General features: G+C 48.1%; 2 protein-coding genes and 1 pseudogene across 6 annotated transcripts; all 3 read right to left on the bottom strand.

Moving 5' to 3' along the window:
- Positions 1-24,513: 24,513 nt before the first annotated feature.
- On the bottom strand, positions 24,514-25,933 carry LOC307200988 (14-3-3 protein theta pseudogene; annotated as a pseudogene). Its single transcript has one exon. The product of its transcript is annotated as a 14-3-3 protein theta pseudogene (transcript).
- On the bottom strand, positions 24,846-63,526 carry LOC307201015 (uncharacterized protein). Its single transcript, XM_079950146.1, has 5 exons — positions 63,358-63,526; positions 27,050-27,147; positions 26,150-26,445; positions 25,975-26,051; positions 24,846-25,890 (listed from the first exon to the last, which is right to left on the bottom strand). Exons 1-5 carry the CDS (start codon positions 63,394-63,396, stop codon positions 25,834-25,836), a joined length of 567 nt encoding a protein of 188 aa, XP_079806272.1. The 5' UTR covers positions 63,397-63,526; the 3' UTR covers positions 24,846-25,833.
- On the bottom strand, positions 51,028-63,175 carry LOC307201040 (uncharacterized protein; the record flags this gene model as incomplete). 4 transcript variants are annotated; one of them, XR_013832490.1, is made up of 7 exons in its annotated part: positions 51,389-51,834; positions 52,032-52,087; positions 55,142-55,215; positions 55,321-55,623; positions 55,897-55,952; positions 56,606-56,828; positions 62,010-63,175. XR_013832490.1 is itself a non-coding variant. In XM_079950177.1 (5 exons), the coding sequence occupies 4 exons, from the start codon at positions 56,785-56,787 to the stop codon at positions 52,037-52,039; spliced, it is 363 nt and encodes a 120-aa protein (XP_079806303.1). In that variant the 3' UTR covers positions 51,028-51,238; positions 52,032-52,036. The 4 variants fall into 4 exon arrangements, 3 of the variants coding, with proteins under 3 accessions (XP_079806303.1, XP_079806304.1, XP_079806302.1); XM_079950177.1 differs by lacking the exons at positions 51,389-51,834; positions 55,321-55,623; positions 62,010-63,175 and adding an exon at positions 51,028-51,238 and having other exon boundaries at positions 56,606-56,787; XM_079950178.1 differs by lacking the exons at positions 55,321-55,623; positions 56,606-56,828; positions 62,010-63,175 and adding an exon at positions 57,970-59,007.
- Positions 63,527-70,710: the final 7,184 nt, after the last annotated feature.

Below are 70,710 nucleotides of genomic sequence, written 5' to 3'. Positions count from 1 at the left end.
AATTAAGAACGTCAGGTTATTCGCGGTAGCTCCAGAGAAGCTGCGAAAGAAACATTCGACTGGCGAAGACAAGTCTATCAACAGCTATCAATCACCCAACTATTAATTAGCCTCCATGTTGGGAGGTGCTATGTGATTAAATACTAGGCTAGCCAGCAGTAGGGAAGGGTGACTGTTGACTTCATGTCCTGCTCTTGAGTTTCCCTGGAGGCGTTTAGTTAGCCACTGTGGGAAACAGGATGTGGATTAGATGGTTTCCTTGGCCTGATCCCACAGGGCTCTTAGTAAGCTTTGCATTTCAAAGGCGGTGGCAGCAGGTCTGCAACTGCCTCTTCCTTCACCCATCAGCTTTTCCCATCAACTAATGAGAAAACAAGTTGCATTTGAGGTTTTTTTTTTAGTGAATTTCGTGGTTTTTGTTGCACTTACCTTACTTCTGAGGAGGCCAAGGATATTCGTGTATGACAGTTCCTTCAGTCGACAAATCATCTCACCAGCAGTCTGCACTTTGCAGCCTCCCCAGGTGCCCAGGTTTCAGCTAGAGCTCAGGGGAAACCTTTATGAGGCAATCTTTCTTGTGAGACGGGTAAGGAAGTGTGGGGAACCAAGGAGGCTGTACATGTGCTTGAGAAATGTTTACCAGAAAGAAAAACATACACCACCCTTCTCCACCTCTCAACAGCAAGGAAAGCTCAAAACCTCGCAGCCGCTGAATTTCTAAAGAACCCTGAGAATGATGCAAAAAATAAAGTAGCAATTTTTAGTTTTTTTTGTAGAGGATGAAAACTCAAGTAGCTGGAGGACAAACTTCAACACAGCTCTGTGCAAAGTCTTTGTTATTCTGCCATATTCAAAACAACCATTTCCACATTTGATGTTAAAAATGTGTTTCTGAGTGTACCTCTTGCTCTGTTTATACTACATGTTACTCATGTGGAAAAGAAAGCAGAACAGCATGGAATTTTGACACTGATTGTACATTTTTCTAGCAGCTTGTTGCAGACTGATCTAAAATATCTAGGAAGATTTCAAATTGCGGTTTGTGGTTTTGCTTTCAAAGAGCTGCAGTGACCCTGGTTTTTATATCTCCCCCTGGCCATTTTTCAGATAAAAGATTGGCATGAGACAGGCGTCTGGTGCCGCTTTCAAGCCCCTATCCAATTTAGGGGGCTCAGGTGGGCTTTTTTTTTTAGGGGGGGGGAGTGAAACCTACCCTACCCCAGTGCCACTGCTGCAGTCAAAATCTGAAGCCTCCATAGCTGCTTTTAATTGGGAAACGTTAAAAGAAATATATAAAGAAACCCTGTCATGGGTCTCCTCAATCGTATTTCATAATTTTTGCAACTATGCATGAGGGGAGGGTGAAATGATATTAATAGGTAGCTAAACTGTGTTAAGTTGCCCCCGACAGCTAAGGTGCAATTGGTCGTTTTAGTCGTATGGTCCTAAGCCCCCCCCCCCCCCCCCCCGCTATTTAGACAGTAAGTAAGGGCTTCAAAATGTAGTAAGATAACCATGCTGCATTTGTGGGCCTTGTTGCTAATTCAGCTTCGACTTCGGCCTCCCGCAGTGCTCCCCTGATGGCATCGCTGCTGCCCAGGCTGCTGCCAAGTAGATTCCTGGAATGGCATCTCTTGCCTGGTCAGTTTATCCAAGGCAGCTGACTCTGAAAGGATTTCTGAAAGAATTATGCCCCGAGATTCCACCACCATCCCTGGTTTGGATGCGTATCTGCTTTGCAGGGATCAGAGCTTTTGGTATCTCTCAAAATCTTTACAGATCCAATCTTCAGGGATCTTCAGCATGAGAGGGAAGTGTTGGCAGGCCGAAGGGAACGCCAAGTCTGCACTATCTTTGGGGTGAGGACTCAGTGGGCACAGGATGCTGCCTGTTTTTGGGCAGGGGGAGGGAAGAAAACTCTTCTTTTTATCCCCATATTGCGGGTTGAACTGTACACAGCAATTCTGCAGCATAAATAGGTAAAGGGACCCCTGACCATTAGGTCCAGTTGTGACCGACTCTGGGGTTGCGGTGCTCATCTCGCTTTATTGGCCGAGGGAGCCGGCGTACAGCTTCCGGGTCATGTGGCCAGCATGACTAAGCTGCTTCTGGTGAACCAGAGCAGCGCACGGAAATGCCGTTTACCTTCCCGCCAGAGCGGTACCTATTTATCTACTTGCACTTTGACGTGCTTTCAAACTGCTAGGTTGGCAAGAGCAGGGACCAAACAGCGGGAGCTCACCCCATCGCAGGGATTCGAACCGCCAACCTTCTGATTGGCAAGCCCTAGGCTCTGTGGTTTAACCTACAGCGCCACCGGCGTTCATTGCTATACATGTATCGCAGGCTGGAGGGCTTCACTGAGAATAGTCTACAACAGCCCTGCCTCTATAGTGTACTGTTAATTTTGCAGGTGAGGTTGAGGTTAGTTTGGTTCCCCACTCAAAAAATTCCCCACACCTCTCAGGTTGCAGCAAAGGTCAGTCTACTTAAATTGCCTCTTTGCACTTCCAGGCCGAACCAGTCACTCAGTCACATGCTGGACTCCTGTTCCAGTGATTTGCATGCAGACTGGTTGCATTTTTAAACGTTCAAAACCTTAAAACACACATGACATACAAACATGAAGTAAGACCCAAGTTAGAACAAAGACTTCTTCCTTTGATACTAACTCTCCCCCTTGCCCAACCAATTCAGCCACAGGATCAGGTTCACACATGCAAACCAGGGAAAACTGCAACATTTTGTTGCGGACTCTTGTTCACTGCTCCCTGACACTTTTGAAAAATACCATATTTTTCATTAATGCCACTTCTGGCTGGAAACCACCTGTTTTTACTTAGTAAAACTGAAACACACACTTTTAGACAGTGCTTTTTTTCTTAAAAAATGTTTAGGGGTACTCTCATTTTGATTCAAGAAAACCATCATTTTATAGTTCAAATCAGGAAAAATAAATACAGTAAAGGGACAAAAGTACAAAGATTCACAAAATGTTTAAGGGTATGCGTACCCCTGTGTTCCCCCAGAAAAAAGCACTGCTTTTAAATATATATACATGAACAAGGCTTTCAAATTTCTTATTTTTTTACCACTTGATTTTGAAAGATTCTAAGCCTTCAGACCTGTTGATAAAATGTGAGCAGTAATAAGCATGAGCTTGTTGGGCTCAGTGCCTAGTTTTCCCTCAGTTTTTTCTGATTCCCAACATCTCCCACTGTTGAGGTTTAGCAGGGGTTAAACCCGCTTGCCCCTGCCTTGGCGTAAATGCTGGGTCAATCAGCATCTCAGAACAACTGGGTGGGTTCGGGCTGAACTCTGGACAGAGGAAATGCAGGCCTGCCAAATTCACTCCCACACTTGTCTGGCTGGGCTGGAGACTCTCCTCCCAGTGGAATTTTAACCGTCGCATGTTCTCTTTTTCCCCCTTTGCATGTAAACCCTGTTACTTTTGCAGCTGTGAAAAGTCGCATAGCCCCACACACGCAGACTGCAAGATCGAGAAACGCCCTTTCAAATAGCACCTGCAAGCATTCAAAGGCGCTTGAAGTTTGGTGCGCGCATCGTGTTTCGCAGGTGATGCACCCTTCCGAACAGGTGCATCTGTGGTTAGCTTACAGCCATCCGAGCGTACTGACTTATTTCAAAGGTGTGCACCCCACTTTAAAAAAAAAAGATACTAGAGGGGGCTTCCAACATCCCTGATAAAACAAAAATAAAAACCAACTCGTCACACATTTTACTTCTGAAGGGGGGTGGGGAGTGGGGTATTCTGACATCTCCGTCAATCTAATTCTTTCCCCCCCTTCATAATATTCTTTATTGATTTTCATTAATGTACTCCACATGCACATATTGTATTACATTTTACATTTATATTTGCTCCTAAGAGCCGACTCCCTTCCTTCTTCTGGCTTTTTATATCACATCTAAATTTTTCGCATTGTCTTCATCCATTTTGTATATTCTTCTTCTTTCGTATTTCTCCATAGAGTGTCTATAGCCAAATAAATCCTCCCTTTGTCAATCTAATTCAGGAGTCAGCAACCTAAGGCCCATGGGCCACGAGAGGCCCATAGGGGTCATTTAACCAGCCCACGAGCTACCCCCAAACTGAGCTGCCCGCTCGCTGAGTCCCTGGACGCTGCGCTAAACCGGAGCGGCGCAGGGACTCGTTTCCGCGGTGCCGGAAATCACATCTGTGCAAATGCAGGCGCCACGAAGGGATCACCACTGGAGTGAACCGGCCCAGGCGAGGTAAACCTTGCCAACCCCTGATCTAATTGCTTCCTGTTGAGGTTTAGGGCTCTTCCAGATGGCCTGTTCACTGAGCGTTCATCCTGATCTGCTTGCACAAAAGTTGACACAGGTACTTAGATCATATCTGGCTTTATCGAGCATTCCTTCTGACAACGAGCGTTTGCCTGGCGCTCGTCCTGATTTGCTTGCTGCACAAGTTTCCTACACGTGGTTTGCATGTCCGGAGGCACTCTTAGTCTCTCTGCATCTAGTCCCCTCTGCTGGGATGGATCTGCTGGTCCATCCCAGGAGGCTCATGGAATCCCCAGGAGTCCAGACAGCCTTGGGGAATTTCCAGTTGCCGCAGCTGGCACAAGTCACTCTGCAGAATCTGAAGATGAGTCAGGCCTTTGATCCCCTTCCTCCTCAGCACCCTTTTTCGCTTAGCTTATCCCAACTGGCTCCTTGGTAATTTAGGGAGCAAAGGGCAACCAGGAAGGAAGGAAGGAAGGAAGGAAGGAAGGAAGGAAGGAAAAGGAGAAGGAGAAGGAGAAGAAGAGGAGGAGGAGGAGGAGGAGGAGGAGTAGTTTGGATTTGATAACCTGCTTTATCACTACCCGAAGGAATCATAGAATCATAGAATCATAGAAGAGTTGGAAGAGACCACAAGGGCCATCGAGTCCAACCCCCTGCCAAGCAGGAAACACCATCAGAGCACCCCTGACATATGGTTGTCAAGCCTCTGCTTAAAGACCTCCAAAGAAGGAGACTCCACCACACTCCTTGACAGCAAATTCCACTGTCAAACAGCTCTTACTGTCAGGAAGTTCTTCCTAATGTTTAGGTGGAATCTTCTTTCTTGTAGTTTGGAACCATTGCTCCGTGTCCGCTTCTCTGGAGCAGCAGAAAACAACCTTTCTCCCTCCTCTATGTGACATCCTTTTATATATTTGAACATGGCTATCATATCACCCCTTAACCTCCTCCTCTCCAGGCTAAACATGCCCAGCTCCCTTAGCCGTTCCTCATAAGGCATCGTTTCCAGGCCTTTGACCATTTTGGTTGCCCTCCTCTGGACACGTTCCAGTTTGTCAGTGTCCTTCTTGAACTGTGGTGCCCAGAACTGGACACAGTACTCCAGGTGAGGTCTGACCAGAACAGAATACAGTGGCACTATTACTTCCCTTGATCTAGATGCTATACTCCTATTGTTGCAGCCCAGAATTGCATTGGCCTTTTTAGTTGCCGCGTCACACTGTTGGCTCAAAGTCTCAAAGTGGCTAACATTCTCCTTTCCCTTCCTCCCCCACAACAAACACTCTGTGAGGTGAGTGAGGCTGAGAGACTTCAGAGAAGTGTGACTAGCCCAAGGTCACACAGCAGCTGCATGTGGAGGAGCGGAGACGCGAACCCAGTTCCCCAGATTACGAGACTACCGCTCTTAGCCACTACACCACACTGGCTCACACAGGAAGATAGCTGCAGCACAAGACGTCTGACTGAAGACGCTAGTGGGAGCCTCTTCGGTGGCCGTGGTGTCAAGGAACAAGCAGTTATTTTCCAGCGCCATTGCATCCTTGCAGTGCCACAGAGCTTTTGCGGTTCCTTCAGGGCTTTTTGCAATCTGGCCTGCCTGGGGACGTTGCAGAACCCTAGAGGGCTCTCTGTGACATGTTTTCAAAGCTCACAGAGGATTAGAAAACAACAACCCATGTCTGCCCTGACTCAGACACAACCGTTGAATCCGTATTTGGAGGTCTCTATAGTTTCACCCGCTCTGGTTTCCGTTGGGTGGATTTCAGTTGCCAAGGCCTGAGAATGTAACCAAGGTGACTGGACAAATGGGGACACACCTAATGTATGCTCAACCCTTGCCTTCTTGGCTTCTTATACTGAACGGAGAGGGATTGACCAACCTGAGGTGGTTAATAGTTCGACGGCCACAGTGTTCCAGTCCAGAGGAAACATTACTGTACTCTGATATTTAGGACTTCCCGTCTCCCAAGCCCTGGGACGCGTGTGGCGCTGTGGTCTAAACCACAGAGCCTAGGGCTTGCCGATCAGAAGGTCAGTGGTTCAAATCCCCGTGATGGGGTGAGCTCCCTTTGTGGTGTAGTGGTTAAGAGTGGTAGACTCGTAAACTGGTGAACCGGGTTCGCATCTCCGCTCCTCCACATGCAGCTGCTGGGTGACCATGGGCTAGTCACACTTCTTTGAAGTCTCTCAGCCCCACTCACCTCACAGAGTGTTTGTTGTGGGGGTGGAAGGGAAAGGAGAATGTTAGCCGCTTTGAGACTCCTTCGGGTAGTGATAAAGCGGGATATCAAATCCAAACTCTTCTTCTTCTTTTTTGTTTGGTCCCAGCTCCTGCCCACCTAGCAGTTCGAAAGCACATCAAAGTACAAGTAGATAAATAGGTACCGCTCCGGCAGGAAGGTAAACGGCGTTTCCGTACGCTGCTCTGGTTCGCCAGAAGCGGCTTAGTCATGCTGGCCACATGACCCGGAAGCTGTCTGCGGACAAACGGCGGCTCCCTCGGCCTATAGAGCGAGATGAGAGCGCAACCCCAGAGTCGCCCGCGACTGGACCTAATGGTAAGGGGTCCCTTTACCTTTACCTAGTCTCCCAAGGGGGCCTACGATCTGACTTTGCAAAGCAGGCCCAGACCCTGACATCCCCTCTGGGAAAAGAGAAGTCTATCTGCTGGTGCTACACCATGCTAGTTCTTGTCACTTGCAGCCGTTTGGGGAAGTGGCAAGCCTGGGAACTTGAGTCTAGTCTTCCACAGGAAATGAATCAAAAGAGAAGTCCCCCCTTAGGAAGGCCGCTTCCCCACAATGGTGGGGACGTTCCTCAGCCGGGGATTTCGTGGAAAGAGGAAGCTGCGCGTGAAAGCCGTCACTCAGGCCCAGCACCTGTTTTCAACGCCAGCCACAAGTACGTTTTCCTGTGAGAGGTGAAGGAGAAGAGGACACCTCACCCAGACACCCCGTTTCTCGTTCAGAAGTCAACAGGATGGGTGGCTGGGTCTTCGTGCCGTGCTGGGGAAAGGGCACCCTCACACCTCAGGCATCGGTTTTCCAAACCCCACCAACATTTGCCCACCACTCTGCCTGGTTCCTGCAAGGATACATTACATGTGTAATGATAACACTGGGCAAAGGATTTGGGGTATAACATTCAGATTGCAGATTGGGAAAGGCTGTGGAAAACAGAATTGAAATTCACAGCATGTTTTACGCTGAAAGAAAATTAGATGAAAATGATGTACTGCTGTGGTCTAAACCACAGAGCCTAGCGGTTGCCGATCAGAAGGTCAGGGGTTCGAATCCCAACGACGGGGTGAGCTCCCGTTGCTCAGTCCCAGCTCCTGCCAACCTAGCAGTTCAAAAGCACATCAAAGTGCAAGTAGATAAATAGGTACCACTCCGACGGGAAGGTAAACGGCATTTCCGTGCGCTGCTCTGGTTCTCCAGAAGTGGCTTAGTCATGCTGTCCACATGACCCAGAAGCTGTCTGCAGATAAATGCCAGCCCCCTTGGCCAGTAAAGCGAGATGAGTGCCACAACCCCAGAGTCGTTCGTGACTGGACTTAACGGTCAGGGGTCCCTTTACCTTTACCTTTTAAGATAGCAAAAATGTATAGAACAAGTACAAATACCTGCTGGGAATGTAAAGAAAAAGGAGGTACCTTTTATCATATGTGGTGATCGTGTAAGGTAATAAAGACTTTCTGGGAAATGATATATAATGAACTAAAAAAAATGTGTAAAATAACTTTTGTTAAAAAAACCCAGAAGCCTTTTTGTTATGAACTGTAGGTATCAATCTTCTAAAGGAACAGAAAAGACTCTTCATGTATGAGACAACAGCAGCATGGATACTATTAGCCCAGAGATGGAAAGAAGAAAGAATCCCTATCAGAGATTCGACTACACCGAAATGGCAAAACTGACTGGGAAACTCAGAGACCAAGAAGACAAAAACTTTAAGAAAGAATGGGAAGAAATTATAATTTACTTAGGAGACCACTATAAGCAGACAAAAACATTAGCAGGACTGTAATCTCACTTGTAATGTAACAAATACTATGGATAATATAGACAGATATAAAACATAGATGGTGATATAATATGCAGTTGAAAATGTTGACATTAGGACCCATGGGGGGAGGTTGTAAGATTCCGAGTAATTTCTTTATATGGATATCTATTTGGATTTGTTATAAATTTATATTTGCAAAATGAAATAAAAACGATTTCCAAACCCCACCAACACTTTCCCACCACTCTGCCTGGTGCCTGCTCCCAGCTTGAACAACAACGGTGATGCCCGTGAGCAGATATTGACATGCGCAATGGCGGCTGGAGGGCAAGCCCTAGCCTGGCTGCCTCTCCGGGGGTGCTGTTTGGTGGCATTCCCTGCAATGCACTGGAAGAAGGTGACTGGGCCAGCAACAAACTCATGGAAAATAAAACTACTCGTCGCTTCTTTCCATGAGGAAAGAAGTACCCAGGACTGGCAGACATATGAGGTGTGTCGAGGCGACCGCTTCAGGTGGCAGGATCTGCAGGGGCAGCAAATCCGGCCTACAAGGAGCTCATCGCCCACAGCCGCCTTCTTAGCACAGTGTGCCAAAATGTACAGTGGTACCTTGGGTTAAGTACTTAATTCGTTTCGGAGGTCCGTTCTTAACCTGAAACTGTGCTTAACCTGAAGCACCACTTTAGCTAATGGGGCCTCCCGCTGCTGCTGCTGCACTGCCAGAGCATGATTTCTGTTCTCATCCTGAAGCAAAGTTCTTAACCTGAAGCACTATTTCTGGGTTAGCGGAGTCTGTAACCTGAAGCGTATGCAACCTGAAGCGTATGTAACCCGAGGTACCACTGTATTGGGATGGCCCTGGTATTTCCTGTGTACTGTAAACTTGTTGTGGAGCAATACTAGGGGAGAGCGTTGTCGCACACATGTGGGCTTCTGTAATAAAAAAATTAAGGTATTTTATATATATAATAAATGTTCATAAATGTACCAGCCAAGCACGTACATAGATATGTGGACCACATGTCTGGAGCAGCACAGGAAGACCGTCCTGAAACCATTTTGACTCCCCAACTGACCAAATGTTTTCTCTGCAAGGAGGGAGGGGGTGAGGGAACCTTCCCATTGTCTCAGGAATTGGGTAATCACCATTTCAAAGGAATGGCCAGACTACCAGGAAAGGCAATCAGATAAGGCATGATCAGATAACTTGGCAGACAGGAAAAACAACATTCACATTTCTGTTGTAGACCACCTTTTCTGTGATGTAGGTGTGATGTTTGTGGGGGGTTGTCTTGGGTTACACTCCTTCTGTGATGTATGTATGATGTATGGAGGGGTGGTCTTGAACTCCAGGGCAGGGAATTTAAAATGTCTATATAAGGGCAGGCACACCTTGACCAATAGGGAAACCACTTAAGGACTCTATACGGGCTCTTGGATACCCCATAAGGGAAGAAGGGCAGATTTTGTTTACAACACTTCCCACAGGCATCTGGTTGGCCACTGTGACAACGGGGTACTGGACTAGGTGGGCCATTGGTCCAGACCCTCCAAATATCTCTATTTTCCAGGGACAGTCCCGGAATTACGGAAGCCGTCCTGGTTTCTGATTTGACCCCACAATGTCGCGCTTTCCCTTAAGACGCCCCTATTTTAATGTTGGAGAGCATGCTGTTACATTCTTAGGCACAGCCTGTGTAGGATTCAGAAGCGGAGCACATCTTTCTTTAGCAGTTCACCCTTTTTTTTCTATTGATTTTCCAAAAATTTTAAACAGACAGACAGACAGACAGACAGACAGACAGACAGACAAACAAACAAACAAACAAACAAACAAACAAACAAACAGATCTTAACTGTACCTAATCCAATCTTAGTAACACTGTTAAGTGACTTCCTCAAATCCCCCTGGCTGAATTTCAGTGTACAGTGGTACCTCAGGTTAAGTACTTAATTCGATCCAGAGGTCCGTACTTAACCTGAAACTGTTCTTAACCTGAAGCACCACTTTAGCTAATGGGGCCTCCTGCTGCCGCCGCACCGCCGGAGCACAATTTCTGTTCTCATCCTGAAGCAAAGTTCTTAACCTGAAGCACTATTTCTGGGTTAGCGGAGTCTGTAACCTGAAGCGTATGTAGCCTGAAACGTATGTAACCCGAGTTACCACTGTATATCATTGTAACAGTTTTCCAAAACAGATTTCTCATAAAATTAACTTAATCATTTAACATCTTTCTTTCTTTTCATTTTAACTTTAAACATATTATTCTATAACATCACATATTTAAATCCTAAGCAGATGGGCGCACAACCCTAGAGTCTGTCAAGACTGGCCCGTACGGGCAGGGGTACCTTTACCTTTTTTATCTGTTATTTCCAAGTTTTTCCAATTAAGTTATCTTAACATATTTAACTAAATAGTCTTTCATCCATTCCTCCTGGTAGTCCTCCTCCTTTTTCCAGTCAGGTCAGCTAGCTCCGAAAAGTCCATCATCTTCATCTGCCATTCCTCCACTGCTGGGACTTCTTGTGATTTCCAATTCTTAGCTAACAAAATTCTAGCTGCAGTTGCGGCATACAAAAACAATCTAACATCTTTTTGGGGGCGATTCCAAACCTATTATTCCAGGAAGAAAGGCCTCTTGTTTCTTAATAAATGTATATGTCAACATTTTTTTTCAGTTCATTGTAAATCTTCTCCCAGAAATCTTTCATCTTGTGGCAGGTCCACCATATATGATGAAAGGTACCCTCTTTTTCTTTACATACATAAGTTTCTTTCCAACATAAGTTATCACTATTATAATATATCTTTGCTAATTTTACAGGGGTTAAGTACAGTGGTTCCTCGGGTTTACATAATTCGTTCCAGGGGTCCGTACTTAACCTGAAACTGTTCTTAACCTGAAGCACCACTTTAGCTAATGGGGCCTCCTGCTGCCACCACACCGCTGGAGCATGATTTCTGTTCTCAACCTGAAGCAAAGTTCTTAATCTGAAGCACTATTTCTGGGTTAGCGGAGTCTGTAACCTGAAGCGTATGTGTCAGAGCTGCCTCCAGGTCCCAGCTCACAGAGGACCAACACTAGGCTGTAGTTATGTATAAAAGTCTTTATTGAGGTTCAGTTTCCATTTTAAAGCCGCAGCGTGCAGCTCTACGTCTCGACCTTAGACCGGCGAAGTCCCGTCTGAGTCTCCTCCCCTTCCACACCAGTTTAAGACTCTCGCTTTGCTCCACCTCTTTCTAAGTTCCTTTCTCCTCTGGGCCCTCCTGCCCGCCAGGGTCTCATCCTTCCTGGACTCCTCTGACGCTGACCCTGACGATTCTTGCCCCTCCTTCCGGCGGGCTTTAGGACCTGGTTCCCTATCCGGGCTACCTTCTGTGCCGCTCGCCTGTACCTTTGAACTTGGCGCGCGCGCCCAGCCTGCAACTTTCCTCTTGACCGTTAACTCGCTCTCCGATGGAGGCGTGGTCAACCCTGACTCATCTTCTCTCGCTGGTGGTGCATATGTGGGCTCTGACACCTGGAACTCCTCCCCCCCACTGCGCTCTGGTGGGGAAGCTGGTCCTGATTTCCAACTGCTGCTCTGGGAGTCCCCGCTGGCCCCTTGCCTCTGGGGTGTCCCCCTTGGCTCGCCCCTTGCCCTGCCCATCGGCGCCCCCCTCTGTGAATCTTCCGATTCGCTGGAGAGGCTCATGGAATCTCTCGGGCTGCTGTCATATTCTCCTACGCTGCCCTCGGATTGCTCCCCCTCGCTCTCCATCTCTTCTCCTCCCTGCGCTCCCACTGAGTCCCTGACAGTATGTAACCTGAAGTGTATGTAACCTGAGGTACCACTGTACATGCAGTGAACTTAACCTCTTTCCTCCACAACAGCAGTTCACCCTTAGCAGAAGCACCACGGAAGGTGGGGTGTGTGCTGGGAATTGCCTTGACTTGACTTTTCCTTTGCCGCATCTTTATCGACGGGGGGAGGCTCTGCATATGTTCCCGTTCCCCTTTCCCCCTTCGTATCCTGCTGGCCTTTAAACGCTGGCAGGCCCCCATCCCTTACTCTGCAAGCTTAGATCAGGGTTCCTGCTGGAATCTCTGCCCCCATAGCTGCCATGCTGGTAGCTAGGGGACAAATCCAAACCCTGCAGGCGAAGGCAGGGCAGCGTCAGGCCTGCTCTGTCTTCTCTCGCTTAGGAGCAGCCGAACCGGCTTGGCTGCTTTGCTGTCACCACGAGGTTGCCTGGAGCGTTCAGATGGGTTGAAAGAGGCAGAAACAAAGCATGGGGACGGCTGTGAGCAGTGGCTTACTGGCCCATCGCCCCGCCCTGTGGTGGCTGGGGCCCCGTGCTTTTGGGCAGCTGTACGGCAAGCCGAAGTTCAACAGGTGCAGCTTTTGCTTGCCATAATAATAATAATAATAATAATAATAATAATAACAATAATAATAATTTATTATTTATACCCTGCCCATCTGGCTGGGCTTCCCCAGCCACTCTGGGCAGCTTCCAAAAAAATATTAAAATACTGTAATACATCAAACATTAAAAGCTTCCCTAAACAGGGCTGCCTTCAGATGTCTTCTAAAAGTCTGGTAGTTGTTGTTCTCTTTGACATCTGATGGGAGGGCGTTCCATAGGGTGGGTGCCACTACCGAGAAGGCCCTCTGCCTGGTCCCCTGTAACTTGGCTTCTCACAGTGAGGGAACCGCCAGAAGGCCCTCGGTGCTGGACCTCAGTGTCCGGGAAGAATGATGGGGGTGGAGACGCTCCTTCAGATATACTGGACCAAGGCCGTTTAGGGCTTTAAAGGTCAGCACCAACACTTTGAATTGTGCGTGGAAACGTACTGGGAGCCAATGTAGATCTTTCAAAACCGGTGTTATGTGGTCTCGGTGGCCGCTCCCAGTCACTAGTCTGGCTGCCGCGTTCTGGATTAGTTGTAGTTTCCGGGTCACCTTCAAAGGTAGCCCCACGTAGGGGGCACTGCAGTAGTCCAAGCGGGAGATAACCAGAGCATGCACCACTCTGGTGAGGCAGTCGGCGGGCAGATAGGGTCTCAGCCTGCGTACCAGATGGAGCTGGTAAACAGCTGCCCTGGACACAGAATTGACCTGTGCCTCCATGGACAGCTGTGAGTCCAGAATGACTCCCAGGCTGCACACCTGGTCCTTCAGGGGCACAGTTACCCCATTCAGGACCAGGGAATCCTCCACACTTGCCCACCTCCTGTCCCCCAAAAACAGTACTTCTGTCTTGTCAGGATTCAATCTCAATCTGTTAGCCGCTTTAGCTTGCCTCATGCACCTGCAACATCAGGCAGATGTGCCTGTTGAAATTATGCCTGCCATGCAGCTGTTGCAAAAGATAAAAGAGCCCTGCCTGGAACTATCTCTATCCTGACCTCCATATGAGGAAAACAATGGAAGAGCAGAAACCGACACATACACACAAATGCAAGCAAACAGAAAATAACATTGCAAGGTATTTGAACAGTAAAGGCAGGCCCATGGAAAATACTATACAGTGGTACCTTGGTTCTTAAACTTAATCCGTTCCGGAAGTCCGTTCTGAAACCAAAGCGTTCCAAAACCAAGGCGGGCTTTCCCATAGAAAGTAATGCAAAACGAATTAATCCGTTCCAGACTTTTAAAAACAACCCCTAAAACAGCAATTTAACATGAATTTTACTCTCTAACGAGACAAATGATCCATCAGATGAAAGCAAGAATAAGTGTTGTAGATGATAAATATTAAAAATAACGTTTTTTCTTACCTGCACTGATAATAGCCATTGTTTGGATGGGGGGCTTTTTTATCCATTTCCGCAGTCACACGGTCATTCAATCAATCAGTAGATGAACTGGGTTCCACACAGTCACCAAAAACAAATTAACCGAAAAAGCCTCAAAAACAAAAGCGCCAAATAAATAGCAAAAACAAGAGCGCCAAACTTAATCTGTTCCAGAAGTGTGTTTGACTTCCAAAATGTTCGAAAACTGAGGCACAGCTTCTGATTGGTGCAGGCGCCCCGGAAATAATAGCTGACAGCCGCATCAGAAATTTGGCTTCCAAAAAATGTTCAAAAACCAGTACACTTACTTCTGGGTTTTTGGCGTTTGGGAACCGAGGCGTTTGAGTACTAAGGCGTTTGAGAACCAAGGTACCACTGTATTAACTGAATGTGTTAGAGCAGGTACCCCCAAAGTTGGCCCTCCAGATGTTTTGGGACTACAGTTCCCATCATCCCTGACCACTGGTCCTGTTAGCTAGGGATGATGGGAGTTGTAGTCCCAAAACATCTGGAGGGCCAACTTTGGGGATTCCTGCCTTAGAGCAAGGATGGGTGTTTATTGTGGGGGTGGTGCCCCTTATCTATACATTATTATTTTTTTGCAGGACCCGCATGATGTGGTTGGCATCAGAGTGCCCATGCCCCCACTGCCATTTAATCTGGTGTTACCCTTTCCAGAGGAAATGTGAAACAAACCACCCTGTTACCAATGTCCCGGTTGCAACATCTCAACAATGCGCTTGCAAATTAATCCCTAAGTAACTTTACTCCTCCAGCTCAGTTGCCCTATCAGCGCAGTGGGACTAACTGTGACTCGGGTGTTGTTGGCGGTGGGAGAAGTTGGGTTTTGCAGAGACGAAGAGTGGACTCACCAAGCGGGGAGGAGGAGAAGGGTTCGAGGAGCCCTAGAAGGAAGGTACAGACTCTTTCAAGACTTGATAAATATGGTAAAGGTAAAGGTAAAGGGACCCCTGACCATTAGGTCCAGTCGTGACTGACTCTGAGGTTGTGGTGCTCATCTTGCTTTATTGGCTGAGGGAGCCGGCGTACAGCTTCCGGGTCATGTGGCCAGCATGACTAAGCTGCTTCTGGCAAACCAGAGCAGCGCACAGAAATGCCGTTTACCTTCCCGCTGGAGTGGTACCTATTTATCTACTTGCACTTTGGCGTGCTTTTGAACTGCTAGATTGGCAGGAGCAGGGACTGAGCAACGGGAGCTCACCCCGTCACGGGGATTCAAACCGCCGACCTTCTGATCAGCAAGTCCTAGGCTCTGTGGTTTAACCCACAGCGCCACCTGCGTCCCTGATAAATGTGGTACTCTACATCTTTTTAACTGCTGCTGTTTTCGCGTTTTGGGTGTTGGAGTTTGCTTTTGTTGACGCATGAGAATTTACGTAGTGCCGTCTTGTTTTTATGTGAGCCGCCATGAGAGGGTTTTGCCCCGAAAGGCAGCCGGCCATTTCAAATAAACAAGGAGCTGGAGAATAAGGGTGATGCCAGAGGGAAGAGATGGTATCCGCCTCCGCACCCCACCCTCCACCCCAGCAAAATTCCAGAAACCTTTCCCTAATAAAAATGACAAGCAGAAAACCACAAGGCTGCCTGTAAAAATTTAGTCAAGGGCTAAATTAGAAGCAGAGAGCGTAGGAACATCTGGCCGTAGATAGATGTTATTGTGAGAATATAAAAAGTGAGTCACATCCGGCAGTTTTACAAAAGGTCCAAACTTTTATACTGCTGGGAAAAGTAGGGGAGCAAGGGGCAAACCGTTGCAGCATGGCGAAGCCTGGGTCATGTCGTGCAAAAGCCACAGGTTCAAACTATTGGCACTTTTATGCAGCATGCAAAACTGCCCGCTGGTGGGAGGTCCTGTGGCACGCATTGCCTTGCCAGCCTTTCCAACTTTGAGTAGGGCTTTTAAGTGGTTTGTTTTCAGCAGAGAGCATGAGGTTCTTAATATCAGGGTTTGTGGGTTCAAAGACCCACGTTGGTGAAAAGATCTCTGCATTGCAGGGGATTGGACTACAGTGCTACCTCGGGTTGAGAACTTAATTTGTTATGGAGGTTCGTTCTTAACCTGAAACTGTTCTTAACCTGAGGTACCACTTTAGATAATGGGGCCTGCTGCTGGCACGCAATTTCTGTTCTCATCCTCAAGCAAAGTTCTTAACCCGAGGTACTATTTAAGGGTTAGCAGAGTCTGTAACCTGAAGCGTCTGTAACCCGAGGTACCACTGTATTAGATGATCAGAGTGGTTCCTTCCATAGTGGCATTTGACTCCTAGTAAGTTAGCAAAAGGGACGCGGGGGCGCTGTGGTCTAAACCACTCAGCCTCTTGGGCTTGCTGATAAGAAGGTCGGCGGTTCGAATCCTCGTGCCGGGGTGAGCTCCCGTTGCTCGGTCCCTACTCCTGCCAACCTAGCAGTTTGAAAGCACGCCAAAGTGCAAGTAGATAAATAGGTACCGCTCCGGCGGGAAGGTAAATGGCATTTCCGTGCGCTGCTCTGTTTTGCCAGAAGCAGCTTAGTCATGCTGGCCACATGACCCGGAAGCTGTCTGCGGACAAACGCCGGCTCCCACGGCCAGTAAAGCGAGATGAGCGCCGCAACCCCAGAGTCGTCTGCGACTGGACCTAATGGTCAGGGGTCCCTTTACCTTTACGTTGTTAGCAAAAATGTGTAGAACAAGAGCAAATAACTGCTGGAAATGTCAAGAAAAAGAAGGTACCTTTTACCATATGTGGTGGTCATGTAAAGTAATAAAAAGCTTTTGGGAGATGATATATAATGAAATGGGGGGGGGAGTTTAAAATAATGTTTGTTAAAAAACCAGAAGCTTTTCTATTAGGAGTTATAGGTACCAAGATCCCAAAGGACCAGAAAAGACTTTTAATATATGCGACAACACCCACATGGATGTTATTAGCCCAGAGATGGAAGGAAGAAACAATCCTGACCAGGGAAGAATGACCAGCCAAGTTGACGGACTATGCTGAAATGGCAAAATTAAGTGGAAAGCTCAGGGACCAAGAGGACAAGAACTTTAAAAAAGAATGGGGGGAAATTATAATTTACTTAGGAGATGTTTTTCTGTTCTGTTTCTAGTTGGTCATCTTTCTACAACTTTGGGCACATGTTCCAAGAGTTCCCTTAAGCTTAAACCTGGAACCAGCTGCCCCTGTGGCTTCGCCAAATTTCGATGACACGGGGAAAGGTTTGCCAGCAGTTTCACTCACAAGAGGGGCAGAAATATAGGTTGTAAGACATATTCCACTTTTTCATGTTTGACCTAATCATGCGCTTGGCAACATGGATGTAATCAGCATTTACATGTAGCTCTGAGCCAGTCACGGTGACTTCCTTGCAGAGGTTCAGCCCCAAACATTTTGCTGTATTAGTTGAAGGATCCCCACCCCATTCCACATGCAGAAGGCAAGTGGACTGGCAGTTGAATTCATGGCTGTGGGCTCACGATACCTCTAAAGCACATTTGAAGAACATTTCCCGCTTGGACTACTGCAATGCGCTCTACGTGGGGCTACCTTTGAAGGTAACTTGGAAACTACAACTAATCCAGAACGCAGCAGCCAGACTGGTGACTGGGGGCAGACGCCGAGACCACATAACACCGGTCTTGAAAGACCTACATTGGCTCCCAGTACGTTTCCGAGCACAATTCAAAGTGCTGGTGTTGACCTTTAAAGCCCTAAACGGCCTCAGCCCAGTATACCTGAAGGAGCGTCTCCAACCCCATCGTTCTGCCCAGATGCTGAGGTACAGTGCCGAGGGCCTTCTGGCGGTTCCCTCATTGCGAGAAGCAAAGCTACAGGGAACCAAGCAGAGGGCCTTCTCGGTAGTGGCGCCCGCCCTGTGGAACACCCTCCCATCAGATGTCAAAGCGATAAACAACTACCTGACATTCAGAAGACATCTTAAGGCAGCCCTGTTAAGGGAAGTTTTTAATGTGTGATATTTTAGTGTATTTTTGGTTTCTATGGAAGCCGCCCAGAATGGCTGGGGAAACGCAGCCAGATGGGCGGGGTACAAATAATAAATTATTATTATTATTATTATTATTATTATTATTATTATTATTCAAATAATTCTGGGCGCTATAGTTTACTCCACAGAGTTACAATCCCAAGCAAACTGTTGGTGCCCAGAATTCTTTGAAGGGGGAGATGTGCTTCAGATGTGCTATATAGTGTACACACAGCCTTAATTCAATGTTGGTGACAGTGCAATGTGCTCCGCTGTGCTGGAAGGTAGTAGGCTGGCTAGCTTAGAGGGCACAGGACAGGCCTCCAGTATCTGGCCACTCCCTCCCTCCCTCCCTCCCTTGCAGGGAGGGCAGCTGCCTTACTCTGCCTAATAGAAGGACCGGCCCTGCTTATTTGTACGATGTTGCCAGTGTCACGATGGGACCTGGTTTGTGGGGAACAGAGCGGCCCCTGAGAATGCAGAAGTTGGTCACCCATTCTTTACAAAGCTTCCTCTGCCCATCAGCCGAGCCTGAGTCACAAGTTCCTCTCTTGTCTACGCTGTATTTCATGTCCTTTTAATTTTTGAAGGTGCCTTGCATATGATAATTCAGGAACAGATATTTAAGTCAGTGTGAATCATAACCCGATCAGCTTAAATTTTCAGACCTTGCCAGGAATTATATTTTGAAATTGGAATAAAATACTACTAAAAAAGAGAGGAAGAAATAATAAGAAAAATGAAAGAAGGGCTCTCTCTCCCCTTCTCTCCCTGTCAAAAGTACAGTGGTACCTTGAGTTAAGTACTTAATTCGTTCCAGAAGTCCGTTCTTAACCTGAAACTGTTCTTAACCTGAGGTACCACTTTAGCTAATGGGGCCTCCTGCTGCTGCAGCGCGATTTCTGTTCTCATCCTGAGGTAAAGTTCTTAACCCGAGATACTATTTCTGGGTTAGTGGAGACTGTAACCTGTAAGTGTCTGTAAGCGTATGTAACCTGAAGCATATGTAACCTGAGGTACCACTGTAATCCTATGGGGCACAAGTACATGAGTTCTTATTAGCACATCTGCCTTTCAAATTAAATTTCATGGGTACGATCCTATACCTCAGATCCATGGGCTGAGAGGCTTTAGAACAGCGTTTCCCAAACTTTGGCGTCCAGTGGTTTTTGGACTACAACTCCCATCATCCCTAGTGTTGTAAACAAAAACTGCTCCCTTTCCCTTATGTGGGACAAAAGAGCCCTTATAGAGTCCTTTCTAGGTTCTCCATCGGTAAGAGAAAATAACAGAGGCCAACCAGAGAATACTGAGAAGCAAAGCAGCTAGTAAGCCTGATCGTTATTAAAGCTGTTGCAACAGGGTGCTCCCCCCACATGCAGTAGAGAGGAGAGGAGGACCCCGAACCAACTGTGCAAGCCCTTATATAGACTTTTGAACTGCCCACCCTGGAGCCCAAGACCACCCCCCAGTTCATCATATATACATCAGAGAAGGGGCGGACTACAGCAGAAATCTGAGCGCCTTGTTTTTATCCTGTCTGCCAGGTTACCTGATTGGATTACCTGGGCATCCTGGCCACTCTTTTGTTATGATAACAACTATTGTGGGGTTTCAGACATGTGGTTTATACATTTATGTATGTGCTTGCTTGGTACATTTATGAACTTTTATTTTCTATATATAAGACCTAAAAATTCTTATAACACTACCTAGTAGGACCAGTGGTCAGGGATGATGGGATTTGTAGTTCCAAAACAGCTGGACACCCAAGTTTGAAAAACCGTGATTTAGAAGATGGAGTGAGCTCAGCAGAACCAAAGCTATGTTGCCCAATGGACATGGCATGCACACCAGTGGAACACCCATGATGCACTGATATTAAACGCCACTGATGAAGATAATCCAGTAAACCAATCAAAAACAGGGTGGAGGTATGGACAGGATATAGGCGGAGCACACTAATGCTAAATCCTAAGGTGCTTCATTCCCCAGGCACACCCCTGTTGACAAGACTTTGGACCAGGTCCAGGCCTGGCATGATAAATTTCCCTCTCATTGACCTTGATGGGAGGGAGAAAGGAAAAACAGCTTTTGCCACCCGGTGTGGCAGAGAAATGGAGATGCAGGTGGCGCTGTGGTCTAAACCACCGAACCTCTTGGGCTTGCCGATCAGAAGGTTGGTGGTTCGAATCTCCGTGACGGGGTGAGCTCCCGATACTCTGTCCCAGCTCCTGGCAACCTAGCAGTTCGAAAGCACGCCAGTGCAAGTAGATAAATAGGTACAGCTGTGGTGAGAAAGGTAAACGGCGTTTCCGTGCGCTCTACTTTCTGTCACAGTGTTCCGTTGCGCCAGAAGCGGTTTAGTCATGCTGGCCACATGACCCGGAAAGCTGTCTGTGGACAAACGCCAGCTCCCTTCTGTATTATTATTATTTTTATCTTATGTTGTATCGTTGTATTAATTTTATCTTTACTTGTACCAATGTACCTGCATCTTTTCTGCTATTGCAATAAGAATCACGAGTTGAGGGCTATGAATGAGAAATGACATAGTTGTCCGTGGCTACACATCGCCATCTACTGAGTCTACAGTATACACACACCAATTCACAAGTTCAAAAGACTTTATTCAAAAGCATGGCTACACAGACAATCACACCTTTATGCAAAGTTGAGGAAAAACACCCAAAATCCTGTCTTCATTTCCTCTCTTATCGATCTGCCCCCAGGCATCACTCAAAGCCTTCCTGAAAATCAGAAAACAAACAATACATTTTGTTGTTTAGTCGTTTAGTCGTGTTCGACTCTTCGTGACTCCATGGACCAGAGCACGCCAGGCACTCCTGTCTTCCACTGCCTCCCGCAGTTTGATGAGACTCATGTTTGTAGCTTCGAGAACACTGTCCAACCATCTCGTCCTCTGTCGTCCCCTTCTCCTTGTGCCCTCCATTTTTCCTAACATCAGGGTCTTTTCCAGGGAGTCTTCTCTTCTCATGAGGTGGCCAAAGTATTGGAGCCTCAGCTTCAGGATCTGCCCTTCCAGTGAGCATTCAGGGCTAATTTCCTCCAGAATGGATAGGTTTGATCTTCTTGCAGTCCATGGGACTCTCAAGAGTCTCCTCCAGCATCATAATTCAAAAGCATCATAATTCAAAAGCATCATAATTCAAAAGCATCAATTCTTTGGTGGTCAGCCTTCTTTATGGTCCAGCTCTCACTTCCATAGCCATCAGTAAACATCAGAAAAAACAAGAATCTGCCTCAGTCCTTTTGTATACAGTATGCTATCTACAACACGGCAATCTAATCCAAGTATCATCAAACACATTCTGTACAGTGTTCCATTTCTCCAAAGGTATTGGACTATATTAAAGGGAATTTACAGTTTTTATTCTCTCTTTTTCATTTTTTTCATTTTTAAAATGCATTTTATTTTGCTGATACAAACATTGTTAATTAACTCATTATTATAAAAAATTGTACATCTCAACATAAACATAATAAAGAAAAGAGAAAACAGAGAGAAAACAAAAACAAAAAACAACATACAAAACAAAACAAAAAAACACATAGACCATTTTAAATATATCTATACAGTAGTACCTCGGGTTAAGAACTTAATTTGTTCTGGAGGTCTGTTATTAACCTGAAACTGTTCTTAACCTGAAGCACCATTTTAGCTAATGGGGCCTCCTGCTGCGCCACTGCTGCACGATTTCTGTTCTCATCCTGAAGCAAAGTTCTTAACCCGAGGTACTACTTCCGGGTTAGCGGAGTCTGTAACCTGAAGTGTATGTAACCTGAAGCGTATGTTAGTCTGTGGAGGCAGCACTGAGCATCATATAAATTTGCGGGAATGTAGTTATAATTTCTTTGATTACACATAAAAAACCAGCCATCTGGTAAGCGCACATGGGCATAATTAAAAGTAATCTGTTGAACATGTGAGCAATTCCAAGTTGCTTCCTCACTGCAATTCAGAATCTGAGCACAAGAGGTGTCTGGCAGTGCTGCAACTCTAGGTGTAATGATAATGATATTTCATATAATGATATTTCATCCAGAGGTAACTTTTGTTTCACCTGTCCCCAATCATGGAGATTGGTATAACCAATGATACCTTCAGGAATCCATTTAGAAAACCACTTTCCCATGTGTGTGGCATGTGCCATATGGAAAGGCTGTGTACAAACTGGGATCAGACAATTTCCTAAGGTAGTGTGCATATCATATGTTTCACTCAGACAAAAAATGAGAGACATTAGCAACTTCAGCTAAATGCATCTGTCAGGCTCATGTTCCCTGAGAAAAGGTGGACTGCGGGGGGGGGGGCACTGGTGAAGGACGATGAACTAAGGCAATTGATCCGGGACGATGCTTTTGCTCGGCAGAAGCTAGATGAGCTAAGGCAACGAGGAGGAGCTGAGGGAGGTTTCAAGGAAAAAGGGGGGCTCCTGTTCTATCAGGGGGCTTTGTATATTCCAGGTGAAACCCTAAGAGACAGAGTCCTCAAGCAACTTCATGACAGCTCCACGGCAGGACATTTTGGGCAACACAAAACCATGTTGTTGGTTACCGGGAATTTTGGTGGCCCAAAGTGAGGGAAGACGTAAGGGAATATGTGAGAGGGTGTGAGACCTGCCAGAGGGCCAAAGGGGAGAGGGCTGCTCCGGCAGGGTTATTGGAGCCTTTGCCCACACCAGGGAGGCCATGAGAGGTGGTATCAGTAGATTTTGTCACTGACCTGCCCAGGTCCAAGGGGAAAACAGCGGTGATGGTGGTGGTGGATCTCCTGACCAAGATGTGCCATTTTGTGGCGTGTTCACATGCGGTGACGGCGGAAGAACAGCCAAGTTGTTTGTAGAGCATGTGTTTAGGTTGCATGGGGTCCCTTCTAGGGTCATTTCGGACAGGGGAACCCAATTCACCTCACGGTTTTGGCGCAAGCATATGAGTTTGCTGCAAGTAGAGGTGAGCTTCACCACCGCAAGGCACCCCGAAACCAATGGGCAGGCGGAAAGAGCAAATGCTGTTTTGCAACAGTATTTTCGGTGTTATGTCAGTCAGAGGCAGAATGACTGGGTGGACGGATTAGGACTAGCGGAGTTTGTGTACAATAATGCTGAGAACGTGTCCACCGGGATGACTCCTTTCTTCACCAATCACGGAAGTCACCCTAGGGCTTTCCCAGGGAGGGGGGAGGAGTCGTGGAGTGTACCGGCTGCAGAACAGTTTGTGGAGGAAATGGAGGCGATTCACCAACAGCTCCAGTTGAACCTGGAAAGGGCCAAGGAAGTATACAAGAGGGAGGCAGACAAGCATTGGAGACCAGGGGAGACCTTTCGGGTTGGGGACAAGGTGTGGTTGTCAACACAAGGGTTGCCCTGGAAGGGGGGGTGCAAGAAGCTCAAACCCAGGAGGCTGGTTCCCTTTGAGGTCATCCAGCAGGTAAATCCAGTGGCCTTTAAGTTAAGGCTGCCTGAGAGATTCATCCCGTCTTCCATAGGTCACTGTTGTGGCCCTACAGGGGAGGGGGGGATCAGGCAGGGAAGAGGGGAAGGGGAGGTTCCACCGCCCGAAATTGAGGAAAGGAAGCAAGGCCACAAGGTAACTGAAATACTGGACTCCCATTGGAACGGGGAGCAGCTAGAGTATTGAGTGGCTTGGGAAGGGTCTCCCAGTTCGGAAAACACTTGGGTTCCGGAAGGTTGCATTACTGAGGATTATTTGGTGGAGGAGTTCCACGATTTATTTCCCAACAAACCCAAACCCCCGGGTAGGTTCTTTGAACAGGTGTTCGGTCCGACGGATGATGAAGAAGACTTTGAGGGTTTCCCACCATCAGGCGATGAGGGAAGAGGCCGGAGAGAAGAACATCTCAAAGATCGCCGGGAGCCTGCGGGTTTGGGGGAGGGCTAGGGTAATGTTTTTGAAGATACAGAAGATGAAGATGAGATTTTCCTAGGTTTCACCCCCGAGAAACCTGATAAAGAAGAAACGGGAATGGCAGTCTCTCCAGAGGAGGAGAGAGGAGCCTTTGGGGAGGGGGTGGATGTCAGGGAACTGGAGGCAGAGAAGTGGGGGAGAATGGGCACCTACCGGGGAAAACCTCCTTTAATAAGCAGCTGCTCTTCCTCGGACAAGGAAGGTGACGAAGGGTTGTCAGGAGGTAATGAATCTGAGAGGGGGGAGGCACTTCTGGGGCCAAGTCACTCTCGTCAGAGAGGAAGGAGGGGGGCTGGGCTTCGGAAGTGGTTACGCTGGGGAAAATCGAAAGGAAATTTAGTCGGGACAACTGACCTGCCATGATTAAGACGGACTTTTGACCTGCTTGTACATAGCTTCAAAGGGGCAATAAATCTTGTAAATATGGCTGAATTCCTGGACTCTTATCTTTGCTAGCACTCACAACTAATTGCTGACAGCATCCATTTTTTATTTTTTATTTTTTTAGGAGTGTAAGTGAAATTTTATTGGGAGGGGATAGCAGTTGAACAGCAGCAACTGAAGAGTAAGAAGAATCCCTGTATTTAAAACACTCAGTAGCTCCTGCTGTACACACATATAGGAAGCCACTCTGCCATGCTTCCCATTTGGCCGAAGACACCCCAGATCCTACAGAAACGAATACACAGTAGCACAGGAAAGTCAAATCACCAAGAAACCCCTGCAGAATAAAAAGGGAATGTGGAGAATTGAACTGTGTTGAACACTCTTTAGTTGCATTAACTACATTTTCATTTCATCACTGTAATACAAATAAATAAATAAATACCCCACCACAGTTGCTTGCAGGAACTGGTTCAGATTTCTTTTTAAATACCAGAAACTTTAGTCCGCTACATAAGTGTTTGGAAGTTACTTATGTTTATATGGAAATTAAGCCAGTATTAATACTTTTCTACAGCAGTAAACGCACACCAGGAAGGCCAGGACAAAACACAAATCAAGGAATGGAGTTTTCCCAAAGCTGCAGTGTGAAAGGACTATAAATTGATTTCCATACACATGGCTGGCTTCTCTTTGCTGTAGGAAATCCAAGCGGAGCTGTAAGGAATGAGACATGTAAAAAGGTTTCTTGAGAAGGGGAATGACACTCCATATGCAGTTTAGTTTTCTGCACCTTCTGAGGCATCACATTCTTCTCCTGCGCTGTCTGATGTCCATAATGTGAGGTTGTCTCTAAGCAACTGCATGATGAGACAAGTCTTCATTCAGTGTATCAAGTTCTGCAGTGGCTCCATCAAAAGCTGTCTTTGCCAATGTGCAAGCCAGCTCTGGGTTGTTGAGGATCTCATAGGAAAATACGGAAAAGTTAAGCGCTAAGCCTAAACGAATTGGATGTGTGGGTTGCATCTCTTTCTTGCTGATGTCAAATGCCTCCTGATAAGCCGCCTGTGAATTTTCTATTGTTTGTTTTCTGTCATCTCCGCTGGCAACCTCTGCCAGGTATCAAAAGTAGTCTCCCTTCATCTTCAGATAGAACACCTTGCTCTCTGGGTTAGTTGCACTAGCTATTAAGTACTTGTCCAGCAACTGCAGAACTGTAGTGCAGATGGACTTAAGTTCAAACTCCACTTTCTCTCGGTAGTCCTTGACAAGCTGCATCTTCTTGTCATTTCCGTCAGTTTTCTGCTCAGTGCTAGAGATCACTCACCAAGCAGAGCGTCTTCCCCCAACCACATTCTTGTACGCCACAGCGAGAAGATTGCGTTCTTCATTGGATAATTCAGCACCTTGTTCTGTCACTGCCTTCATGCAGGTAGCCAGGAACATCCTATGGCCTTCTGGGAGGAGGCTTGGGCAGCAGCCACAGCGGTGCAGGGGGGAGATTCTGCAAGAAAGAAGGGATCTTTAAAGCAGAGGATCTTTAAAGGGATCTTTAAATGCTGAAGGTTGCTTCCCCCTGTCCCATTACCTCCGAGGCAGGTATCCTCCACCTGGGCTTCAGTCCCTCCCGGGATGCGGCGGCTCCGAGGCTGAGTCGTTCCCTCGCTGCAAAGCAAAGGAGACATCAGCCGGCGCTCCCAAACCCGCTAGCCCCAGTCTGGGGCAGGAGGGTGGGGACCTGGGAAGGGGGCATTTCCTCCTACCTGATCTTACAAGTTCCCCAAACCTGGCCTCCGCCTCCGTACGGGCGTGTTGGATCCGCCCCGGCCGGCCTTGCTCAGAAGCAGCAGCCAAGGTTTCCTCCCTCTCTAAAATAACTCGAGATGTTCTTTGAATTGGAGGAAACCTTGTCTGCTGCTTCTGCGGCAGGCAGGGCCGGGGAGGAGCCATGCCCGCACGGAGATGGGGCAGTGGGGAACTGGTGCGAGGGTCCTCAGCCGGGAACCGCCGGGATGGTATCTTGCTCTTTGTCCCGGGAGCCGGATCTGAAGCCTCATCCCTGGAGAAATTAGGAAAAATATGGGCTAAGAAGGCAAAGAAAGAACCTGAAATGCAATATATTTCTGCCAACTCTATGCCTAAACTGAAGCCTAAACATGGAGAATTATCTATTTCCCAAAATATTTAGCTATGGACTAGCAGGTATAGATTCATGCAGTTCTGAAGCCATAGTCATGGAGTCAGTTCCGGGGGGTGGGGGGCTGTTCCCCAAGGCAATAGCCGGGGGGGGGGAGAGAAGTGGACCACAAAGAAACTACAGGACTATCTAAATCAGGCCTTCCTCCTCCAGCTGGCTGTCCCATTGCTGGCATGAGGAAATGGCAATCCCCATCCCCAGCAATGGGAGAGGCACTTCTTCCCCTGGTCCACTTCCACACACCATGTCCGCCTCTGTCTGAAGGAAGGAAGGACGTATGGGGTGGGGAGAATTCTGGGATGCATCTCCACAGAAGCCTTCCCAAGCAGAGCCAGATTGCCCAATGGGCAGAGCATCCACCGGCCCTCGGCCCCTGCAACAACGGATCGCCATAAATATTCTTGGTTTTGCGTAATAAAACTGGATTATTAATATTGCTGGTTGGTAAAATCAAATCACAGCATACCTGCACATTCGGAGTTTCCCCCTTGCACCGCTGGGCTGCTGCTGCCTCTGGTGGTGGGGGTGGGCCAGAGCCTTTGGCTTTCCTCCCAAACCATGGCCCTGGGAGAGACAAAGGACATTGTATTTTCCTGGCATAAGCATCCACTCTAGGGCACTGGGGTCCCCTGGGCCCTCCCCAATTATTGGGGGCTGGGGTGAGGCGGGACTGCTCCCCACCCCCAGCCCAACCCTATATGGCACATGTGGGGAGTGGGTTCCTCATGGAATTAACATACCTTGACTTGTAGCGCTTCCCCACGTTGCCACAGCCGCTGCACCCGCCTTCCATTTTGAAAAGCTGTGAGACAGAAAGGAAAATAAAAACAGAGGAAGTTACCAACCAGTTATTCATAACAAAATCTCATCTGGGGACCACAGCTGAGGACCTGCCAAGCTATCGACAGCTGTGGACAAGGCAAGCCAGGGAGCCAGGCCACACAAATCAGTGACGGGTGAGGCTAATAATAATAATAATAATAATGTTTTTATTTAATACTTTTATTTTGCTTTAAACCAATATAGATAAATATAATCAACCAAAATTACAAAAGAAAAATCCTTAATAATAATAATAATAATAATGAAAAAAGCTAAAAAAAACTACAAAAAATATCAAAGTACATGGCATAGAACATAAGCCATTATGGGAAAGAAAAAAGGTAAAGGAAAAAAGAAGGAGGAGGAAGGAAAAAAAGAAAAAAAAGGGGGGGGAGAAAAAAAAGAAGAAAAAGAGGAAGATGAGTCAAAACACAAAAAGACTCGTCTATTGTACGCTTCCGTCAAGGTCACAAAAGATTATTATTCTTATCAATTCTCTCTATCTGCATTCCATTGAATCCCTCATCTTGGTATCAGGGAACATTTCCCTATGCGGTATCATTCTAAACATAACCTTGATGAACCCTTATACCCTAGATAATTATTTAGACATTCCCATTCTTCTTTCACCATCTTTTTAGGTTTATCTCTTATTGCATCTGTCAGTTTGCGAGCTCCAAGTACTCGCACAATTTGACTACCCATTCATCTTTAGTGGGTGTTTGTTATCTTTCCAGTGTTTTGCCACTATAACCCTTGCTGCTGATGTTGCTTACACAAATAACCTGGTTTTATTTTTGCGAATATTATCTGAAACCATTCCTAGCAAAACTTCTTCCGGTTTCTTGTTAAATGTAGTTTCTATCAATCACTTTATCTCTTCATAAATCATATTCCAAAATCTTTGTATCTCTAGACAGAGATATAATTACTACCACATATGGTAGTAATTATAACGTTATTTCTATGGGCCTCGGAGCTCCCCTTACCTTCAGAATTCATCTCTCTCCACCTTTTTGAGAGTCTATCACCAACATCTGACAGGCATCCCTCTTGCAGGGCAATTATAAGGCTTGCTTGCAAAACGGCACTTTGTGACATCAGCTGGCAAACAGGGGCCAGGCTGCTGGGTTGTCAGGCAGCTGAATAAAGAAAAATAAAATCAGGGGGGTCAAAGTGTGCTTGTTTTCTCCTGCTCCAGAAGCTCTCACGACCTGAAGCCGTGGCTTCAAGTTACAAGAAAGGAGATTCCGACTCAACTTCAGGAAGAACTTTCTGACAGCAAGAGCTGTTTGACAGTGGGAAGGAATCCCTTAGGAGCTAGTAGATTTTCCTTATCCTGGGTTAACATGTATGGGTGGCATGGCTATCTAGGCCATGATAAGGTTAAATTTCACAAAAGATTCTTAAATCACATTGTGAAAAAAACATTATATGAGGTTTGGGAGGGAAGCAAAAAGTCAGTAGTCACTAAAACACCCTGGTGGCTTTCACTGATGGAATCTCTAGCTGTACATAGGAAAAATATGAACAGGGACTGGTTAACATATAGGGACTTAGTAGAGGAAATAAGTAGTGACCCAAAATTAAAGGACCTAGGAGAATTGAAAAAGAAAAAACATGGTTGGAATATTATCAGTTAAAAGCCATATTTGAAAAGGATAAAAGGACTAAGGGATTTGATAAATAGATATATATCTTATTTAGAGAAAGACATTTTATATAGTAACCAGAAGACACTTAAAAAAATCTATAAATGATTATTGAATTGGCAAAGGAAAGAGGAAGATATTTAAAAAGTTATAACAAAATGGGAGACAGATCTGGGGCATATGATTGAATCCGATAAATGGAAGGAATTATGGAGTAAAAATATAAAATTTACGGCTTGCTATCTTATAAGAGAAAATCTTATGAAAACATATTATAGATGGTATTTGACTCCTGTAAAATTGGCGAAAATAAACAAATCATATAAAAATAAGTGCTGGAGGTGCAAGGAGCATGTAGGAACATACTACCACATGTTGTGGTGTTGCTCAGTGATACAAAAATTTTGGAATATGATTTACGAAGAGATAAAAAGATTGATAGAAATTACATTCATCAAGAAACCTGTTATGCAGTGAAGTTTCACCCTGGGCCAGCAGGGGGATACTGTATATAGTTTTCACTCAGGTCCACGTCAGTTATTTTAGGCGGGAACTCTGGGCTGTTGTTGTTACAATGTTGACAGCTGGCTGCCTATAAAAGCAGGCCGGCTGAGCTGTTTGCAGTCAGTTCTATTCCAGCTTACAAGAATAAAGAGCTACTTGGAGAAATCGCTGTGTCGTCTGCTATGTCAACCCACAACTTAACACTGGCGACGAGGATGGGATCGATGGACATCAGAGCACAGCCAGATGCGGCCAGCCTCTGAACTGAGCTGAATCACTGAGCGAAATCACTGGACAGAACCAATTCAGAGCTGACTGTTCTGGCTAAGAGCACTGTGTTCCATCCATCGCCCTTCACACCGGCATCGGAATCATGGCTTCACTTGTGCCTCTACCGCCGTTTGCGCCAGCCTCTGAATCATGGGACTCCTACCTCGCTCGGTTCGACTGCTACCTCCAAGCCAACGAGCTGACAGCAGTATCAATGGATCGGAAGCGGGGCCTATTCCTCAGCCTCTGTGGGCCTGAGGTGTTTGAGACGGCCCGAGCATTGGTTGCGCCTGAAGCAGTCCAGGCAACACCATGGGACACGATCCAAGAGAAGCTCCGCAACCACTACGCACCAAAGCCGTCCAAGATTGCTGCCCGCCATGCGTTCTACCACCGGAACCAGGCAGAGGGGGAGTCAATCAACAACTACACCACCGCCCTGCGACAGGCTGCAATGCACTGTGAGTTCCGAGACTTAGACGATGCCCTGATGGATCGAATCGTCTGCGGGGTCCGGGACATCCATCTGCAACGGCGTCTCCTCGCCAAGCCAGACCTCACGCTACAGAAAGCCATTGAGGAGGCTGTGGCCTCAGAAGCTGCTGAACGCTCCGCCCAGGAGATCCGCAAGTCCAGCAGCCCGCGTCTTGCTAGGGAGCCAGTTCCGGTCCGGTGCATCATGAAGAGGCCAGCAGTGATGAGGCATCCTCCAGTGAAGACGATGACGTGCACCAGACAAAGCGGGAGCGCAGGAAGTTCCAACAGAAGTCCAAGGGCCAACCGGAATGTGCCGGCTGCGGAGGCAACCATTCCCGTGCCAAGTGTCGATTCAGAGACGCCATCTGTAGGAAGTGTTCCAGAAGGGGCCACATTGCTAAGGTCTGCCGATCGGCTCCGTCTGACACCCCCCCTTCATCGACTCGCAAGTCCAAGTCTTCACTCCAGTCTGCCAAGGAAAGTTGTTTCGCTCTCACCAACTGCCGCTGCCCGTCTGGAACCACGATTGGCCAAACCGACTCACCTACGCGACGCAAGCTGAACGTCACGGTGCTCATTGAAGGAGCTCCATGTGACATGGAGATCGACACCGGGTCTGCCCTGTCCATCGTGTCATGGAGCACCATCAAAAGACTGGTACCCAGAGTGTCCAAAAGGCAACTCGACTCTCACCGCGTACACCTGAGAGACTACCAGGGAAACGACATTCCCGTGGTAGGCGTTGGCCAGTTCCGGATTGCCTTCAAAGATTTTTCGGGCCTGCTCCGGTTGGTGGTGGTCGAAGGTCAGCGGCCAAGCCTCCTAGGGCTAGACTGGTTTGATGCCCTCGGCCTGGAAGTCACCGGCATCAACTGCATCTCTAACGCAGAGACTGAGGGTCTGGTCAAAGACTTTGCCAAGGTTTTTGACAGCACCTTGGGGCAATATACAGGTACGCCCATCTCCTTTAGCTTTGATCCACAAGTCGCCCCCATCAAGCTAAAGCCACGCCGGGTTCCCTTTGCTTTCAAGGCTAAGGTGGACGAACAACTGGACAAACTGATCGCCCAAGGAGTTTTGGAGCCGGTTGACCACGCCAAGTGGGAAACCCCCATCGTCACGCCTGTCAAGCCAGATGGGTTGGTGAGAATCTGCGCTGACTACAAGTGCACGATCAACAAGGCACTTCAGCAGCACGCTTATCCGGTTCCTGTTGTCCAACACCTGCTGCATTCCCTGGGTGAGGGTAAGGTCTTCACTAAGCTGGACCTTGCCCAAGCCTATCAACAACTGCCAGTCGATGATGCCACTGCTGAAGCCCAGACGATCGTCAACCACCGGGGGGCATTCCGTTGCCGCCGGTTGCAGTTCGGGGTAAGTGTGGCTCCTGGCATCTTCCAAAGCCTTATGGAGCGTCTCCTGCAAGGGCTTCCGGGCGTGGTACCATATTTTGATGACGTCTTGGTGTCTGCAGACTCACACCAGCAGCTGTTTGAGCGCCTCCGTGCCGTGCTGACCAGGTTCCAAGAGGCCGGGCTCAAGGTAAAGAGGGAGAAGTGCCAGATCGCCGTTCCACAGGTAGAGTTCCTGGGCTATCTTATCGATGCCTCCGGCCTTCACCCGACCACATCCAAGATCTGTGCTATCCAGCAGGCCCCCACCCCAAAGAACAAGACGGAGTTGCAGGCGTTCCTGGGGCTGCTGAACTTTTATAACATGTTCCTGCCCCACAAAGCCACAGTGGCTGAGCCTCTTCACCGACTCCTTAGCACTAAGACGCCTTGGGCCTGGGGTCATCGGGAGACGGCGGCCTTCAACGCGGTCAAGGCTCTCCTTTCATCAGACAGTGTGCTGGTACAGTACAGTGAATCCAGGCCGCTGGTCCTTGCCTGCGACGCCTCACCTTTTGGCATCGGTGCTGTCCTTAGTCACCATTTTCCAGATGGAAGAGAAGCACCGCTCGCCTACTTTTCCAGGACGCTATCTCCGACGGAATGGAATTACAGCCAGCTCGACAAGGAGGCACTGGCACTTGTGGCTGGAGTGAAGAGGTTCCATGAATACCTCTATGGCAGGACTTTTAACCTCATCACTGACCACAAGCCACTCCTGGGCCTCCTCGCCGGTGATCGTCCAACTCCACCGGTCCTCTCGCCACGCATGCTGCGATGGACTGTTTTCCTGGCTGCCTACCACTACCGGCTCATCCATCGCCCGGGGAAATTGATGGGCCATGCCGACGCCCTCAGCCGTTGCCCTCTTCCAGCATTTGTGGAAGACCCGGCTCCAGCTTCATCGCTCCTTCTGATTGAGGATCTTCCGGCAGCGCCTGTATCGGCTGCCACTGTGGCCTCCGCGTCTGCCCGGGATCGCACCATCAGCCGGGTGCTCAACTGGGTGTGGAGGGGGTGGCCACAAGGGCCTTTTGCATCGGAGTTCCAGCCCTTCGCAACCAGACAACATGAACTCTCAGCTCATCGCGGCTGTCTGCTGTGGGGAGACCGCGTCGCGATTCCCCAGGGACTCCGTCAGCGCGTCCTGGAGGCTCTGCACGTTGGCCACCCGGGAATTGTCAAAATGAAGGCGTTGGCTCGGTGTTACGTCTGGTGGCCTAATATGGACGATGCCATCACTGCCTGGGTGTCCGCCGGTCAAGCGTGCCAAGAGTCGAGGCCTGCACCACCGGCAGCTAAGGGACACACCTGGGAGATGCCAAAGACACCCTGGTCAAGGGTGCACATCGATCTGGCTGGCCCCTTTCACGGCCGGACCTTTATGGTAGTGGTGGACGCCTATTCCAAATGGCTGGAGGTCGCCCTGATGCCCTCCACCACTACCGAAGCCGTCATCCGGGTGCTGCGAGGCCTGTTTGCAACGCATGGGTGTCCTGATGTCCTTGTCTCTGACAACGGACCGCAGTTCACGTCAGGCACGTTTGAGCGGTATCTTTTGGGACTGGGCATCCGCCATGCCCTAACGGCACCCTTTCATCCATCCAGCAACGGGCAAGCGGAAAGAATGGTGCGCTCGGCAAAAGAGGCACTGGCGCTCCTGGACCAGGGAGACTGGCATGAGCGAGTCACCGAATACTTGTTCATGCAACACATCACCCCTCATGCGGCCACAGGGCGGAGTCCTGCTGAACTGCTTATGGGCCGCCGCCTCAGGTCACCGCTCGACCGGCTACACCCGGACTTTGCCGTGGCTGAACCCCCAGGCTGTGCCAACGCGCCACGGTCATTTGTCCCAGGAAACCAGGTCTTTGCCCGGAACTATGTGGGGGACATTCCTTGGGTGCCAGCCACAGTAGTGGGAATCACTGGACCTCGCTCGTACCAGGTGGCACTCGAAGACGGACGCTTGTGGCGACGGCACATAGACCAGCTTAGGCGCAGGGTTGGGGACTTGGACACTACCGAGGTGCCCCCAACTACGCTTGCGGCTCCAGAAGAGACACGTACAGATGGCGAGGCCCCACCTACACCTCCCTCGCAAACTGCCAGCGTGGAGCCGAACCAAGACGCTTCAGAGGGTCTGCCAGACTTACCACAGACTCAGACCACTCCACTTGCGGAGGCTCCACCCACAGCAGCGGATCCAGGGGAGTTGGTTCCAACGCCACCTAGGGTCGCACCACAGCCTCAGCAAGAACTGTGTGGCCCTCCGGACTTGGCTACCAGTCCCCGGCGGTCTGGCAGAGTTTCCAAGCGCCCAACTTATTTAAAGGACTATGTTGTTGGACATGTATCACTGTTGGTCTTAGTATGGGAAATGTAACCGATATGCTTTTGTGCCTAATTGAACCATTACGCGTAGTGCTGTATATAAGGAAACCATTACGATTGTAACTAACGCCTTATCTCGATGGGGAGGGGTGTTATGTAGTGAAGTTTCACCCTGGGCCAGCAGGGGGATACTGTATATAGTTTTCACTCAGGTCTGTAGATAGTTTTCCCTCAGGTCCACGTCAGTTATTTTAGGCGGGAACTCTGGGCTGTTGTTGTTACAATGTTGACAGCCGGCTGCCTATAAAAGCAGGCAGGCTGAGCTGTTTGCTAGTCAGTTCTATTCCAGCTTACAAGAATAAAGAGCTACTTGGAGAAATCGCTGTGTCGTCTGCTATGTCAACCCACAACTTAACAAAACCAGATGAATTTCTACTAGGAATTGTTTCAAATAACATCCCTAAAAACAAATTCAGGTTACTTATGTATGCGACGTCAGCAGCAAGGATTATTGTGGCAAAACATTGGAAAGATGTACATGCACCTACTAAAGAAGAATGGTTAGCTAAAGCCCCTTCCGCGGTAAACAAGGAGGTGGGGTTGCGGGCGGCACGCCCCTTCCCCACATTCACGGGGGCTGGCTCCAGCCCCCTCGATACCTAAGGGAATCCCCGCCGTGTCATACCCCGGGCCAGCCAATCGGCTGGCTCCAGGGGTGGGGCCTCGGCTATTTAAACCTGCTGCAGCCGAGGCTCCTCCTCTTTTCCTCCGCTGCTGCAGCAGACCCGGTTTTGTATGCGCTTGGTATTTTAGATTCTGTAGCTTGTTTCCTTGGTCTTTCCTTGGCTGCTTTTTCCTCTCCTTTTTAGGTTTACTCCTTCTGCAGTGAGTTCGAAGAGCGGACTTTAGATTGAGGGTTTTTTAAGGCCTCAATTCAAAGGCTCTGTCTTACTTGCGGATTATACAAGTATTATACAAGTATATCTGTAACGCGGGTGGCTGCAGCCCCCGTGTGAGGTTGGTGACTGGGGTTTTTTTAACATTGTGTGTGTTGTTTATTCAAAATTTTCCTTGCATGAGTGAAAGGGGAGGCAGCTTGTAAAAGGGGACCAGGGTTTAAAGTGTAGGCAGCTCATTTCGCGCTTTAACATTCTCAGGGTTTTAACCTTGCTTGTGTCGTTTCCGAGCACAATTCAAAGTGTTGGTGCTGACCTTTAAAGCCCTAAACGGCCTCGGTCCAGTATACCTGAAGGAGCGTCTCCACCCCCATCATTCTGCCCGGACGCTGAGGTCCAGCGCCGAGGGCCTTCTGGCGGGTCCCTCATTGCGAGAAGCAAAGCTACAGGGAACCAGGCAGAGGGCCTTCTCGGTAGTGGCGCCTACCCTGTGGAACGCCCTTCCAGCAGATGTCAAAGCGATAAACAACTACCTGACATTCAGAAGACATCTTAAGGCAGCCCTGTTCAGGGAAGTTTTTAACGTGTGATTTTACTGTATTTTTGGTTTTTATGGAAGCCGCCCAGAGTGGCTGGGAAGGCCCAGCCAGATGGGCGGGATATAAATAATAAATTATTATTATTATTATTATTCTAAATTTTCCTTGCACGAGTGAAAGGGGGCCAGCTTTAAAACAGGGTCACTTTTAAAGGAAAGGCGGGAGGCAGTGATTGCAGGGTGCTTTACTAAGAAAATTGTTTTCTGGTTGCCTTGGTTACCGCTGCTACCCGGCGCCATTTTAACTCAACCACATGGTCAAAAAAGGCAGCCGCCTTCTTAGGAGTGGCATTCTCCCTCCGCAGGGTCAGTTCTCTTTAAATAAAGCTGCCTCCTCCTAGCATTTGCAACTTTATTTTACCCTTCCTTCTTAGCAGCAGCTCTGACGCTTCTTATAAATTGCCAGCACAGGCTAAGCTGCTCCGTGCTTGGGCTGCTACATTGTTGTGATTCCCTTGGCTGGCTCCCGGGTCTACAGGGGAGAATCTATTATTGTAGCAAGTTGCTGAATGACAGGCTTTTAAAGTGCGGTTTATTGGGGGAAATACTTTAAAAAAATATATTATAATAAGAGTCTTTGGAAGTGCTGAGTACTGGTTTCAAAGTGCTGACTGCTTTTGAAATTAATTGGTGCAATTAGCAAACGCTGTGGCTTATACAGTGGTGCCTCACAAGACGAAAAGAATCCGTTCCGCGATTCTCTAGCGGTTTTTTCGTCTTGCGAAGCAAGCCCATTGATGGCTTAGCGGATAAGCGGCTTAGCGGCTTAGAAAAAGGGGGGGAAGGGAAAAAAAACCGCAGGAACTCGCAAGACATTTTCGTCTTGCGAACAAGCCCATAGGAAATTCGTTTTGCGAAGCACCTCCAAAACGGAAAACTCTTTCGTCTAGCGAGTTTTCCGTCTTGCGAGGCATTCGTCTTGCGGGGCACCACTGTATGTTATTTCAGCTCTGCTTTTAAAAGCCTTAACTCATAGAGGCAATTAAATGTCCTTGGAGGTGCTGAGTGCTGGTTTTAAAGTGCTGAGTGCTGACTGCTTGTAAAATTGATTGGTGCAATTGATTGATTGGTGCAATTGATTGATTGGTGCAATTGGCAATCACTGTGGCTTATATGTTATTTCAGCTCTGCTTTTAAAAGCCTTAACTCATAAAGGCAAGTAAAGGACTTGCTTACAGTTCGGTTGGTTCTGGCAATTGAGGACTGCCTCTTTAAGCTTTTATTCACAGTGGCAGTTAAGGGGCTTCTTAATTAAACCTTCTTGGATATTCCCTCAATCTTACACGCAGGCTGATAGTGGCTCACTTCCTTCTTTTATATCACATAGTGTAGGACTGCAGGTTTACAGGTAATGTGTTTAGTGCGGAATTACTGCGTTTTACCATTGTAATCAAACGCCTGGCAAATGGTATATTCATACACAGCCCATTATATTCATAGTATATACTTATTGCATAGTCATCTTATACAACTCAATTCATTCCATTTAGCATGATTCATTACTCATATTGAGTGCATATAGCGCGGTAAGATCGTGGGATACCCTTTGTCCAAATTGGGTTTCCTCCTGCTGGCGTGGTTAATACTGAACAGTGCGGAGCTGGTCTAACCATACTTTTGGTCAGTCAGCTTAGGAAATACTGAACTAAGCTTTAGTAGTCTAGTGACACGTGCATTATATAAATAAATTCTTAAATTACACTATTAACAAATAAAAAACATTAATAATAAAATAATTAAAACAATAATAATAAATAAATAAAAATTAATTTTATTTTCCTTTAAAACATTACATAAATAAGTAAATAAATAAAAAATAATAATTAACAAATAATAAAATAAAAAATTGGGATTAGGATTAGCGGGGGCACGGTTGCGTATTAGTTCTTCCCAGACCAGGTCACCTAGCCAGGTGCTGGTGGTGTACGCTCCTTCCAGCATGCCTTCTTGTAAAAAACAACAGGCATCTTCCCGCAAGGAGAACAAGGAAGCCACTCAAACTAATTCACTGGTGCCTGTTATGCCGTGTAACCCGCAAGCATTTGCTCAGTTATTTGCTGCATTTGAAACCTTTTATAGGCAGTGTCGGCCAGGGCCCATACCACTCCCAGCGCCACCGCCGGCCTCCCAAGATTACATTCCTGACACCCTGCCCAGTTATCAGGAACAACCAAGTACCTCTGCCTCTGGTTCGGGCATAGCCCCACCGGGACCCGCCGCTGGGTTACCACGTATAACTCGCTCTCAATCTGCTCGCTCCCTTGGGTCTAATTCAGGTTCCTCTGGTGGCAGAGCGCCAACTGAGAGGTCTAGCAATACTAATTCTCATCAGGACATAGGTGTGCCCAGTTTCTTTCAGGAAGCAGTGCAGCAGCTCACGTCGGTGGAAGGAGATTCCGGATCATCGTACGAAGAGGAACAACAGGGATGCCATGACGACCCCCTGGCCGCTGCCCAGACTGTTGCTGACGCTGAGCAGCAGGGTGGGAAAAGGAAGTCCAAGAAGAAACACACTTCGAAAAAAGGCAAGAAAAGCAGGAAGTCGGATTCCAAGGACGAGTCAGGTACCTCTTCTTCCGATTCAGATAGCGACGCCCCCATGGAGGCTTACTGGGGCTTGGGCGAGGATAATTCTGGGCTTCCTTTGTGGGTGCATGAAAGGAGGGCTAACTCCCACCGTAAGTCCTTTAACGGGTCTCTGGCATGGAAAGGGGGGGCATTGGTGGAAGACGTAAAAACATCCACCAATGTGTGGACCGATTTTATATTGGGAAATCATTTATCTAAGAAAAAGAGGACCAAAATACTCAATGGGCACTACATCGACATATTTACACTCCTCCCCCTGACAGGTAAAGGGGAGAAAAAACGCATTTATGGGAAGCGGAGATACAGAACCCCGCAGGCGGAGCGTACTTTTGAAAATTGGTTAGATGGCTACCAGGTCTTCATGGGGGTAGTTTTCGCAGCTTATCCAAAACGTGCTATGCATCTCATAGCACACATGGCACACGTTAGAAGGGACTTTACGCTAGCAGGGGAGAATGCTGCCTTATCTTATGATGAGGATTTCCGTAGAAACGCATCACTTCTGCCATCCACTCGCTGGGAATTGAGGGACCAGAACTATTGGATGGATCATGTAGGTCCATATGTTGAGAAGAAATCCCAGGATTCTCCAAAGGTGGGAAAGGTGGAGCCAAAACGCCGTTGGCAATGTTGGGATTTCAACAGGGGGGTCTGTTCCCGACCCGCGTGTAAGAATGCACATGAATGTGAAAGGTGCCTCGGTAATCACCCGGGCTTTGCCTTCCCCAAAGGAAAGCAGCCTTTTCGAGGCGGCAGGGGGTACTCCCACCAAGGTCCTAGGGTTACCTCCAGACACCCACAGGGGACCTCCGGGAACTGCCAGTAATGTGACCCTTGGGCTAGCTCACACACCTATCAAATTGCTCCCGTTAAAAGCCCTATTAGATCTATACCCCAATAAAATAGCAGCGAGGTACCTTTGGGAAGGGTTTTCCTCAGGCTTTAGAATCCCAGTCTCCTTTCCACCAAACCCGGGCGATCCACCCAACCAAAAATCAGTGAGGGAAATGCCAGAGATAGCCAGAAAGAAAATTCAAAAATCCCTTTAGCCAACCCCCTATCGAAGGCTTGCACATCTCCTCCCTGGGTATTGTTCCCAAAAAAGCCCCTGGGGAGTTCCGTATGATACATAATCTCTCATACCCAAGGGGGGGGGATTCCATCAACGATGCCATTCCCCAAGAACTCTGCTCTGTGAAATACGCGTCATTTGACCAAGCAGTTAAACTGAATCATAAATTTGGAAAGGGGGCGCTGCTCGTAAAATGCGATATAGAATCAGCCTTCCACCTCCTCCCAGTGCACCCTGAGGATTTTCGTTGGTTAGGCTTTAGATTTGAAGGGTCTTACTTTGTCGACAAAGCTATGCCTATGGGCTGTTTGGTGGCTTGTACAGCCTTCGAAGCTTTCAGTACATTCCTGGATTGGGCGCTTCAATTTAAAACCGGCTCCATCGGGGTCTCGCATTACTTCAATGACTCTATTCTTGTTGCAGCTACAGCTCCCCAGTGCACCTCTTTGCTGACGTCATTTATCTCTTTAGCTGAGGAGCTCAGAGTCCCATTGGTGGCGGACAAAACCGAGGGGCCCGCCACCAAAATGATGTACCTAGGCATTGAATTGGATACAACTGCACAGACTTCCAGGTTGCCAAAGGAAAAATTAGTCGCCCTTAGAGAATTGATTCAACAGCTTCTTCCATTGAGAAAAGTCACCCTCAAACAGATCCAGTCTCTATTAGGTCACCTGAATTTCGCCTACCGGGTGGTATCTCCTGGGCGCCCCTTTTGCGCCCGCCTAGCTAGATTGTCTGCGGGCCTACGCGCTCCTCGGCACAGGGTATGCCTTTCCAAGGCGGTTAAAGCCGACTTAGACGTATGGCTTCATTTCCTGGACAATTATAATGGTATATCTCTGTGGCAAGACACCATGCTGCTTCATGCCGATTTTCAGGTGCAGTCCGATGCCGCAGGTTCGCTAGGATTCAGGGTTTTCTTTAAGGCAGCGAGTCTGGGCTCGAGTGGCAGTTAGGCATTGGTAGGGGTACTGTCCTATTGTTATGCAAATGAAGGGGGAAGGAGCGCCATCACCTTCCCCCAAGCAAGGGTAGTCCGGTAAAGGATTCCAGGGGGCGTGGCCTTGCCCTAAGCCTAAGGAGCTGTGGGCCCACGGCACGCCCCCACGCAGTGATGCCCAGGGGAGGTCCTAGTTGACGTGCCTCAGCAGGACTCCTCCCTCTGGTGATTAACCCTTCCAGCCTCTAGCCGCTTAGTAGTTAGGACCAATGCCTAAGCCAATACCGTTCAATTCCTGTAATCAATAAAGTTGTGGCCTAATTTGACCCATTAACCTGAATTCTTGTGTCCTGTGTCTTTATTTCATCGGGGGGAGGCGAGTACTTGGAGCTTGCTAAGCTGACAGATGTAATTGGAGATAAACCTAAAATGACAGTAAAAGAAGAATGGGATAAGGGGTAAGGGCTCACCAACAAAGATCTGGCTTTCGATACCGCAAAAGAAAGGATCCCTGATACCAAGATGAGGGAGGCACTGAAAGACTGATTGACAGAACAGAAGGGAATAATGGGAATAATAAAGGGAATAATGATCTGTTGCGCCAAACAAGACTTTTTTGTATACGGCTCGTTCTTTCCTCTCTTTTCTTTTTCCCCCTTTTTATTTTCCTCTTTTGTTTCTTTTCCTTTTGTATTTTATATCCTTTGTTTTTTTGTATGTTTTTTTTGGTATGTCTTGAAAGTTGAATAAAGCTTTAAAAGAAAAAGAAAGAAAAGAGAGGAGATTCCGACTCAACTTCAGGAAGAACTATCTGACAGCAAGAGCTGCTTGACATTGGGAAGAAATCCCTCAGGAAGCAGTGGACTCTTTGCCATGGATGCTGTCGTGGGGCCCATTGTGTAAATAATGTATATAAAGCAGACAGTTCGGGGAAACTCCCATTCCTCATTACTATGAGCTGAATAAAGAGCATGAAATCCACACTCGACTCCGAGTATATTTCAGATGCTTTAGCTGAGATTCCAGCATTGCAGGGGGTTGGTCTAGATGACCCTTGGGGTGCCTCCCAACTCTACAATTCTATGTTGAAAAGGGCATCCAATGAGCTTTTAAAGCCCACGATGTTCCACAAACGATCTGGGGCATTGCAGCTTCCCTCTCATGGACCTACAATTCCCAGAACCCCTGACAAACTACAATTCCCAGGATCGTTTGGGGGAAGAAACCTGCTTTTTAGAACAGGGATGAGGAACCTGCAGCTTTCTTTCCCTGGTTTCGTAGGAACCAAGAACTGAAAGCTCAAGCACTTGAAACAGGGTGGTTTCAGGGAGCAGGGTGGCTGGGGATGGGCAGATGGGCGGGGTATAAATATTATTATTATTGGGTTTAGCGGGGTCCCCTCTAGATCTATAACAATATTGTGTGTAATTAAGGGGATTCTTATAAGGTGATGCTGTTAGAATTCTCAAGGGAATGTCAAGCAGGGAGGGAGGGGGGAAAAGAGAGAGAGGAATTCTGGTGGAGAGAGAAGATTGGAGGAGGCTTGGAAAGGGAGAGTGAATGTTGGGGGGGAGGCAGTTGAGAGCGGTGGGTCTAGAAGGGGGCACTTGATGAACTGAAGCTGGGCTGGGCAGCTCTTCAGATTAGGATCACAAGTCCAGCCGCCATTGCCCTCATTTGAAGGTGGCCCAAAAGGAACAGAGATGAAGAGGGACTGTGAGTCTCCTGTGGAGGCCGGGGCATGTGGCAGTCCCATGCCCAGTGAAGAGGGGCTCTGCCAGCTGCCCAGAAACAAAATTCCCTCAGTTTAGATGAGCCACAGAGCCAGGGCTTGGCTTGTACTGCTAAGGCCCAGGAGCCTCGCACCACCCCCTCCAAGCGCCTGGGAAGCAGCTTACAGACCTGGGCTATGCCTGATTCTCGTCTTCCCAAGCAACTTACAAATGGAAAGCGTAATGCTGGTGGTCAACGAAAGAGGTTAAAAGACTCCCTCAAGGCATATCTAAAAGAAATGTTGTATAAACAGTCGGGAAAGGCTGGCCTGTGAGCACTCCAAATGGAGAACAGCCTTTACCAATGATGTCATGTACTTTGGACACTCGAACTCAGGACAAAAGGGAAAAACAATCTAAGAGGAAGCATGTTTGGCAAACTCTCACCGTGATCAGCTCCCGCCCAGAAATCTATGTCCCTACCATGGAAGGACGTGTGGATTCAGAATTGGCCTCCTCTGCCTATTATGAACTCGCTGTTAAGATTGTGTTCATGGAAGGCAATCTTACTCGGCTACGTGTGATCGTCAGAGAAGATGATAGAAATTGGGGGGGCTATGGCCATTTTCATGGACATGGACTTAATGGAAAATCCTCATGGGAAGATGTCTTGCAAGTCTCTGCTCCCCCTCCCCCCTGGTTGGTCCAACACTTCCACCCTCGTGCTCCCCAAAGGGCAGCACCCATTTGGCAGGTGGAGGTGCACCTTGGGCAGGGGGATAGTGGCATGGGTAGGAATCAGCTTCACCTGCTGAACAGCAGCCTGAAGGAGGAGAAGCGGGTGTGATTTCACCTGCAGCTTCAAGGACTCCAAGGAAAAAGTTCTGATGAGAACCAGCCTTCTTAAGCAGAGCTCCCAGAAAAGGCAGAGAACGAAAGAAAACTGTTTCTTTTTTAAAAAAACAATCTTTATCACAAGATATTATTTAATTGTTGGCATATCGAAAGCAACCAGTTCCTCCAATTTCTTTACTGAGCATTAACCTGTGCCAGTGATGCCCTTTTCCTGTCAGGGACTGGCACATTCAGACATCATGAATGGCATCCCAGAAGACATGCAGGGCACTGAGAAGCATGGATTCCTCCAGCGCCTTGGAAGGACTTTACAACCCAGAAAGGGTGTGCTTCTGGTCAGACAAGCAAGTGGCAAGACTTGTCGTCAAGCAGTCGGCGAAATCAGCATCCTCCGCCTCTTTGTATTAGAATGCCTCAAAGGTAACATTTCCTTCTTGACGAGTTTCGTTTCAGGCCTCAGTAACAACATCGCAGATGCCTTGTCTCGTTTTCAGATGAAGCGTTTTCGCGATTTGGCTCCCGAGGCCACCCAGCTGCCAGAGACCTTGCTGGAGGAACTGTGGGGAACTGGACAAGAGAAGTCACACAGGACATGTGTATCATTCCCTTCTACACTGTGGGCTTACACGAGAGCTTGGTCATCTTTTGAGGGGTTCAGGGCCAGATTTTGCTCACGCCATAGGTGGTCAGCTAGGGAATCCGATGTGCTAAAATACCTGGTTTATTTGAAACAAAAAGGCATGGCCCTTAAGACTATGAGCCTGTCATCTGGAGGGGTGAGGGTCTCCACCTGGGCACGCATTGGTCAAGGAAAATGGGAGTTGTCCCCCAGTTCCCAAACCCGCCTTATTAGTGTAAGTCTTTTTACAGAAATGCCTCTACAGCATCAACACGTACACTCAACTTGTAGTGTGTTCTCCCCACTCCATGCAAATTTCCCCTTCCTCTTACCTGTTCATGGGAAAAGAGCTAAGGGTTGTTTTGGGGTAAGAATCCCTGAACATGTGAATGGTCTGTCACAGTCACAGACCAAATGCCAGGGACAGAACATCCCCTCAGCCGGCTAGTCAGGACTTTACAATCTAGAAAGGCCGGAATGGAACGCCACGGAAGACGGAGTTTTGCTCTGTGTCCATCAGCTTGTGTGCTGGTGACGGAGACCATTCTCTTGAAGCGTGGCCCTGTAGAGGAAGAAGGACTTGGTAACATCCTGACAGACGTGGGGAATGGATGCCCAATGCCCCTGCCCTGACACTGCTCCCAAAGAAAGCTTGGTCCACCCACTTTGGGACGATAGCGTCTCCTCTCTGCTCTCATGCATGGTTCTTCTCCTATTTTCTGTTGACACTCAACTTGTAGGGTGTTCTTCCAGCCCCGTGCAAATCTTTCCTTCCTCTTACCTCTTCTTTTCATAAGGGCGGCTTTGGAAACAGCCACAGGGGACAGGGCTCTTATGACTCCCCAAACATGTTTCAGAAGGACCCCTTCCTTCTGCCCCAGTACCTGAGGGTCGTCACATCTCTCCAGGGATTTGGCCAGAACAAGGTCAACGTTGGGGAAAGGTTCCTTCCCTGCAAAGAAAACGGAGCAATCGGCAAGCGCCTGGCTCCCAGCCATGCTAGCACCAGTCTGGCGCATGAGGGTGGGAGACATGGGAAGGAAGCATTCCTATAATATGGGGCACTCAATTGGCATTTCTACCTACCTGAACTCTGAGCCGTTCCCCACTTCGCCATTATTCCATGCAAGGCAAACGCTTTAGCCAAGGCCACCCAGCTTCACCCTGTAATCAAAAAATCAAAAACAGAGAGACATCAGTAGGGCGGACAGGATGGGCTGAGAAATAGCATTAACAGTCACCCACAACCTTCCTCTCTTTTGTCAACACCAATTAAGAACTTTACATGTAAACACAGCATGAACACAGACTGTTAGCTTATAGGGTGTTCTCCCCGCTCCATGCAACTTTCCCTTTCTTCCTCTTACCTATTCTATTTGTGTGGTGGTTTTGGCAGCAGCCACAGCGGTGCACAAGTGAGATCCTGCAAGAAAGAAGGGATCTTTGAGGCAGGGGAGAACTGGACGCTACGCGCTGCTTCGAGGGAAGAATCCCTGAACATGTGAATGGTCTGTCACAGACCGAATGCCAGGGACGGTGCTTCAAAAAGCCGTTACAGGTGGACAGAGGGCTCTTGGGCTCAAATCCTGTTAGTGGCCAGGGGCGTACTGGCGGCGGCGGGGGGGGGGGTGTCGCCCCAGGTGCCATCCTGAAGGAAGATGACATTTCGGCACCCCCCCTGGCCCGCGACCGCCAAACCTGCAAATTGTGAGCGGCAAAGCATAGATCAGATAAAGCAATAAAATCCTGCCTAGCCAGTGCACTGCTCAGGAGTATCACGCTTAGGCAGGGTTCTACGCGGAAAGACAGTCCTTGAGGGTGAAGGACATGCCCTTTGCACAGGCTCAGAGGGCCCCTGGTGAGTTTTGGGTTTCCAAGCGTAAAGACCCCCCACACACACAAAATATAATGATATTTCATCCAGAGGTAACTTTTGTTTCACCTGTCCCCAATCATGGAGATTGGTATAACCAATGATACCTTCAGGAATCCATTTAGAAAACCACTTTCCCATGTGTGTGGCATGTGCCATATGGAAAGGCTGTGTACAAACTGGGATCAGACAATTTCTTAAGGTAAGTGTGCATATCATATGTTTCACTCAGACAAAAATGAGAGACATTAGCAACTTCAGCTAAATGCATCCATTTATTATGGTTCCGCCGGAACATCCTACGGTCTTCTGGGAGGAGGCTTGGGCAGCAGCCACAGCGGTGCAGGGGGGAGATTCTGCAAGAAAGAAGGGATCTTTAAAGCAGAGGATCTTTAAAGGGATCTTTAAATGCTGAAGGTTGCTTCCCCCTGTCCCATTACCTCCGAGGCAGGTATCCTCCACCTGGGCTTCAGTCCCTCCCGGGATGCGGCAGCTCCGAGGCTGAGTCGTTCCCTCGCTGCAAAGCAAAGGAGACATCAGCCGGCGCTCCCAGCCCCGCTAGCCCCAGTCCGGGGCAGGAGGGTGGGGGACCTGGGAAGGGAGCATTTCCTCCTACCTGATCTTACAAGTTCCCCAAACCTGGCCTCCGCCTCCGTTTGGGCATCTTGGCTCTGCCCCGGCCGGCCTAGCTCGGAAGCAGCAGCCAAGGTTTCCTCCCTCTCTAAAATAACTCGAGATGTTCTTCGAATTGGAGGAAACCTTGTCTGCTGCTTCTGCTGCAGGCAGGGCCGGGGAGGAGCCATGCCCACACGGAGACGGGGCAGTGGGGAACTGGCGCGAGGGTCCTCAGCCGGGAACCGCCGGGATGGTATCTTGCTCTTCGTCCCGGGAGCCGGATCTGAAGCCTCATCCCTGGAGAAATATGGGCTAAGAAGGCAAAGAAAGAACCTGAAATGCAATATATTTCTGCCAACTTTTGAGATTTCATAAGATTTCTCAACCTAGCTCTGGTGTTAATGTTTTTGGGGCAGCATTTCTAAAGAAGAAGAAGAAGAAGATGGCAAGAATAAGCACAACACGACCTGGTTTGAGATCTAGGTGGTCCTTGACGGCTGTATGCCTATACTGAAGCCAAAACATGGAGAACTATCTATTTCCCAAAACACTGGCTTCGTCCTGGCCGGCCTAGCTCAGAAGCAGCAACCAAAGTCTCCTCCCTCTCCGAAATAACTCTAGATGCGGTTTTAATGGGAGGAAACTTTGGCTGCTGCTTCTGCGCCAAACAGGGCCGGGAAGGAGCCATGCCCGCACGGAGACGGGGCAGTGGGGAAGAGGCGCGCGGGATGGCAGCCGGGAACCGCCGGGATGTTATCTCGCCCTCCATCCCGGGAGCTGGAGCTGGAGTCTCGTCCCTGGAGCAGGGCCCTGTGGAGGAAGCCGGATCCAGTATGGGCTCTCATGTGAATGGGAGACTCAGCAAGGTTAACGGCAGTCTTGAGGGGGCAATCAGATTAAAAATTAATAAAAGAATGGGACTGTGTTAAAGAGTACATGAAAAAACATGGTTCTGGAATAAATATATCAATATGTAATGAATGAGTTTTGCAGGGTTAGTGAAATGAAGAAACGGCTATAAAAGGCATAAAACCAGAAGTAACATATATGTAAATAAAATAACACAACAAATAAGATAAATGGGAAATTTAAAGTCTAAAAAGGGTGGAAGGAAGTAAAAATGAATGTCTGTTTTGTTACGTTTTGTTGCTGATATTGTTTTTCTTCGTTTTTCTTTTTTCTTTCTTTTTTCTTATTTATGCTTTATTTTTGAATCTTATATTGTAATTATGCATTGAAAATAAAATTAAAAAGACCTCTAGGTCCCAGCTCACAGAGGACCAACGCTAGGCTGTAGTAATGTACAAAAGTCTTTATTGAAGTTCAGTTTCCATTTCAAAGCCACAGCGTGCAGCCCTACGTCTTAAACCCTAGATCGGCGAAGTCCCGTCTGAGTCTCCTCCCCTATGACACCAGTTTAAGATCCTAGCCCTGCTCCACCTTTTACGCTGCTCTCTCCTCCTCTGGGTCCTCCTGCCCGCTGGGGCATTGCCCTTTCTGGACTCTTCCAACGCTGAGTCGCTTAGCTCCTCCCCCTCCCTCCGGCGGGCTTTAGGACCCGGTTCCCAATCCTCATTCTCTGCTGTCCCGCGCTCCTGTACATTTGAACTTGCCTCTCGCGCCAGCCCAGTGACCTTTCTCCTAACCGTTACACTACTTTGGTCACTGCTTCCCTCTTCCGGGATACTGGCCGGATCTGACCTCTCCTCCGTTGTCCGACTTTCTGATGGAGGCGTGGTCAGCCCTGCCTTATCTTCTCTCCCTGGTGGGGAATGCACTGGCCCCGATCCTTGGGACTCTTCCCCCCCACTCTGCTCTGGTGGGGAAGCTGGTCCTGATTTCCAGCTACTGCTCTGGGAGTCCCTGCTGCCCCCCTTGCTCCTGGGGCATTCCCCTTGGGAACCCCCTACCCCTGGCCACTGGTGCCCCCTTCTGTGAATCTTCCGATTCGCTGGAGAGGCTCATGGAATCCCTCGGTCCACTGTCCTCTTCTCCTACGCTCCCCTCGGATTCTTCCCCTTCGCTCTCCATCTCCTCTCTTCCCTGTGCCTCTGCTCCTGAGCCCCTGACACATATGTAGCCTTATGAGGCTTTGCCCTTGGGTTGGGAAGAGTATTGCGCCCGGGAAGGGGAAAATGGGAGTCAACAGACACTCAAGGAATAGTTTCAGAGGAAAAGCTTTATTTCTACCATCCATGAACTGGTAGAAGGAGCAAGTGCGATAGATTCACAAACAAGCACGGGTTCACAGTCATTTGCACAGAGCATATATTCCCCTTCCAGTTCCCTCCCCCTTCTCCTCCTCCTCAAGAGTCCTGCCCCATGAGTTCCCCTGAGCATGAACAGAAAGCTCCTGTCTTGGGACTATTGGGACTCTTGGCGCCCTTCCCAGGAAAGGGGGATCAGAAGCCTTGCGTTCAGCTTGTCCAAAGATGTGTTACAACCAAATGGGATAAGAGTCAGTTCTCAGGCTTGCTCTGACAGAGCCTATTCATTAGCTTTTTTGAAGCTCTCTCCTACTGATAAAAGTAATGGTTTGCCTTTGCAACAGCATCTTGTGAGAAAACAGAGGGAAACTTTAGCTGTGGATTTTTAGAAGGCAAAAGGAATTTTGGACAGTTTTGAGGCCTAGGTGACTTCAGGCCTAGGTGGGGCACCTGTCCTCACCTCCTTCACATAGGCTGTGGGTTAAACCACAGAGCCTAGGACTTGCCGATCAGAAGGTCGGCGGTTCGAATCCCCGTGACGGGGTGAGCTCCCGTTGCTCGTTCCCTGCTCCTGCCAACCTAGCAATTTGAAAGCATGTCAAAGTGCAAGTAGATAAATAGGTACCGCTCCAGCGGGAAGGTAAACGGCGTTTCTGTGCGCTGCTCTGGTTCGCCAGAAGCGGCTTAGTCATGCTGGCCACATGACCCGGAAACTGTACGCTGGCTCCCTCGGCCAATAAAGCGAGATGAGCGCCGCAACCCCAGAGTCGGCCACGACTGGACCTAATGGTCAGGGGTCCCTTTACCTTTACCTATTGTGAAGGCGACGGTGCTTACGTTTCGGGGGAACTGAAGCCATAGGGGAGAGGCATGCCTTATGCCGCCACCTCATAGGGAACCTAACTACTATGTTCCTCCTTTATAAGTGGCTCCGTGGTAGAGCATCTCCCTTGCAGACAGAAGGGCCTCGATCCAATCCTTATTTGCAGTGAGTTAGGTGCAGCCATGGCAGATACTTGTATCTCCACCAGCTGGCATTTTGCGCCACCTTTTTAGTTGTTTTCTCGCTGCATCATTCATCCGTCTTGACATCCAAGTAACATCAACAGCGAGAAGCCAAGTCAGGAGAGCAGGGAGGGGAAGAGAGATCAAGGATTCGGATGGAAGAGGGACCTCAAGCAGTTGCGGAAGTTGTGCTGGGACCCGTTGGGTTGCCTCTGTTACGATATGGATGCAATGCATTATCCGAGTCTGGATAATGCATTATTGTTGAAGAGAATACCTGGATTATAAGTATGCCAAAAGAACACGCATGACCTGACGTGTTATTATCAAGCTGCGTTCTTGCTGGACACCAAGCTGCTTTCAAAAAATCACTGAGGTGAGTAGCATAGCATCTTGGATCAGGGAGTCAAAATCTCAGAAGCGTCAATTCGGAAAGCTGAATTCAAGGGAGGCAATAGCTGAAACCAGCTCTGGCCACGTGGGGGCAGCAAAATACAGTTTTTGAAAGCATCTGCATTACATCCTATGGTGTATTGTCACTAACTAAATGAATACTTGTCATTTGGAAGGCTATAGAAGGGCAAGAAGCAGGTTTGAATTTGTGTTGGGGATCTATCAATACCAGCCTTGGATTATATTAAATAAAAATTTTACCTGGACATGTGCCGAGCTCCATTTTCAGCATTACCAGAACAATTATCCTAGATAGGTCAGAGCACGAGACCCTTAATCTCCGGGTTGTGGGTTCAAGCCCTGCACTGCAGGGGGTTGGACTAGATGTCCTCAAGGTCTCTTCCAACTCCACAATTCTGTGATTTATTCTATGGCCATATACTCTGAGACTAAAGGTTTAGCTGTACCCCCAGACCCATCCCACAAAGTAGCAAGATCGTGAAACTTTGGGAAATTCTTTTTAAAATGAGCCTAGGGCTTGTCATTCGGAAGGTCGGCGGTTCGAATCCCTGTGATGGGGTGAGCGCCCATGGTTTGGTCCCTGTTCCTGCCAACCTAGCAGTTCGAAAGCACGTCAAAGTGCAAGTAGATAAATAGGTACCACTCTAACGGGAAGGTAAACGGCGTTTCCGTGTGCTGCACTGGTTTCGCCAGAAGTGGCTTAGTCATGCTGGCCACATGACCCGGAAAAACTGTCTGCGGACAAATGCCGGCTCCTTCGGCCAGTAAAGCGAGATGAGCGCTGCAACCCCAGAGTCGTTCCGACTGGACTTAACTGTCGAGGTCCCATTACCTTTTAGGACATGTTTAGGAATGACTTGAAGATGTGATGTATACGCAGCCTTAGAGTTAAGAAAAGAGAGGCATGGAAAGGCCGTATGGTTCAACCTTGTACTCAACAAGATATTCACAACAGAAAATATAATATGGGGACCACAGCTGAGGACCTGCCAAACTATCAACAGCTGTGGACAAGTCAAGCCAGGGAGCCAGGCCACATGCATCAGTGACGGGTGACGCTGATAATAATAATAATAATAATAATAATAATAATAATAATAATAATAATAATATTTTCCACTCATCCCTCTGCCCATAAAATATTTCCTTTCCAAATTCAGGTGGGTCAAGGCTAGCTATCTTTACCCAACTCTTGGAGAAAGACACTCTGTAAATGCTCAGAAGTGCTCAGTTCTTTATTATTGTTCTAGGGACGAATGCCAGAATTTCAAAAGAGGTTCTGGGACTAAACCCTGCTAGTTCAAGAAATGCTGATGGGCTAATTTTTTGGATGCAGTTCATGTATGAGTAGCCAGGGAGCATCAGTGCAAGATTTTGCATTGCTGCCTTTTCCCAGAGAGCTGCACCATGTCACCATCAGGGCAATCCAGTCTCGAGAATTAGCAAAATCAATTGTTTTTATCCGGTCAGCTTATCCTCCAGCTGTTAAGTAATTCCAGTCCCTGTATTGATGTAACAGCTCATCTGACCCTTCCAAAGTGGGTGCTAAAATAAGTAACAGGTCACCAAGTGGAAAGAGAGCCTGTGGAGCCAACATAATAAGAATTTATGAGGATTTTATTTATAATAATAGGATTCTATTCTGTGGGTAGCCAGGGAGGGCCAGGGCGAGATTGCGCATCACTGCATTTCCCTGAGAGCTGCGCCATGTCATCATCCAGGCCCATCACATCTCCCTTGCAGGCTGCCAGATGGACCCCAGAAGCTGCAGGACGTCCATTTGCAACATGGCCACCTGGGTGTTTGGCTGAAAAGCAGGAGAAGAAGGCCAAGGCACTAGTGATGAGGAGGGCCAAGTCCCGGCGGAGGATGACTTTGCAGCTTGACGCTTGGTGTCCCATCAAATCAGTCGTGTCCAGTGAGCAGCGCATAGGGCAACTGCAAAGCCAGGAAGACCAAGCGCAGGGCCTTGAGAGACTGGGCACACGGAGAGGCCAGGAGAGCACGGGTGATCGCTGTGTAGGAGGCCGCCCTGACTGCGAACGGGAGCACAAAACCCAAGGCCACTTGCACCAGGCTGACGGCCGCTGTGATGTCTGCCATCCTGCAGAGGTGAACACCCCCGTAGTCCTCAACGCGGGCGTACATGAAATGGGGCAGTGCCAGAGCCATGGAGAGCAGCCACACCAGCCCTGAGCAAAGCCGACCCCAGCAGGTGGTGGAGGAGTGCAGGCAATGGGTGACAGGTGCCCCCACGTTCCGACGTCTCTGCCACTTTGCTTCTCATTGCTTCAGTTGTATTCTGCTTTACTCTGACTGTTGGGAAACCTTGTGTATTACAAGCGAGCTCTCTGTCTCCCATAAGGAACAATAACTGTTTTTTTTTTTTTTTGTCCTTTTAAGCTGAAAAGCAAGAGAAAAAGGACAATGGTCAAGGATAATGGGAGTTGTAATCAAGCATCACCTGTAGGAGAGCTGCGGTTCCCAAACCCGTCTTATTAGTGTCAGCCTTTTCCCAGAAATGCATCCACAGCATGAACACGTACGTTCAACTTGTAGGGTGTTCTCCCTGCCCCATGCAATTTTCCCCTTCCTCTTACCTGTTCTATTTACATGGTGGCTTGGGCAGCAACCACAGCAGGGCAGACAGGAGATCCTGCAGGAAAGAAAGGATCATTGAAGCAGGGGAGAACTGGACGCTATGCACTGCTTCTTGGGTTGGAATCCTATTTGCTGCTTTCCCAGTGGCATCTGGGTGGCGCCTGTGAGAAGAGGAGGCTGGACCAGATGGGCCCTTGGCCTGATCCCACAGGCCCTTCTTGTGTGTTTCCTTCTCCCTGTCCCATTACCTCTGAGGCGAGAGTCCTTAGTCTTAGTCAGGTGATCTCTGTGTAGCAGGTCGCCATGACTGCGAATGGGAGCGCAAAACCCAAGGCCACTTGCGCCAGGCTGACTGCTGCTGTTACGTCCACCACCCTGCAGAGGCAAATGCCCCCATAGTCCTCTACACGGGCATGCAAGAAATGGGGCAGCGCCAGACCCGTGGAGAGCAGCCACACTAGCCCTGAGCAAAGCTGACCCCAGCAGGTGGCGGAGGAGTGCAGGCGGTGGGCGACGGGTGCCCACACGATGGCCACATAGCAGTCCACGGTGAGGCCCGTGAGGGACAGGAAGCCACTGTAGAAGCTGAGGGCATGGAGGCCCTGCAAGGCCTGGCACATGCCGGTATCTTTTTAAAAAGGTATTCTCTCTTTGCAGCTAAATGTCCGGAGGACTCCCTCACCTCGCCTCATGGTTTGGGTTGGGGGTCCCAAAAGACGCTGCAGCAATTCTCCTCGAACTGGGGAAAGCCTCCTCAGTCCCTTGGGGGTTTGTGAAACCTTACAGCTCCCTCCCCCCCCCCCCAAGCTGGCGAGCTTGAGCTTGAGAGAAGATAACTGCGGTGAACTGGAAGCAACTTGGGGGGAAGCCTTGGCCTTTAATTAGGGTTTGTTTGCGCTGACCTTGCTATGCCTGTCATGGGGTAGTCTGCTTTGGAGCAGGGGCCTGGTAGAAATTTTACCATTTGGCTGATTGGCTGGGGCCATTTGTTGTTGTTTTTTTAATTAATATTTATTGAAATTTTCCAAATAATACAAAGACAAAAAACAAAAATTAAAAGAACAGAAAAAAATATATATCAAAAAAGAAAACAGTTAAAAAACACATAATATTTTTTAAAAAACCTTATTTTCCTTCACCTTATTTCTCAGACCTCCCCCCCCTCCCCTTCTTGTATTCCAGTTTATGTTAACCGCTCAACAAGTTCTTATCTTATTTCTCAACCTTAACTTAATAATTTGTTTAAATCATGCTGTTATTTTCCTTTTCTTTTTTCTTCCATTCCTCAATTTATTTTTAAGAACCTTATATCTATTTAATTTAAAAAACCCAATTTTAACTTAATCTTAAACCTTTTTCCTAAAATCGACCCAAATTTCCCTTCCACGATTTTCCCACATTCCATAAAGTTGCAAAAAATATATATAAAAAAGAACTTAACAAATTATGTTTTAACACCCTTTGGATTCCCAAATCCCACCCTCCCTTTCCCCGTTTTGATCCCCAAACCAATGTCCATCAGTCCATCTATTCTCAACCTGGATCCCAAACTTCCGAGGCTCTTGGACCTCTCTCAATTTCTCTCTGCCGGTTTTTTTTTACAGTCCTTTATATTCAACACCAACTCTCGAAGAAGCTCTGTCCCAATAATGTCCATTTTTCTTCCAAGCAGGCCTCTCTATTTAAAAGTGGAGCTCAAATTTTGTTTCTTAAATCTTTTAAGTCTATATGTTCCAAAAGCTCCAACTTCCATCTTAATCAAATTTGTGCTACCAGGCCTCTGGTCTAGCTTGATCTTCCACAACATTGTAGCTTCACCTTCATTTTCCACCAAATCCTCATATATCTCTTGTACCACTTTCTCAGATTTATCAGATTTCTTCTTCCCAGCTGCAACGGCTTCTGTTCCAACTTCAAGGGCTTTTGGTTCAACAACAAAGACTTATGTCAAGTCTCTTCCTGTTCCAGTAAGATTATTTACTGTTTCATTCAATGTTATTACCCTTGTAGCCAAAATATCGCTCTGGTCCTGGAGCTCTCCCTGGAGTTCCTGGAGCTTTCCCAGGAGATAGAAGGTCCTATTCAGCTCAGTGAGTAATTTTCCACTTGCAGCCATTTCTTGCAATGTCTCAAAAATCCTCTCTAGGGGGATTATGTTTACTTAGTATCTTTCCAGTTTCAATCCAAAAGTCCAATGTAACTTATTTTCCTTTGTTCCCAACAATTTGTATCCAAATTAAAGAAAATCTAACCAGCAGAGTCACCAAAAACAAAGTTTCCTTTTATTCCCCAACTTTGACAGCTAATTTGACAGCTGTCAAAGTCTTCTGTATCTTTTTGACAGGCTCTCTCACGGATCACTCCCGGGTCTCGGGGGGTTACACTTTAACTTTCCAAACCGATTCTTATCCTCCAGCAAAATTAATTGTACTGTCCAATCGCGAAATTAATAGTTTTTCTTCAAAAAAGACGAAGATGTTTCTCTCAACTTTAGTTGTCTAATCCTTGCTTTAGATTATCTACAAGGCGGGGGGGGGGGGACTTCCTTTTTACACCTCCCCTGATCGTGCCGAATTTAAAAGAAGAAATTTCCCTTTTAAGTCCAATTTCCATATTACTCACGGGTTGTTGCTTTCGGTCCGAATGTTCAAAGGAAAAAGTCAGCGCTCTCCGTCCATGGCATGCGGCTTCGCTCAGCAGGGGAAGCAGAAGACTCTCAGCACTGCGCCGCTCCCCGTCCCCCGTTCCGTAGCCTTTAAAAAGGCTCCTTTGCGGGTCGGGGGGCGCTAATGGTGCCCACCGAGTTACCAAGTCCACAGGCATCCGTGCCTGTGGTTTTTAAGGGTCCCTGCGTCGCTGGCGCGGCAGAACCCGATCCCTACTGAGCCGATTCCCTCCGGAGCTCGGAGGGAATCTGCCATTAGGCGATGGCGCTAACCCGGAAGTCCTGGCTGGGGCCATTTGGGTTTGCCTACTGCATAAAGGATGTGGTTGGCTGTGCCTGCCCCTCCAATGCTGCTGCTGCTGCAAAGGTTGAGCCCTTGGTCTTATCCAGCAGACCGTTCTTAGGTGTTTCATAAGGCCCCCCCTCCTTCCCCTGCCCCTGTACCTGCGACTCATCTGTCCTTTTCCTGGGCTCTATTCCCTTCAGGGAGGTGGTTCCCAGGCTGCTGCTTTCTCTTGCTGCAAAGCAAACAAAGACATCAGCAGGTGCCTGGCTCCCCTCCAAGATAGCACCAGTCTGAGGCATGAGGGCCAGGGACATGGGAGGGAAACATTTTCCCCTACCTCATCTTAGAAGCTTTCCCCACTTGGCCTCCGTACGGGCGTCTGGGCTCCATCCCGGATGGCCTAGCTCAGAAGCAGCAGCCAAAGTCTCCTCTCTCACAGAAATTAGCTGAGCAGCTGTCTTAATTGGAGGAAGCTTTGGCTGCTGCTTCTGCGCCAGACAGGGCCGGGAAGGAGCCATGCCCCACAGAGAAGGGGCAGTGGGGAAGAGGCGCGAGGCATGGCAACCAGGAACCGCAGGGATGTCCTCTGGTCCTTTATCCTGGGAGCTGGAGCTGGAGCCTCATCCCTGGAGTCATGACTCTGTGGAGGAAGTAAGATATCGCATGGGCTCTCATGTGAATGGCCTCTCACTGTCAGCGGATTCCCCAATTATCGCCTTGTCCCACCATGCTGCTGTGCAAATTTGCAGGAGATAAAATCACTGAGGGGGGAGTTTTGTAATCTTCGCAGTTGTACTCTTGTCGAGGAAAATGAGAGTTGTCCCCCAGTTCCCAAATCTGTCTTAATAGTGTCAGCCTTTTTTCAGAAGTGCCTCCACAGCATGAACACATACTCTCTCTACTCTCAACTTACCTGTTCTATTTACATGGTGGCTTTGGCAGCAGCCGCAGCGGTACAGACAGGAGATCCTGGAAGAAAGAAGGGATCTTTGAAGCAGGGGAGAACTCGATGCTATGCACTGCTTCGAGGGAAGAATCCCTGAACATGTGAATGGGCTGTCACAGACCGAACACCAGGGACAGAATGTCCCCTCAGACACCCATCCAGCTCTCACACCCACACCAGGAACTGAGAGCAGATCCCACTGTGGAGCTCACAAGAGCCGCCTTTTGGCAGGAACCATCAGATGACCAGGAGATGCAGCAGAAGAGCATCTCTAACTGCATGGCTTTAAAACAGTGTTTCCCAACCTTGGGCCTCCAGCTGTTTTTGAACTACAATTCCCATCATCCCTGACCACTGGTCTTGCTAGCTAGGGATGATGGGAGTTGTAGTCCAAAAACAGCTGGAGGCCCAAGGTTGGGAAACACTGCTTTAAAATAGGATTAGGTGACTGAACGGAGGAGGGGGCGGTCAAAGACTACTAGTCCTGATGGAGGAAACAATGCTTCAGAAAAGCTGTCCCAGGTGGGCAGAAGGCTCTTGGGCTTGGATCCTGCTTGCGGCATTCCCACTCGCATCTGGGTGGTCCCTTGGAGAAGAGGAGGCTGGACCAGACAGGCCCTTGGTCTGATCCTGCAGGCCTTTCCTAAGGCAACCGTCTGTCCCCCTGTCCCATTACCTCTGAGGAAAGAGTCCTTCGTCCGGGCTCCAGTCCCTCCCAAGATGCGGTAGCTCCCAGGCTGAGTCTTTCCCTCGCTGCAAAGCAAGTTCTTGCTGGAAGCCACTGGTGGGGGGAGTGTTCCTACGACCCCCAAATGTTTCAGAAGGACTCCTTGCTTGCAAAACGGCACTTTGTGACATCAGCTGGCAAACAGGGGCCAGGCTGCTGGGTTGTCAGGCAGCTGAATAAAGAAAAATAAAACCAGGAGGGTCAAAGTGTGCTGGGATGAGGCCATGGTGGGTCACTGTGGGTCAGGTCAGAGGATGCTGTTGAAGTGTGTGGTTGTGCCTCCCTTGGTTCTGCATCTTGCTCCCCCGCCCCTTCCTTTAGCTGCTTATATAGAATCACAGCATGGTATAACAATAATAAAATAAAATAATAATAATAATAATAATAATAATAATAATAATAATAATATTTTTTTTGTATCCAGCCCATCTGGCTGTGTCTCCCCAGTCACTCTGGGCAGCTTCCAACAAAGATTAAAAATACATTAAAATGTCACACATTAAAAACTTCCCTAAACATGGCTGCCTTCAGATGTCTTCTAAATGTCAGGTAGTTTATCTCTTTGACATCTGGTGGGAGGGCGTTCCACAGGGAGGGTGCCACCACCAAGAAGGCCCTCTGCCTGGTTCCCTGTAACTTGGCTTCTCACAGTGAGGGAACCGCCAGAAGGCCCTCGGCGCTGGACCTCAGTGTCCAGGTTGAACGATGGGGGTGGAGACGCTCCTTCAGGTATACTGGGCGCTTGAGGCTGTTTCGGGCTTTAAAGGTCAACACCAATATTTTGCATTGTGCTCGGAAATGTACTGGGAGCCAATGTGGTCTTTCAAGACCGGTGTTATGTGGTCTTGGAGGCTGCCCCCCATCGCCAGAGTTGGTAGAGTTGGAAGGGATCTCAAGGGCCATCTAGTCCAACTCCGGCCCACAGCCAGCCCTGGCTGGGTTCCAGACTCCAACCATTTTCTTACCAAGCAGATGCACTGACCCCTTGCAATTCTACATGGGGTGGAGAAAGGGGAGAGAGAAACGTTTTGCTCTCTAGGGCCGTCACAGGGAGGAGGGAGGAATTGCATTGCGGGGGGTTGGGTTGGGGTTGGGCTAGATGACCCTCGGGGTCCCTTCCAACTCTACAATTCTATGATGCTATGTTTTAAAGAGCATGCACATGACTTTCCCCTGAATGATCCTGGGCATTGCGGCTTCCCTCTCACAGACCTACAACCCCCAGAACCCCTAACAAACTACAATTCCTGGGATTGTTTAGGGGAAGATATCTGCTTTTTAGAACAAGGATGAAAAACCTGCAGTTTGCTCACCCCCATTTCCTAGGAACCAGGAACTCAAGTGCTTCTAGCAATATGGTTATAGGGAGCAGCATGCTAAAAATGTTGAATGTAATAGGGCTATTAAGGTAATTGCATTAGAATTATTATGGGAATGTCAAGGAGGGAGGGAGGGGGAAAGGGAGAGTGTGGAATTCTGGGGGTGAGTGATGATTGGATGAGGATTTGAAAAGGAGTTTGAATGTGAGGCAGTTGAGAGGCAGTTGAGAGCAGTGGGTTCGGGGGGGGGGTGGCTGGGCAAATAACTATTCAGTTTAAGGATCAGTAGTCAAAAAGTTTTTGATTTGAGTTTCTACTGAAACGAGGCTGCATCTTAATGTTGCATTTTAATCTTGTTTTTAAGTTGTATTTTAATCAATTGTTTTTATACCTGGTGTTAGCCGCCCTGAGCCCTGTCTTGGCTGGGGAGGGCAGGGTATAAATAAAAATATAAATTATTATTATTATTATTAGTCTAGTCGCCATTTTTGTAATAAAGCAGCATATGAGATAAAAAGAATTTGAGGCCATAAGCTCAGGTCCACACGTCATCCTACAATCGTTTAGTGAATCATCCCTACAGTTCTTCTTTTAGTGAGGGTGTAGTACCTAGATTCTGGATCAAACATTGATTTTTTTTGCTCTTTTCTAGTTTCATAGGTTTATGTTCTGGTTCTAATCATGTAATAGGGGTGGGGGCTCTTTAAATACTGGAGTCTGCCACACACCTTTTCTTTTTTTAAATAAAATAATTTCCCCTCAAAAACACATGCATTGTCTCTTTAGGTTCTTCACTTACATTTGTTGTTAGACATTGGTGTTACATGCAGTACAGGGTTGGGAAGAAAAGAGGGGGGCAGGGTCAGATTTTTGTATAGGCTAAATAGGCTGAAGCCTAGGGCTTCTAAATCTATGGGGCCTCCCCAGCCTGTCCCCCCCCCCAGCGGGCAGCCTCCCCTCTCCCAAAATTGCAAACCCAAGACTTCATGCGAGGGCAGGGCAACTCAGGCCCAGCAACTATGAGAATCAGGTCCAGCCAGTGGGGCCCAATTTGAAGCAGTGGGGCGCAACTTGATTATTATTATTTTTTTGTAGGGCCCCAGTTCACAGCCAAAGTCTACAGAATCTTAGAGATATACCGTATTTTTCGCTCTATAAGACGCACCAGACCACAAGACGCACCTAGTTTTTGGAGGAGGAAAACAAGGAAAAAAATATTCTGAATCTCAGAAGCCAGAACAGCAAGAGGGATCGGTTCGCATTGAAAGCAGCAATCCCTCTTGCTGTTCTGGCTTCTGGGATAGCTGCGCGGCCTGCATTCGCTCCATAACACACACACACATTTCCCCTTATTTTTTAGGAGGGAAAAAGTGAGTCTTATAGAGCAAAAAATACAGTACATCCGTGTGCTAGGTTGTTTTCACAAGGTCAGCAAAGCCCTTCAGAAATCAGACCTGTTTTGAGTTCTTGTGCAAGTTTGTACAGTTCACTTCTGGATTTTTGAAAGGGAATATTTTGATGAGCTTGAGAAACAAGCAAAAGCCACCTTGCCAAATGTTAACCACAAAACAAGGAGACAAAGAGTGAGGGAACGGCAAAGAAATGGCAGAAGTGCACCTGATGCCTTAGATGCACTTTCTTCAAGAGATAAGTTTAGGATAAAATCCTTTATTCCTATTGTAGCCTTATGAGGCTTTGCCCTCGAGTGGGAAAAATATTGCGCCCGGGGAGGGAAAAATGGGAGTCAACAGACACTCAAGGAATAGTTTCGGAGAAAAAGCTTTATTTCTACCATCCATGAACTGGAAGAAGGAGCAAGTGTGATAGTTCACAAACAAGCACAAGTTCACAGTCATTTGCACAGAGTATATATTCTCTCCCAGTTCCCTCCCCTTTCTCCTCCTCTTCCAGAGTCCTGCCCCATGAGTTCCTCTGAGCATGAACAGAAAGCTCCTGTCTTGGAACTCTTCCCAGGAAAGGGGGGGGGGGGTGAGAGCGGTTCAGCATGTCCAAAGATGTTGCAACTGAATGAGATAAAAGTCAGTTCTCGGCCTGCTCTGACAGAGTCTATTCATTAACTTTTTGAAGCCTTCTCATACTGATAAAAGAATAACATTTTGCCTTGCAACAGCAGAGCAAATGAGCAGATGCTTAGCTGCTGAGAAAATGATTTTGAAAAGCTTTGAGAAGGTTTGAGCCTGCTTTGGGGGGGGGGGTGACTTCGGGCCTAGGTGGGGTCACCTGTCCTCACCTCCTTCACCATATTAGATGCGCTTGAAGCCAATTTAAAAAGAAATACCGTGTGTAGTATTTCTTTCTAGTGTGAGTGGGCATTGTTATCTTGTAATATGTTCAGTAGGGCCAGTTCTGGGGTGACTTCGAGTACCTGTTTAGTTATTTTGCTTATTTCTGGTATGACTGCACACACTCCTTTTCTGACTGGGTGGGATCTGCTGGTTCAGACACAGCGTATGTCTGAGAAGGCCCCACGAGGTGATCATGAAGAGGAGGTGCGAGGAAAAAACGGTTGTGGCATTGATTTCTTGGGCAACTTGGAAGGGCTGTGGTGGGATCCAGAAATGGCAACCTGGAGCCCCGCTGACCACTTAACCTGCTCTCTTCTCCATCAGCTTGGGACCTTTTTCTGAGACACTTGCTGGGTATGATAGCATCCTTTGTCATTGGAGCATCTTTATCAAGATGCTAACAGATCTGCCTGCCTTTGATCAGTTGTGCTTCAAGGGAAGCTCACCAGTCCTCCAACTCTTTAATATTTTCCAGCCCAGATAGATGTTAACCAAAGGATCTCACAATAATCATCTCCTTGCAGGGGCAAGGAAGCACAGGAGAATCAGATGCACCACAAGAGCATCTTGGATGGGATGGCTTTCAAAGAGGGCTAGACAATTGCATGGAGGAGAGGCCTATCCAAGGCAACTAGCCGGGATGGCTATGCTCGGCTTCCCCTGTGTTGAAGGGAGCAATGCTTGTGAAAAGCACTTGCTGGAAGCCACAGACTCCCCAAATGCGTTTCACAGGGACTCCTTCCTTCCGCCCCAGTACCTGAGGGTTATCCCATCTCTCCAGGGATTTGGCCAGAATGAAGTAAACGTTGGGGAAAGGCTCTTTCCCTGCAAAGAAAACAGAGCAATCAGCAAGCGCCTGGCTCCCAGCCATGCTAGCACCAGTCTGGCGCATGAGGGTGGGAGCCATGGGAAGGAAGCATTCCTATAATATGGGGCACTCAACTGGCATTTCCACTTGCCTGAAGTTGGAGCATTTCCCCCTTTGTTCTGGCCTGCCTCTCTCCTAAGGAAGATACAAGCTCTTGCTGGAATCCACTGGTGGGGAGAGTGTTCCTATGATTCCCAAATGTTTCAGAAGCATCTTTTTGTTCCTTTAGCTGTTTGATATAATCATAGCATGGCAGGGCTGGAAGGGATGCCAAGGGTCATCTAGTCCAACCCCGGGCAATGCAAGGATCCTGCCCACAGCCAGCCCTGGCTGGGCTCCAAACTCCAGCCTTCTGGTTACCATTGCAATTCTGTATGGTGTGGAGAAAGGGGAGAGAGAAATGTGCTACTTACACTCTCATAACACTGATATGGGAGCCACACCATGCAGCCCTTTCAATAAGCAAAGTCTAAAGGGCCATCAGAAGGAGGATGGAGCAAGCTTGTTTTCTCCTCCAGAGGCCCTTAGGGCCTGAAACAGTGACTCTCCTTCCTTGGAGGTTTTTAAGCAGCGCTTGGATGCCCATCAGCCATGGATCATCTAGTTGAGATTTCTGCATTGCAGGGGGTTGGACTAGATGACCCTCGGGGTCCCTTCCAACTCTAAATTCTATGATGCTATGTTTTAAAGAGCATCCAATTTAAAGCACATGACTTTCCCCTGAATGATCCTGGGCATTGCGGCTTCCCTCTCACAGACCTACAACCCCCAGAACCCCTAACAAACTGCCATTCCCAGGATCATTTGGGGGAAGACATCTGCTTTTTAGAACAGGGATGAAGAACCTGCAGTTTCATCACCCCCATTTCCTAGGAACCAGGAACTCAAGTGCTTCTAACAGTATGGTTATAGGGAGCAGCGTGTTTAAAATATTGAATGGAATAGGGTTATTAAGGTAATTGTATTAGAATTATTATGGAAATTTGAAGGAGGGAGGGAGGGGGAAAGGGAGAGTGTGGAATTCTGATGGTGAGTGATGATTGGATGAGGATTTGAAAAGGAGTTTGAATGTGAGGCAGTTGAGAGTCAGTTGAGAACAGTGGGTTCTGGAGGGGGTGGTTGGGCAAATATCTATTCAGTTTAAGGATCAGTATAGTCGTCATTTTTGTAATAAAGCAGCATATAGGATAAAGAGAATTTGAAGCCATAAGCTCAGGTACACACGTCATCATTTAGTGAATCATCCATACAATCTCCTTTAGTGAGGGTGTAGTACCTAGGTTCTGGACCAAAGATTGATATATTTTGCTTTTTTCTAGGAAGGATGTGGGTGGGGAGAATTCTGGGATTCATCTCCACAGAAGCATTCCCAACCAGGGTGTACATTGGGCTCTCAAATTTAAAGAGTGCCCTGTGCAATGCTAAAATTTGGCACCCCTCCCTCTTGTTCTTCAGCATTGTTTTGGCACTCTCTGCAGCATGGTGCCCAGTGTGAGCGCACTGGCCGTGCCAACCTAAAACGGCCCAGGCCCAACCTTGGGATGTGGTGTTGGCATGGGAGAGGATCACGCTCTGTGTCCTGCCCAGGTGGACCACTGAGAAACACTTCACATAAAATTATAGGAATATCTAAATCAGACCTTCCTCTTCCAGCTGGCAAGATGACTGTGAAACACTTCCCCTGCCACACAAGGTCACAGCATACCTCCACATTTTGGTTGGTTTCGTGGCACCACTGGGCTGCTGCTGGGCTTCTGGAGGTCTTCCCAAACCACGGCCCTGCGAAGGAAGAAGGACATTGTACTTTCTAGGGGACAGGGGTCCCGTGTGCCGTCCCCAATAATCTTCTTCTGGGGCACAGCACCCTCAAAAGTTTCTCTTTCACCCCCTCCTGTATGCCTTCCCAGTTCCCTCCCTTCCTCAATGTTTGGGGGGCAACTTCCCCTGCCACAGAAGGTCACAGCATACCTTCAAATTCTGGTTTCGCCATGGCACTGCTGGGCTGCTGCTTCTTGGCCTTAAGCCGCTCTCCCAAACCATGGCCCTGGGAGAGACGAAGGACATTGTATTGTATTTTCCTGGCATAAGCATCCACTCTAGGGCACCGGGGTCCCCTGGGCCCTCCCCAATTATTTGAGGCAGGCCTGCTCCACACCCCAGCCCTATATGGCACATGTGGGGAATGGATTCCCCATGGAATTAACATACCACGACTTGCAGTGCTTCCTGGCGCCACAGCCGCTGCATTGGCCTTCCTTTTTGAGAAGCTGTGAGACAGAAAGGAAAATAAAAACATAGGAGGTTACCAACCAGTTATTCATAACAGAAAATCTCATCTGGGCACCACAGCTGAGGACCTGCCAAGCTATCGACAGCTGTGGACAAGGCAAGCCAGGGAGCCAGGGAAACATGGATATGAGAGCCACACCGTGCAGCCCCGACAATATCTCAAGGGCCGTCACAGGGAGGAAGCTTGTTTTCTCCTGCTCCAGAAGCCCTTAGGACTTGAAGCCGTGGCTTTAAGCTACAAAAAGGAGATTCCGACTCAACCTCAGGAAGAACTTTCTGACAGCAAGAGCTGTTTGACAGTGGGAAGAAATCCCTCAGGAGACAGTAGACTCTCCTTCCTTGGAGGTTTTTCAGCAAAGGTGGGATGGCCATCTGCCATTGATGATTTAGCTGAGACTCCTGCATTGAAGGGGGCTGATCTAGATGACCCTCAGGGTCCCTCCCCATTCTACAATTCTATAATCCTATGATTTAAAGTGCATCTAATGAGCATTTAAAGCACATGATGTCCCCAAAATGATCCTGTGCACTGTAGCTTCCAGGCTCTCACCTTTGCGAAACTCACTCATAGTGGAGACTGTTACAGAAAGAGTACAGCAGTACAGTAGGGTCCTTTCAGGCTTTGAAAGCGAGTTTGAATGTTGTGGGGGAGGCAGTTGAGAGTTTGTTGACAGGGGTGTGTTCTAGAAGAGGGAGCAAGGGGCGGCTTCCGATTGGCTGCAGGAGCTTCCTGTACTCAGTCGGAAGCCGTGTTAGACGTTCGGCTTCCAAAGAACGTTCGCAAGCTGTAACACTCATAATTATTTTATTTGTTGAATTTATATTGCACCCTTTCCCAACCTTGGGATGTGGTGTTGGCATGGGAGAGGATCATGCTCCGTGTCCTGCCCAGGTGGACCACAGAGAAACACTTCACATAAAACTATAGGAATATCTAAATCAGACCTTCCTCCTCCAGCTGGCAAGATGACTGTGAAACACTTTCCTGCCACACAAAGTCACAGCATACCTCCACATTTTGGTTGGTTTCGTGGCACCACTGGGCTGCTGCTGGGCTTCTGGAGGTTTTCCCAAACCACGGCCCTGCGAAGGAAGAAGGACATTGTACTCTCTAGGGGACGGGGGTCCCGTGGGCCGTCCCCAATAATTTTCTTCTGGGGCACAGCACCCTCAAAAGTTTCTCTTTCACCCCCTCCTGTATGCCTTCCCAGTTCCCTCCCTTCCTCAATGTTTGGGGGGCAACTTCCCCTGCCACAGAAGGTCACAACATGCCTGCACATTCAGAGTTTCCCCCTTGCACCGCTGGGCTGCTGCTTCTTGGCCTTAAGCCGCTCTCCCAAACCATGGCCCTGCAAAGAAAGAAGGACATTGTATTTGTTGACATAGGCATCCAATCTAGGGGACAGGGGTCCCGTTGGCCCTTCCCAGTGCTTTTATTCTGGGGCACAGCCCCCTCGCTTGCTGCTCCTGCCTGGGCACACGACGGCCTGACCCCTGGCTTGGAAGGAGGGGGGTGAGGGGCTGAGGCAATACAGGCCTGCTCCCCCCCCCCCAGCTCCGTTTCGCTCAGGTTGGCGCTACGACCTCCTGGCACATGTGGGGAATGGATTCCCCATGGAATTAACATACCACGACGTCCAAGTTGCCATTTTTATACATGGTGGCTTCCCCTTCTTTCATTCGTTCGTGAAGCCTCTGGGCCTCCTACCTTCAGAATCCATTTCTCTCACCGTCATCTGACAGGCATCCCTCTTGCAGGGCATTATAAGGCTTGCTTGCAAAGCAGCACTTTGTGACATCAGCTGGAAAACAGGCGCCGGGCTGCTGGATTGTCAGGCGGATGAATTAAGAAAAATAAATTTGGGGGTCAAAGTGTGGTGGGATGAGGCCACCGTGGGTCAGGCCAGAGGGTGCTGTTGGGGTGTGTGGTTGTGCCTCCCCTGTTTCTGCATCTTGCTCCTCCGCCCCTTCCTTTGGCTGCTTGATGGTAGAGTTGGAAGGGATCCCAAGGGTCATCTAGTCCAACCCCTGGCAATGCCAGGATCCTGCCCACAGCCAGCCCTGGCTGGGCTCCAAACTCCGACCATCTCCTTACCAGCCAGATGCACTGACCCCTTGCAATTCTGCCTGGGCTGGAGAAAGGGGAGAGAGAAACGTTTTGCTCTCTCTCTCTCAGGACGTAGATATGAGAGCCACACCATGCAGCCCTGACCATATCTCAAGGGCCGTCACAGGAAGGAAGCTTGTTTTCTCCTGCTCCAGAAGCCCTTAGGACTTGAAGCCATGGCTTCAAGCTACAAAAAGGAGATGCCAACTCAACTTCAGGAAGAACTTTCTGACAGCAAGAGCTGCTTGACAGTGGGAAGAAATTCCTCAGGAGGCAGTAGACTCTCCTTCCTTGGAGGTTTTTCAGCAGAGGTGGGGTGGCCATCTGCCATGGATGATTTAGCTGAGACTCCTGCATTGAAGGGGGCTGGTCTAGATGACCCTCAGGGTCCCTCCCAACTCTACATTTCTATAATCCTATGATTTAAAGTGCATCTAATGAGCTTTTAAAGCACATGACATCCACCAAAATGATCCTGTGCATTGTAGCTACCAGGCTCTCACCTTTGCGAAACTCAGCCATAGTTGTAGAAAGAGTGCAGTGTCCTTTCAGGCTATTAGAGCGAGTCTGAATGTTGCGGGGGGGGGGGAGGCAGTTGAGAGTTTGTTGAGAGTGGTGGGCTTTAGAAGGCGGGGGAAGGACGGCTTCCGATTGGCTGCAGGAGCTTCCTGCACTCAGTCGGAAGCCATGTCGGACGTTTGGCTTCCAAAGAATGTTCGCAAGCTGGAACACTCATAATTATTTTATTTGTTGAATTTATATTGCACCCTTTCTCCCGAAGGAGGCCAGAATGACATGGGGTGTGGGTCTATTCTTGGCAGTTTCCTGTAGATATGACACAGCTGAGGTGCAACTAGGAACATTGTGTGAATAAAAACCATTGACTTAAAAGTGCCAACACTTACCTGCTTCTTTAGATGTGTGTCAGCAATGCAGACCATAGTGGCTAGCTTTCTTATTCTCTTGCTTGTTTGCTAGTTTCTGGCTTCCTCACATGTAAATGTGGCAGACACACTTAAAGAACAAATACTGTTGCTTCCATCATGCCTACTTCGACCCATCAACCCTTACATCCGTGCCCTATTTTGCATGCTTAAATAATTCAATAAATAAATAAACTCAAACAACAACAATAACTGTGGGGCTGTAAAAAATTCTCTGTGTGTGTTTTGCTCCCTTTTTGTTAGTTATTCCCCTTGCAGAAGAAGAAGATGGTAGGGCTTTTAGTCTCCCTGCCCATCTCTTTCTCCACAGAAGCAGCCTTCCGCTTTCCTTTCACTTGGCTGAATCAGGCCCCACAGGTTTAATCAGATGTGCATTCAACGGCCAATTCTGAATATCTGTACTATCTGGACCCAGTTTACTGTATGGTCCTCTAAGGAGGCCTTTCCCATCCACTGTCCTGCTTTCCAAAGAGCGTTGTTGGTAGGGATGCCAATGATCCTTTGACAGTATGTCCACCACTTAGGAGTCCCAACGAAAGCAGAGCAGAAGGGGTGCTGCTGCCGCTATGGAGTTCATGGCAGGGCTTAGGCTCTTAACTCTTCCTTTAGCATCATAGAGGGACCACAAGGATAATCCAGCCCCCTGCAATGCAGGAATCTTTCAACCAAAGTGGGGTTCAAACCCTCGATCCTGAGATTAAGAGTCAGGTTCTACTGGCTGAGCCATGATTGGTGGTCAGCATTTAATCTTGGCCTCTCTGGTAGTGAGGAGCAATGCACCCCTTTGCCACATTTGGGGATGTTTTTGGAAGAAGCCAAAGGCCACCACTGTATAATCTCCCATATTACATATTTAAGGTTATATGTTATCTTTATGATCCCCATCCCATAAATCAGAGCTTCCCAATTTTAAATATATGCGAAAGAAGGTCTTGGGGCTTAGTGCCATATGAAAATATTTTAACCCTGAGGTATTAGAAGTAATAGCTTGTGTATATATAATAACTACCCTCTAATAACTTAATAATCCACCTTCCCTTTTGTCTTCCTGTACTATATTAGTATTCTTCTAGAACAGGGGTGTCAAACTCAAATTCATCGGAGGCCGCATCAGCAGTTTGGTCACCCTCAAAGGGCCGGTTGTATCTGTAGGACTATGTGTCCACTCTTTATTATCATAAATTATTGTCACTGCACCACTAGAGGGCAGACGTTCTCTGGCTTGTAGGCTGCCGCGCATGCGCTGAAGAGGCGGCTTTCTTGTGTAAAAAAAAAAAAGCGAGAATAAAAGGTGAAGGCTGGCGGCCGGCGGCGGCTACACAGGCCACATGACGAGGTCTGGCGGGCTGGATTCGGCCCGCGGGCCTTGTGTTTGACACCCGTGTTCTAGAAACTGGAGGTTGATTCTGTGACAGACCAGAACCAAGATGTCTGTACATCATGTTGCCCTGATAAATTCTATTCTCATGAGAACTTTGGAACACAGATTGGCTTTCATATCAATTAGAGCCTGAGGGTTTATCTTCATATTTATGCAATAATCTGGTAGAAACTGCTGGGGCAAATTAATTATATTTACTGATACTGAGCTCTTCCTGTGGTCAGCTATAGTTCCAAGCTGTCTATATAATATAGTTACTTAGAAAAGGAGTCCTATTTATTTCTATAGGGCTTAATTCCATCTAAGTGTGCTTTATCTTACGCTACTAGTACGGAACACTTATTGCTAGTTTGCTCGCAAAGCAGCACTTTGTGACATCAGCTGGCAAACGGGCCAGGCTGCTGGGTTGTCAGGCAGCTGAATTAAGAGAAATAAAATCGGGGGGTCAAAGTGTGCTGGGATGAGGCCACTGTGGGTCAGGCCAGAGGGTGCTGTTGGGGTGTGTGGTTGTGCCTCCCCTTGTTCTGCATCTTGCTCCCCCGCCCCTTCCTTTGGCTGCTTGATGGTAGAGTTGGAAAGGATGCCAAGGGTCATCTAGTCCAACTCCCGGCAATGCCAGGATCCTGCCCACAGCCAGCCCTGGCTGGGCTCCAAACTCCGACCATCTCCTTACCAGCCAGATGCACTGACCCCTTGCAATTCTGCCTGGGCTGGAGAAAGGGGAGAGAGAAACGTTTTGCTCTCTCTCTCTCAGGACATAGATATGAGAGCCACACCATGCAGCCCTGACCATATCTCAAGGGCCGTCACAGGGAGGAAGCTTGTTTTCTCCTGCTCCAGAAGCCCTTAGGACCTGAAGCCATGGCTTCAAGCTACAAAAAGGAGATGCCAACTCAACTTCAGGAAGAACTTTCTGACAGCAAGAGGTGTTTGACAGTGGGAAGAAATTCCTCAGGAGGCAGTAGACTCTTCTTCCTTGGAGGTTTTTCAGCAGAGGTGGGGTGGCCATCTGCCATTGATGATTTAGCTGAGACTCCTGCATTGAAGGGGGCTGGTCTAGATGACCCTCAGGGTCCCTCCCAACTCTACATTTCTATAATCCTATGATTTAAAGTTCACCCAATGAGCATTTAAAGTACATGACATCCACCAAATGATCCTGGGCATTGGGGCTTCCCTTTCACAGACTTACAATTCCAACCAGAGGCCAACCAGATCATATTGAGAAGCATAGCAGCTAGTAAAGTGACATCATCATCATCATCATCATCATCATCATTATTATTATTATTTAGACAAAAAAATTCCTAATACATGGTTGCCTTCAGATGTCCTCTAAAAAGAGCAAAGGGCAAGATTCTTTTATTCACAACCAGGACAGATGTACATGCCATCTTCTCGCAAAATCCACCCCAGTAGCAACCAGGAAACTATCTGTTTGTTTCTTTTTTTCTTTTGCAGAGGAAAACAGATTTCACTGTAGATTCTGAACTGACAGGAGGTGTGCCTGTTTTGTGCTAGGGACGCAGGTTGCGCTGTGGGTTAAAGCCTCAGCGCCTAGGGCTTGCCGATCGAAAGGTCGGTGGTTCGAATCCCTGCGGCGGGGTGCGCTCCCGCTGCTCGGTCCCAGCGCCTGCCAACCTAGCAGTTCGAAAGCACCTCCGGGTGCAAGTAGATAAATAGGGACCGCTTACCAGCGGGAAGGTAAACGGCGTTTCCGTGTGCGGCTCTGGCTCGCCAGAGCAGCGATGTCACGCTGGCCACGTGACCCGGAAGTGTCTCCGGACAGCGCTGGCCCCTGGCCTCTTAAGTGAGATGGGCGCACAACCCCAGAGTCTGTCAAGACTGGCCCGTACGGACAGGGGTACCTTTACCTTTACCTATAAAATGTGAGAAGGAGCCTTGAGTCATCCCCAAGGAAGCTGAGCTGAATGTCTTTCCACCCCATTGCAAATTCCGTCCTGACTTTGTGCCATTTCATGCCGGCCTGTCATTCGGGGTGTGAGATCACAGCATTGTCTTTGGGGAAAGCCCTGTTATTTAGGAGGTGTGGAGAAGGTAACAGAGCCCTGTCACTTCCTGAGGCAACCACACATTCATTGTTATGGGCTGAATGTCCTTCCTTCCTGTCCTGTTGACTCCCTATGTATAGGAGGCAATTTCAAGGAACTTTTCCCACTCTGTTTTCTCTGGGCTTCTTCTCTCCAGGCTGAAATTCTTCCTGTCCTCCTTTCCACCAACTCAACCATATTGCAGTCTCATCAGTACCTCACAAATTGCCATTACATTGGCACTGTGGTGTCAGAACTATCAAAAGTACCTCACATTTTGCTTTGATGGGGGTAGTCAGTGTTTCCTTATCTAACAATAATGCCTTATCTAACAATAATAATTTTATTATTAATACCCCACCCATCTGGCTGGGTTTCCCCAGCCACTCTGGGCGGCTTACATAAAAAATTGTAAAGCATTAGAGATTAAAAATTTCCCAATGGCAACATTTTTACACCCGAAAACCATTCATTCTTATTTGTTTGCCAGGAGCTTAGACGACATTGCAAGCGTTATCCCACATTTTCTAGTGCATCTTCCTGTCACTTTCCTTATCATAAAAAATCTGATCTTTCGGGAAAGTGGGTTTGTCGTGCAAAAGCTTCAAATCAATGTAATTGTGCAACCTGAGTTTGTCAGTATATAATTGAATCTCACCTCAAACAGGGACAGTCTCTTATCTGTTTGGCACCAGCTGCAGAACCATTTATCTGCCTAGGTTTAATGTGACAGACAGCTTTATCTGTCTTGCTAGAGGGTTGCCTTCAGATGTCTTCTAAAAGTCAGAT

The sequence above is a fragment of the Podarcis cretensis genome (assembly GCF_951804945.1).
Source record: "Podarcis cretensis genome assembly, chromosome: 13".
Lineage (NCBI taxonomy): Eukaryota > Metazoa > Chordata > Lepidosauria > Squamata > Lacertidae > Podarcis > Podarcis cretensis.
This window is presented reverse-complemented; position numbering and strand designations above follow the sequence as displayed.

What these genes read in the sequence shown, in the direction of transcription:
- LOC307201015 (XM_079950146.1), bottom strand. Translation starts at nt 63,396, where the DNA reads ATGCAGCGGCTGTGGCGCCAGGAAGCACTGCAAGTCGTG. An exon ending in TGGGGAACTTGTAAGATCAG is followed by an intron (nt 26,052 to 26,149) that starts GTAGGAGGAAAT and finishes TTTGCTTTGCAG; the next exon opens with CGAGGGAACGACTCAGCCTC. An exon ending in GGAGGATACCTGCCTCGGAG is followed by an intron (nt 25,891 to 25,974) that starts GTAATGGGACAG and finishes TCTTTCTTGCAG; the next exon opens with AATCTCCCCCCTGCACCGCT.